Here is a 72089-nt window from a genome sequence, read left to right on the forward strand (position 1 = left end):
CCCAAAAGACTCAACGCTCTCGCGGAATCAACGAAAATACCGTGTGGCTCTAGCCCAGTGCATGGAGGACATACGTAAGCAGCCTGGATGGGAGGACCGTGCGGCTCTAGCCCAGTGCATGGAGGACATACGCAAGCAGCCTGGATGGGAGGACCGTGAGGCTCAGGCCCAGTGCATGGAGGACATACGCAAGCAGCCTGGATGGGAGGACCGTGCGGCTCTAGCCCAGTGCATGGAGGACATACGCAAGCAGCCTGGATGGGATGAGATCACCATCAGCGAGGCTTATGACCTTGTCCATGAAACTCAAGGATCCTACATTTCTGCAACTGCTCAAGTTCTTTTACTTGGTCATGCCAGAGGAGGATGTTTTGTACAACAGAACAGCAGTTGGTGGACAGCTCATTTATCCCCAGTATGTACGTTCCTTTCTGACCACAGAACTCCAGTGTACTACCAGGCTATGGCCTGTGGGCAACCAGGAGAAGCTGAACAGCTCTCTACCAGCATCCTGAGCTGCCCACTCTCTACCAGCATCCTGAGCTGCCCACTCTCTACCAGCATCCTGAGCTGCCCACTCTCTACCAGCATCCTAAGCTGCCCACTCTCTAACAGCATCCTGAGCTGCCCACTCTCTACCAACATCCTGAGCTGCCCACTCTCTACCAGCATCCTGAGCTGCCCACTCTCTACCAGCATCCTGAGCTGCACACTGAAAAGACAGCACTTCCTTTATTGAAATGACTCTATGAGAACAACCTGCAGGAGGCCTTGTCTGAGACAGTCTCTCTTCTCAAAATCACCACTCCGATGACAACCGTTGAGTCTAAGAGGAACTTTTACACCAGTAAAAGTATAAAAACCTTCACAGGCAACTCGAACGGGCCAGAAATTGTTAAATGCATTGGCCCTGCTGTCAATCCAGAGAAGTTTGCCTGCAAGAAGGACCGCCGTGCCAACTTCCTGTTCAAATGAGCACAGCACAACAATGGTAAAGAAATATGTCCAGTATGCTGCAGCATAATGATGTAATATGCCAGGGCTATATACTATATACTGTAGCTAAGAAAGTAATACTAAGTGTATGTTGTGTCGTAATCTGTTAGTGGCCCATGTGTCTCACCATAATATTTTGGTCCCTTTTCACCTCTTATTAATTTCATCTGCTGTTCTGACTTGGTGTTGCACAAGTAGCCCTATAGCCTCTTTCAGAGAAATGCAATCATGGAATATTGTAACAGCTTTCATTGCCTGCTGACCTGCCCCCGTTGTAAGAACTTTTATTGTCTGCTTATATGCCCCTGTTAATTTAGCCTACGGTCCTGACTTGGTGTACAGGGAGAATACTGTAAGAACGGACCATGTTCTGAATTCTGTCGCTGTACATTTTAAAAGTGCTGAGCGAATAGGCATATAGGCTACATCCATTATAGCTCGCTCATGTCTTAATCAAAATTATGGCTTGCCTCTTTTATGACATTGCCATAGTTTGTACATCTGCCTTGTTATATTGCTTAAAAAGGTCTGTCTCATTAGTGTATTATTAATAATTTTAGGCAATGTTAGAATGATGCATTAAATAGTTTTTCTTACTTTTGTCATGCCCTGATCTGTTTCACCTTTTCCTGTGATTGTCTCCACCCCCTCCAGGTGTCACTTACTTTCCCCAGTGTATTTATCCCTGTGTTTCCTGTCTCTCTGTGCCAATTCGTCTTGTATGTCTCCAAGTCAACTAGTGTTTTCCCCGTTCTCCTGCTTGATGCATTCTCTTTTCTGTAGTCCTCACGGCCTGCCTGCCTTGACCACGAGCCTGTCTGCACCTCCTGGACTCTGATCTGGTTTTGACCTTTTTGCCTGTCCACGACCATTCTCTTGCCTACCCCTTTGGGTTAATAAACATTTTAAGACTCCAACCACCTGCCTCCTGGGTCTCGCCTTGTGTCATGATAACTTTGTGTGTTATACAGTGCCTTGCGAAAGTATTCGGCCCCCTTGAACTTTGCGACCTTTTGCCACATTTCAGGCTTCAAACATAAAGATATAAAACTTTATTTTTTTGTGAAGAATCAACAACAAGTAGGACACAATCATGAAGTGGAACGACATTTATTGGATATTTCAAACTTTTTTAACAAATCAAAAACTGAAAATTGGGCGTGCAAAATTATTCAGCCCCCTTAAGTTAATACTTTGTAGCGCCACCTTTTGCTGCGATTACAGCTGTAAGTCGCTTGGGGTATGTCTCTATCAGTTTTGCACATCGAGAGACTGACATTTTTTCCCATTCCTCCTTGCAAAACAGCTCGAGCTCAGTGAGGTTGGATGGAGAGCATTTGTGAACAGCAGTTTTCAGTTCTTTCCACAGATTCTCGATTGGATTCAGGTCTGGACTTTGACTTGGCCATTCTAACACCTGGATATGTTTATTTTTGAACCATTCCATTGTAGATTTTGCTTTATGTTTTGGATCATTGTCTTGTTGGAAGACAAATCTCCGTCCCAGTCTCAGGTCTTTTGCAGACTCCATCAGGTTTTCTTCCAGAATGGTCCTGTATTTGGCTCCATCCATCTTCCCATCAATTTTAACCATCTTCCCTGTCCCTGCTGAAGAAAAGCAGGCCCAAACCATGATGCTGCCACCACCATGTTTGACAGTGGGGATGGTGTGTTCAGCTGTGTTGCTTTTACGCCAAACATAACGTTTTGCATTGTTGCCAAAAAGTTCAATTTTGGTTTCATCTGACCAGAGCACCTTCTTCCACATGTTTGGTGTGTCTCCCAGGTGGCTTGTGGCAAACTTTAAACAACACTTTTTATGGATATCTTTAAGAAATGGCTTTCTTCTTGCCACGCTTCCATAAAGGCCAGATTTGTGCAATATACGACTGATTGTTGTCCTATGGACAGAGTCTCCCACCTCAGCTGTAGATCTCTGCAGTTCATCCAGAGTGATCATGGGCCTCTTGGCTGCATCTCTGATCAGTCTTCTCCTTGTATGAGCTGAAAGTTTAGAGGGACGGCCAGGTCTTGGTAGATTTGCAGTGGTCTGATACTCCTTCCATTTCAATATTATCGCTTGCACAGTGCTCCTTGGGATGTTTAAAGCTTGGGAAATATTTTTGTATCCAAATCCGGCTTTAAACTTCTTCACAACAGTATCTCGGACCTGCCTGGTGTGTTCCTTGTTCTTCATGATGCTCTCTGCGCTTTTAACGGACCTCTGAGACTATCACAGTGCAGGTGCATTTATACGGAGACTTGATTACACACAGGTGGATTGTATTTATCATCATTAGTAATTTAGGTCAACATTGGATCATTCAGAGACCCTCACTGAACTTCTGGAGAGAGTTTGCTGCACTGAAAGTAAAGGGGCTGAATAATTTTGCACGCCCAATTTTTCTGTTTTTGATTTGTTAAAAAAGTTTGAAATATCCAATAAATGTCGTTCCACTTCATGATTGTGTCCCACTTGTTGTTGATTCTTCACAAAAAAATACAGTTTTATATCTTTATGTTTGAAGCCTGAAATGTGGCAAAAGGTCGCAAAGTTCAAGGGGGCCAAATACTTTTGCAAGGCACTGTAGTTAGCTAGGGGGCTTTTCTCCGCGAGGAGGGTAATAAGTTACAGACACAACAAGATTATATGAGAGTATCCTATCCTCATAACCATGTTTTCCAGTGACAGTCTCTTCCCAGTCAAATATTTTTGTCCAACAAACAATTCAATAACAGACCATAATTCCAGTAGTAGACCCATGTAATTCCAGTAATTGTCAGGCAGAGTGACACAGGGTAACCCTAGAGCAGACACAGATGAGGAAACAGGGATGAATTAACCAAAATATTCATTGTTACACAGGGAGATATGGAGTGCAGATCTGTGGAAGCTTGGATGAGTTGCAGGAAAAACAGATCTGGCAGCGTGGAAGTGGCAGGACGGAGTATTTGTAGAGGTCTTGATTATGGAACGAGTTGCAGCTGGTGGGGATCTGCTCTGACTCCAGCACACCTGTCTCCACCCACACACACACACAGGAAGAGGGAGAGGGAGAGAGAGAGTGTACAGTAACTGCAGGTCAGGACGACACCGGATGAACACCAGAGGATGTAGCAGAAGCAGACGTGACAGTACCACCCCCTCCCCCTCTCTACGGACGCCACCTGGCGGACGACCCGGTTTGTCTGGGTGTGAGGTGTGTGTGTGTGCGTGCGTGCGTGCGTCCGTCCGCCCGCCCGCCCGCCCGCCCGCCCGTCCGCCCGCCCGTCCGTTCGTTTCCTCCCTGGCTGGCAGGTTTGGTCTGCAGGCTATAAAGGGTGGCCACATCAGCCAACACTGTCTCTGTTCCCTGACTGGCAGGCTGACTTCCTCCACCTATTGGTTGATGGTCTGTTTCCACCAGACAACACTCTCTCTCCTTCCTGACTGGCAGGCTGACTTCCTCCACCTATTGGTTGATGGTCTGTTTCCACCAGACAACACTCTCTCTCCTTCCTGACTGGCAGGCTGACTTCCTCCACCTATTGGTTGATGGTCTGTTTCCACCAGACAACACTCTCTCTCCTTCCTGACTGGCAGGCTGACTTCCTCCACCTATTGGTTGATGGTCTGTTTCCACCAGACAACACTCTCTCTCCTTCCTGACTGGTAGGCTGACTTCCTCCACCTATTGGTTGATGGTCTGTTTCCACCAGACAACACTCTCTCTCCTTCCTGACTGGCAGGCTGACTTCCTCCACCTATTGGTTGATGGTCTGTTTCCACCAGACAACACTCTCTCTCCTTCCTGACTGGCAGGCTGACTTCCTCCACCTATTGGTTGATGGTCTGTTTCCACCAGACAACACTCTCTCTCCTTCCTGACTGGTAGGCTGACTTCCTCCACCTATTGGTTGATGGTCTGTTTCCACCAGACAACACTCTCTCTCCTTCCTGACTGGCAGGCTGACTTCCTCCACCTATTGGTTGATGGTCTGTTTCCACCAGACAACACTCTCTCTCCTTCCTGACTGGCAGGCTGACTTCCTCCACCTATTGATTGATGGTCTGTTTCCACCAGACAACACTCTCTCTCCTTCCTGACTGGCAGGCTGACTTCCTCCACCTATTGGTTGATGGTCTGTTTCCACCAGACAACACTCTCTCTCCTTCCTGACTGGCAGGCTGACTTCCTCCACCTATTGGTTGATGGTCTGTTTCCACCAGACAACACTCTCTCTCCTTCCTGACTGGTAGGCTGACTTCCTCCACCTATTGGTTGATGGTCTGTTTCCACCAGACAACACTCTCTCTCCTTCCTGACTGGCAGGCTGACTTCCTCCACCTATTGGTTGATGGTCTGTTTCCACCAGACAACACTCTCTCTCCTTCCTGACTGGCAGGCTGACTTCCTCCACCTATTGGTTGATGGTCTGTTTCCACCAGACAACACTCTCTCTCCTTCCTGACTGGCAGGCTGACTTCCTCCACCTATTGGTTGATGGTCTGTTTCCACCAGACAACACTCTCTCTCCTTCCTGACTGGCAGGCTGACTTCCTCCACCTATTGGTTGATGGTCTGTTTCCACCAGACAACACTCTCTCTCCTTCCTGACTGGCAGGCTGACTTCCTCCACCTATTGGTTGATGGTCTGTTTCCACCAGACAACACTCTCTCTCCTTCCTGACTGGTAGGCTGACTTCCTCCACCTATTGGTTGATGGTCTGTTTCCACCAGACAACACTCTCTCTCCTTCCTGACTGGCAGGCTGACTTCCTCCACCTATTGGTTGATGGTCTGTTTCCACCAGACAACACTCTCTCTCCTTCCTGACTGGCAGGCTGACTTCCTCCACCTATTGGTTGATGGTCTGTTTCCACCAGACAACACTCTCTCTCCTTCCTGACTGGCAGGCTGACTTCCTCCACCTATTGGTTGATGGTCTGTTTCCACCAGACAACACTCTCTCTCCTTCCTGACTGGCAGGCTGACTTCCTCCACCTATTGGTTGATGGTCTGTTTCCACCAGACAACACTCTCTCTCCTTCCTGACTGGCAGGCTGACTTCCTCCACCTATTGGTTGATGGTCTGTTTCCACCAGACAACACTCTCTGGTCCTACGGACGTCCTCAGCTCACGTTACATTTGAGTATTTCTTTTTATTGTTTGTTTAATAAATGTATTCCTGTTTCCATTTAAGCCATTATCAGTCTCCCTTTGTTGTTAGGAACGATGAGCCAGGTGGTGTGTGTGTTAAATGTGTCTCTGCCTATTCACCTCAGTGAGAGGACAGTGGGTAACAGATGAGCTCCTTCAGGATGTAGAGGGTCTTTAAATATCTCTCTGGATTAATAATGCAGCACAGACTGATCGGTCTTTAACTATGACTTCATCACCCCCCTCTCTCTCACCTCTGTCTTTAACAATGACTTCATCACCCCCACTCTCTATCTGTCTTTAACAATGACTTCATCACCCCCCTCTCTCTCTCTCTGTCTTTAACAATGACTTCATCACCCCTCTCTCTCTCTCTCTCTCTCTCTCTCTCTCTCTCTGTCTTTAACAATGACTTCATCACCCCTCTCTCTCTCTCTCTGTCTTTAACAATGACTTCATCACCCCTCTCTCTCTCTCTCTGTCTTTAACAATGACTTCATCACCCCACATCTCTATCTGTCTTTAACAATGACTTCATCACCCCCCCTCTCTCTCTGTCTCAATGACTACCTCATCACCCCCCTCTCTCTCTCTGTCTCAATAACTACCTCATCACCCCCCTCTCTCTCTCTGTCTCAATGACTACCTCATCATCCCCCTCTCTCTCTGTCTCAATGATTACCTCATCACCCCCCCTCTCTCTCTGTCTCAATGATTACCTCATCACCCCCTCTCGCTCTCTGTCTCAATGACTACCTCATCACCCCCTCTCTCTCTCTCTGTCTCAATGACTACCTCATCACCCCCCTCTCTCTCTCTGTCTCAATGACTACCTCATAACCCCCTCTCTCTCTCTGTCTCAATGACTACCTCATCACCCCCCCTCACACTCTGTCTTTAACAATGACTACCTCATCACCCCCCCTCACACTCTGTCTTTAACAATGACTACCTCATCACCCCCCCTCTCTCTCTGTCTCAATGACTACCTCATCACCCCCATCTCTCTCTGTCTCAATGACTACCTCATCACCACCCTCTCTCTCTGTCTCAATGACTACATAATCACCCCCCTCTCTCTCTCTCTGTCTCAATGACTACCTCATCACCGTCTCTCTCTCTCTGTCTCAATGACTACCTCATCACCCCCCTCTCTCTGTCTTTCACAATGACTACCTCATCACCCCCCCTTCGCTCTCTGCCTTTAACAATCTCTCTCTTGCTCTCTCTCTGCCTTTTACAATCTCTCTCTCTCTCTACCTTTTACAATGTCTATCTCTTCTCTCTCTGCCTTTTACAATCTCTCTCTCTCTCTCTCCCTCATTCTCTCTCTCTATCTCTTTCTCTTTCTCTTTCCCTCTCTCTCTCTCTCTTTCCCCCTCTCTCTCTCTCTATCTCTCTTCTCTCTCTGCCTTTTACAACGTCAGTCACAGTGGTCAGGTATTCTGCCAATGTTTACTATGTTTAGGAACAAATAGCATTCTCTCTCGGTCTCTGTCTATCTGTCTCTCTCTCTGTTTCTCTCTCTCTCTATCTGTCTCTCTCTCTGTTTCTCTCTCTCTTTTTACTCTATAATATTTATGTGGATGTACTGTACTTCCCTTGTTGTCTTCCTTCACTGTAATCACTTACTACACACACACCACACATACACCACACACACGCGCACGCGCACACGCACACACACACACACACACACACACACACACACACACACACACACACACCCCACTTAAACTGTGATGGTGTTCTCTCTGTCAAGCCTCCCACTCTACCCAGGGCTCTATCAGCGGACAACTGCTAGATCAGAGAATCAGGAGTCATTCTCCAACTGGAACAGTGTTCTGTTTAGGATAACAGGGGAGACACACAGACACATGCTACACACACATCACAGTGTTCTGTTTAGAATAACAGGGGAGAGAAATCCTCAGACAGACATATCCTCACACACAGACACATGCTACACACACATCACAGTGTCTGCTGCCAGACTCTTATTATGATTGCTAAATCCCAATTCCCCAAAACACGGTTGGACTATAAATATTGCATTATACTTCTGATGCTAAAATGTTTATTACATTGCTATTTTATGTTGGCATTCTATTATGTCTCTCTGCTGGGAAAGAGGAGAGAACAGGAGAGCAGAGAGTCTGGGAAACAGCTCAGGAGGGGGGGGGGAGAACAGGAGAGCAGAGAGTCTGGGAAACAGCTCGGGGGGGGAGAACAGGAGAGCAGAGAGTCTGGGAAACAGCTCGGGGGGGGGAGAACAGGAGAGCAGAGAGTCTGGGAAACAGCTCGGGGGGGGGGGGGGAACAGGAGAGCAGAGAGTCTGGGAAACAGCTCGGGGGGGGGGGAGAACAGGAGAGCAGAGAGTCTGGGAAACAGCTCGGGGGGGGGGGGGGGAGAACAGGAGAGCAGAGAGTCTGGGAAACAGCTCGGGGGAGGGGGGAGAACAGGAGAGTAGAGAGTCTGGGAAACAGCTCGGGGGGGGGGGGAGAACAGGAGAGCAGAGAGTCTGGGAAACAGCTCGGGGGGGGGGAGAACAGGAGAGTAGAGAGTCTGGGAAACAGCTCGGGGGGGGGAGAACAGGAGAGCAGAGAGTCTGGGAAACAGCTCGGGGGAGGGGGGAGAACAGGAGAGCAGAGAGTCTGGGAAACAGCTCGGGGGGGGGGAGAACAGGAGAGTAGAGAGTCTGGGAAACAGCTCGGGGGGGGGAGAACAGGAGAGCAGAGAGTCTGGGAAACAGCTCGGGGGGGGGGGAGAACAGGAGAGCAGAGAGTCTGGGAAACAGCTCGGGGGGGAGGGAGAACAGGAGAGTATGCTCTCGTTGGCTGGCCCTCGCTTCATACTCGTCGCCAAACGCACTGGCTAAAGGTCATCTACAAGACCCTGCTAGGTAAAGCCCCGCCTTATCTCAGCTCACTGGTCACCATAGCATTACCCACCCGTAGCACGCGCTCCAGCAGGTACATCTCACTGGTCACCCCCAAAGCCAATTCCTCCTTTGGTCGTCTTTCCTTCCAGTTCTCTGCTGCCAATGACTGGAACAAATTGCAAAAATCACTGAAGCTGGAGACTCATATCTCCTTCACTAACTTTAAGCATCAGCTATCAGAGCAGCTTACCGATCATTGCAGCTGTACACAGCCCATCTGTAAATAGCCCACCCAACTACCTCATCCCCATATTGTTATTTATTGTGTTTTTGCTCCTTTGCACCCCAGTATCTCTACTTGCGCATTCATCTTCTGTGCATCTCTCACTCCAGTGTTAATTTGCTAAATTGTAGTTATTTCGCCGATACAGCCTATTTATTGCCTTACCTCCCTAATCTTACTTCATTCGCACACACTGTATATAGACTTTTCTACTGTATTATTGACTGTACGTTTGATTATTCCATGTGTAACTCTGTAACTCTGTGTTGTTGTTTGTGTCGCACTGCTTTGCTTCATCTTGGCCAGGTCTCAGTTGTAAATGAGAACTTGTTCTCAACTGGCCTACCTGGTTAAATAAAGGTGAAATAAATAAATTTAAATAAATAAATATTGAACTGGATATTTGAGTCTTTTGTTATGTTTGTTACTACGCGATACATTTAATAATATATTATTAGACATAGTGACCAGCTGAAGTAGACAGAAGCATATATATGGCAGATCAATCCAAACTCATCTCTCGATATGCCCAGCCCACTCATTATCTCAACCAATCATGGCTAGCGGGAAGGTTGATGCCTTTTTTCTGTGGTTTAACCAACTAGGCTCGCATTTACAGAATAAAAGGGCCACTCTTAAATGTGAAGTTTTGTCACACAACACAATGATGATGTCTCAGGTTTCTAGGGAGCGTGCAATTGGCATGCTGACTGCAGCAATGTCCACCAGAGCTGTTGCCAGAGAACTGAATGTTAATTTCTCAACGAAAAGCCTCCTCCAACGTCGTTTTAGAGAATTTGGCAGTACGGCCAACCGGCCTCACAACCGCAGACCATGTGTATGGCGTTGTTTGGGTGAGTGGTTTGCTGATGTCAACACTGTGAACAGACTGCCCCATGCGGTGGTGGGGTTATGGTTTGGACAGGCATAAGCAACGGACAATGAACACAATTTCCTTTTATCGATGGCAATTTGAATCCGCAGAGATACCGTGACGAGATCCTGAGGCCCATTGTCGTGCCATTCATCCACGGCCATCACCTCATGTTTCAGCATGATAATGCACAGCCCCATGTCGCAAAGATCTGTACACAATTCCTGGAAGCTGAAAATATCCCAGTTCTTCCATGGCCTGCATACTCACCAGATATGTCACCCATTGAGCATGTTTGGGATGCTCTGGATTGACGTGCACGACATAGTGTTCCAGTTCCCGCCAAAATATCTAGAAACTTTGCACAGCCATTAAAGAGGAGTGGGACAACATTCCACAAGCCACAATCAACTCTATGTGAAGGAGATGTGTTGCGCTGCATGTGTTACGGTGCGTGAATGAGGACCCAAAAGCGAATCAACTTAAACAGAGCTTCTTTAATTACCAAACATAGGTAGGCTCAGATGGACCGGCAGATTCCGACAGGACAGGACAAGGTTACAGCAAACATGACGACAGTCTGGTTCAGGCATGAATGACACAAACAAACAAGAATCCGACAAGGACAGGAGCAGGAACAGAGAGAGATATAGGGACCTAATCAGAGGGAAAAAAGGGAACAGGTGGGGAACGGGGTGAATGGGTAGTTAGAGGAGACAAGGGACAGCTGGGGGAAAGCGGGGGAGAAAAGGTAACCTAACACGACCAGCAGAGGGAGACAGGGTGAAGGGAAAGGACAGAGACAAGACAACATGACAGTACATGACAGTACCCCCCCACTCACCGAGCGCCTCCTGGCGCACTCGAGGAGGAAACCTGGCGGCAACGGAGGAAATCATCAATCAGCGCACGGTCCAGCACGTCCCGAGAGGGAACCCAACTCCTCTCCTCAGGACCGTACCCCTCCCAGTCAACTAGGTACTGATGACCACGGCCCCGAGGACGCATGTCCAAGATTTTACGGACCCTGTAGATAGGTGCGCCCTCGACAAGGATGGGGGGGGGGGGGAAGACGAGCGGGGGCGCGAAGAACGGGCTTAACACAGGAGACATGGAAGACCGGGTGGACGCGACGAAGATATCGCGGAAGAAGAAGTCGCACTGCGACAGGATTAATGACCTGAGAGATACGGAATGGACCAATGAACCGCGGGGTCAACTTGCGAGAAGCCGTCTTAAGGGGAAGGTTCTGAGTGGAGAGCCAAACTCTCTGACCGCGACAATATCTAGGGCTCTTAGTTCTACGCTTATTAGCAGCTCTCACAGTCTGCGCCCTATAACGGCAAAGTGCAGACCTGACCCTCTTCCAGGTGCGCTCGCAACGTTGGACAAAAGCCTGAGCGGAGGGGACGCTGGACTCGGCGAACTGAGATGAGAACAGCGGAGGCTGGTACCCGAGGCTACTCTGAAAAGGAGATAGCCCGGTCGCAGACGAAGGAAGCGAGTTGTGGGCGTATTCTGCCCAGGGGAGCTGTTCTGACCAAGACGCAGGGTTGCGAAAAGAAAGACTGCGTAAGATGCGACCAATAGTCTGATTGGCCCGTTCTGCTTGACCGTTAGACTGGGGGTGAAAGCCGGAAGAGAGACTGACGGAAGCCCCAATCAAACGGCAAAACTCCCTCCAAAATTGAGACGTGAATTGCGGACCTCTGTCCGAAACGACGTCTGACGGAAGGCCATGAATTCTGAAAACATTCTCGATGATGATTTGTGCCGTCTCTTTAGCAGAAGGAAGCTTAGCAAGGGGAATGAAATGAGCCGCCTTAGAGAACCTATCGACAACCGTAAGAATAACAGTCTTCCCCGCTGACGAAGGCAGTCCGGTGACAAAATCTAAGGCGATGTGAGACCACGGTCGAGAGGGAATAGGAAGCGGCCTGAGACGGCCGGCAGGAGGAGAGTTACCGGACTTAGTCTGCGCGCAGACCGAACAAGCAGCCACGAAACGACGCGTGTCATGCTCCCGGGTGGGCCACCAGAAACGCTGGCGAATGGAAGCAAGCGTACCCCGAACGCCAGGGTGGCCGGCTAACTTGGCAGAGTGAGCCCACTGAAGAACGGCCAGACGAGTAGGAACGGGAACGAAAAGAAGGTTCCTAGGACAAGCGCGCGGCGACGGAGTTTGAGTGAGTGCTTGCTTTACCTGCCTCTCAATTCCCCAGACAGTCAACCCGACAACACGCCCCTCAGGGAGAATCCCCTCGGGGTCAGTGGAGGCTACTGAAGAACTGAAGAGACGAGACAAAGCATCAGGCTTGGTGTTCTTAGAGCCCGGACGATAAGAAATCACGAACTCAAAACGAGCGAAAAACAGCGCCCAACGCGCCTGACGCGCATTAAGTCGTTTGGCAGAACGGATGTACTCAAGGTTCCTATGGTCAGTCCAAACGACAAAAGGAACGGTCGCCCCCTCCAACCACTGTCGCCATTCGCCTAGGGCTAACCGGATGGCGAGCAGTTCGCGGTTACCCACATCATAGTTACGTTCCGACGGCGACAGGCGATGAGAAAAATACGCGCATGGGTGGACCTTGTCGTCAGAGAGGGAGCGCTGAGAAAGGATGGCTCCCACTCCCACCTCTGACGCGTCAACCTCGACAACGAACTGTCTAGAGACGTCAGGTGTAACAAGGATAGGAGCGGATGTAAAACGATTCTTGAGGAGATCAAAAGCTCCCTGGGCGGAAACGGACCACTTAAAGCACGTCTTGACAGAAGTAAGGGCTGTGAGAGGAGCTGCCACCTGACCGAAATTACGGATGAAACGACGATAGAAGTTCGCGAAGCCGAGAAAGCGCTGCAGCTCGACGCGTGACTTAGGGACGGGCCAATCAATGACAGCTTGGACCTTAGCGGGATCCATCTTAATGCCTTCAGCGGAAATAACAGAACCGAGAAATGTGACGGAGGAGGCATGAAAAGTGCACTTCTCAGCCTTCACAAAAAGACAATTCTCTAAAAGGCGCTGGAGGACACGTCGAACGTGCTGAACATGAATCTGGAGTGACGGTGAAAAAATCAGGATATCGTCAAGGTAAACGAAAACAAAGATGTTCAGCATGTCTCTCAGGACATCATTGACTAATGCCTGAAAGACAGCTGGAGCGTTAGCGAGGCCGAAAGGAAGAACCCGGTATTCAAAGTGCCCTAACGGAGTGTTAAACGCCGTCTTCCACTCGTCCCCCTCCCTGATGCGCACGAGATGGTAAGCGTTACGAAGGTCCAACTTAGTGAAAAACCTGGCTCCCTGCAGGATCTCGAAGGCTGAAGACATAAGAGGAAGCGGATAACGATTCTTCACTGTTATGTCATTCAGCCCTCGATAATCTATGCAGGGGCGCAGAGACCCGTCCTTCTTCTTGACAAAAAAAACCCCCGCTCCGGCGGGAGAGGAGGAGGGGACTATGGTACCGGCGTCAAGAGCTACAGACAAATAATCTTCGAGAGCCTTACGTTCGGGAGCCGACAGAGAGTATAGTCTACCCCGGGGGGGGGTGGTTCCCGGAAGGAGATCAATACTACAATCATACGACCGGTGTGGAGGAAGAGAGGTGGCCCTGGACCGACTGAACACCGTGCGCAGATCGTGATATTCCTCCGGCACCCCTGTCAAATCACCAGGCTCCTCCTGTGAAGAAGAGACAGAGGAAACAGGAGGGATAGCAGACATTAAACATTTCACATGACAAGAGACGTTCCAGGAGAGGATAGAATTACTAGACCAATTAATGGAAGGATTATGACAAACTAGCCAGGGATGGCCCAAAACAACAGGTGTAAAAGGTGAACGAAAAATTAAAAAAGAAATGGTTTCACTATGATTACCAGAAACAGTGAGGGTTAAAGGTAGCGTCTCACGCTGAATCCTGGGGAGAGGACTACCATCCAGGGCGAACAAGGCCGTGGGCTCCTTTAACTGTCTGAGAGGAATGTCATGTTCCCGAGCCCAGGTCTCGTCCATAAAACAGCCCTCCGCCCCAGAGTCTATTAAGGCACTGCAGGAAGCTGACGAACCGGTCCAGCGTAGATGGACCGACAAGGTAGTGCAGGATCTTGAAGGAGAGACAGGAGTAGTAGCGCTCACCAGTAGCCCTCCGCTTACTGACGAGCTCTGGCCTTTTACTGGACATGAAGTGACAAAATGACCAGCGGAACCGCAATAGAGACAGAGGCGGTTGGTGATTCTCCGTTCCCTCTCCTCAGTCGAGATGCGGATACCTCCCAGCTGCATGGGCTCAGCACCCGAGCCGGCAGAGGAAGATGGTAGTGATGCGGAGAGGGAGGCGACGGAGAGCGCGAGCTCCTTTCCACGAGCTCGGTGACGAAGATCAACCCGTCGCTCAATGCGAATAGCGAGTTCAATCAAGGAATCCACGCTGGAAGGAACCTCCCGGGAGAGAATCTCATCCTTTACCTCTGCGCGGAAACCCTCCAGAAGACGAGCGAGCAAGGCCGGCTCGTTCCAGCCACTGGAGACAGCAAGAGTGCGAAACTCAATAGAGTAGTCTGTTATGGATCGATTGCCTTGACATAGGGAAGACAGGGCCCTGGAAGCCTCCTCCCCAAAAACAGATCGATCAAAAACCCGTATCATCTCCTCCTTAAAGTCTTGATACTGGTTAGTACACTCAGCCCTTGCCTCCCAGATTGCCGTGCCCCACTCACGAGCCCGTCCAATAAGGAGAGATATGACGTAGGCGACACGAGCAGTGCTCCTGGAGTAAGTGTTGGGCTGGAGAGAAAACACAATATCACACTGGGTGAGGAACGAGCGGCATTCAGTGGGCTCCCCAGAGTAACACGGCGGGTTATTGATTCTGGGCTCCGGAGATTCGAAAGCCCTGGAAGTGGCCGGTGGATCGAGGCGGAGATGGTGAACCTGTTCTGTGAGGTTGGAGACTTGGGTGGCCAGGGTCTCAACGGCATGTCGCGCAGCAGACAATTCCTGCTTGTGTCTGCCTAGCATCGCTCCCTGGATCTCGACGGCTGAGTGGAGAGGATCCGAAGTCGCTGGGTCCATTCTTGGTCGGATTCTTCTGTTACGGTGCGTGAATGAGGACCCAAAAGCGAATCAACTTAAACAGAGCTTCTTTAATTACCAAACATAGGTAGGCTCAGATGGACCGGCAGATTCCGACAGGACAGGACAAGGTTACAGCAAACATGACGACAGTCTGGTTCAGGCATGAATGACACAAACAAACAAGAATCCGACAAGGACAGGAGCAGGAACAGAGAGAGATATAGGGACCTAATCAGAGGGAAAAAAGGGAACAGGTGGGGAACGGGGTGAATGGGTAGTTAGAGGAGACAAGGGACAGCTGGGGGAAAGCGGGGGAGAAAAGGTAACCTAACACGACCAGCAGAGGGAGACAGGGTGAAGGGAAAGGACAGAGACAAGACAACATGACAGTACATGACAGCATGAGGCAAATGGTGGTCACATCAGATACTGACTGGTTGTCTAATCCACACCCCTACCTTTTCTTAAGGTATATTTGACCAACAGATGTATAGCTGTATTCCCAGTCATGTGACATCCATAGATTAGGGACTAATGAATTTATTTCAATTCCTTATTATTAATGAATGATACCTTACATGTGTCCTTATTATCATGCTGATCCTAACTGTTATAGGCCTATTTCTATTTTGCCCTGTTTATCAAAAGTGTTGGGAAAACATGTCAATAATCAACTGACTGTCTTTCTTGATGTCTATAGTATTCTCTCTGGTATGCAATCTGGTTTCCACTCAGGTTATGGATGTGTCACTGCAACCTTGAAGGTCCTCAATGATGTCACCATTGCCCTTGTTTCTAAGCAATGTTGTGCTGCTATTTTTATTGACTTAGCCAAAGCTTTTGATACAGTAGACCATTCCATTCTTGTGGGCCGGCTAAGGAGTATAGGTGTCTCTCAGGGATTTTGGCCTAGTTTGCTAACTACCTCTCTCAAAGAGTGAAGTGTATAAAGTCAGAAAATCTGCTGTCTCAGGCACTGTCTGTCACCAAGGAAGTACCCCAAGGCTCGATCCTAGGTCCCAAGCTCTTCTCAATTTACACCAACAACATATCTCAGACAGTTCGAAGCTCTCTCATCCATTTATATGCTGATGATACAGTCTTAGACTCAGCTGGCCCCTCCCCGGATTTTGTGTTAAATGCTCTACAACAAAGCTTTTTTAGTGTCCAACAAGCTTTCTCTACCCTTATCCTTGTTCTGAACACCTCCAAAACAAAGGTCATGTGGTTTGGTAAGAAGAATGCCCCTCTCCCCACAGGTGTGATTACTACCTCTGAGGGTTTAGAGCTTGAGGTAGACACCTCATACAAGAATTTGGGAGTATGGCTAGACGGTACACTGTCCTTCTCTCAGCACATATCAAAGCTGCAGGCTAAAGTTAAATCTAGACTTGGTTTCCTCTATCGTAAATCGCTCCTCTTTCTCCCCAGCTGCCAAACTAACCCTGATTCAGATGACCATCCTACCCATGCTAGATTACAAGACATAATTTATAGATCGGCAGGTAAGGGCGGCTCTCGAGCGGCTAGATGTTCTTTACCATTCGGCCCTCAGATTTGCCACCAAATGCTCCTTATAGGACACATCACTGCACTCTATACTCCTCTGTAAACTGGTCATCTCTGTATACCCGTCGCAAGGCCCACTGGTTGATGCTTATTTATAAAACCCTCTTAGGCCTCACTCCCCCTGAGATACCTACTGCAGTCCTCGTCCTCCACATACAACAACCATTCTGCCAGTCACATTCTGTTAAAGGAACCCAAAGCACACACATCCCTGGGTCAAAGACTCAATCATGGACATTCTTGCTGACAGTTGTGGCTGCTTTGTGTGATCTATTGTTGTCTCTACCTTTGTGCCCTTTGTGCTGTTGTCTGTGCCCAATAATGTTTGTACCATGTTTTGTGCTGCTACCATGTTGTGTTGCTACCATGTTGTGTTGCTACCATGTTGTTTGTCATGTTGTGTTGCTACCATGTTGTGTTGCTACCATGTTGTGTTGCTACCATGTTGTGTTGCTACCATGTTGTGTTGCTACCATGTTGTTGTCATGTTGTGTTGCTACCATGTTGTTGTCATGTTGTGTTGCTACCATGCTGTGTTGTCATGTGTTGCTGCCTTGCTATGTTATTGTCTTAAGTCTCTCTTTATGTAGTGTTGTGTTGCTACCATGTTGTGTTGCTACCATGTTGTGATGCTACCATGTTGTGTTGCTACCATGTTGTTGTCATGTTGTGTTGCTACCATGCTGTGTTGTCATGTGTTGCTGCCTTGCTATGTTATTGTCTTAAGTCTCTCTTTGTGTAGTGTTGTCTCTCTTGTCGTGACTTGTGTTTTGTCCTATATTTATAGAGTTTTTATTTTTATTTTCAATAAATCAGCCCCCGTCCCTGCAGGAGGTCTTTTGCCTTTTGGCCGTTATTGTCAATAATCATTTTTTCTTAACTGACTTTAAAAAAAGGTATGAACTGTAACTCAGTAAAACCTTTGACGTTTTTGTACGTTGCATTTACATTTTTGTTCAGTATAAAATATTTCTGTTTAGGCATTAATTCCGAATGGTTAAGGTTTGGGCTAGGTTTCTGACTGGTTAAATTAAGGGTTAATGTTTGGGATACAACCATCCGCCACCCACGTCCACAGTGCTCTAGCAAAACCCAGGCATATTTAATGGTGTTAGCGCTCCCCGTTGCCCCTAGTGGCCGGTTTAAAATGCATTTCAAGACATCCTCAGGACATGGATAGACCTGCAATTTCGACGGGGGTATGTGTGTGTGTGTGTGTGTGTCAGGCAGTGTAGTTCCAGGTGATTCCATAGGGAGGCAGTAGATCACAACACCAGAGAGAAAGTCCCTTAGGAGAGTCCAGCTGAAACTACTGTACAGCCTATTACCCATCCAGTGGTCTAGAGGAGGGTATACAATGCATTGTGTGTTCTCACTTGTTAATCCCCATGATGCATATCAAAGTAGTGTAGTGGAGGGATCAAAGTAGTGTAATGTAGTGGAGGGATCAAAGTAGTGTAGTGGAGGGATCAAAGTAGTGTAGTGGAGGGATCAAAGTAGTGTAATGAAGTGGAGGGATCAAAGTAGTGTTGTGGAGGGATCAAAGTAGTGTAGTGGAGGGATCAAAGTAGTGTAGTGGAGGGATCAAAGTAGTGTAGTGGAGGGATCAAAGTAGTGTAGTGGAGGGATCAAAGTAGTGTAGTGGAGGGATCAAAGTAGTGTAGTGGAGGGATCAAAGTAGTGTAGTCGAGGGATCAAAGTAGTGTAGTGGAGGGATCAAAGTAGTGTAGTTGAGGGATCAAAGTAGTGTAGTCGAGGGATCAAAGTAGTGTAGTGGAGGGATCAAAGTAGTGTAATGAAGTGGAGGGATCAAAGTAGTGTTGTGGAGGGATCAAAGTAATGTAGTGGAGGGATCAAAGTAGTGTAATGTAGTGGAGGGATCAAAGTAGTGTAGTGGAGGGATCAAAGTAATGTAGTGGAGGGATCAAAGTAGTGTAGTGGAGGGATCAAAGTAGTGTAGTCGAGGGATCAAAGTAGTGTAATGAAGTGGAGGGATCAAAGTAGTGTAATGTAGTGGAGGGATCAAAGTAGTGTAGTGGAGGGATCAAAGTAGTGTAGTGGAGGGATCAAAGTAGTGTAATGAAGTGGAGGGATCAAAGTAGTGTAGTGGAGGGATCAAAGTAGTGTAGTGGAGGGATCAAAGTAGTGTAATGAAGTGGAGGGATCAAAGTAGTGTTGTGGAGGGATCAAAGTAGTGTAATGTAGTGGAGGGATCAAAGTAGTGTAGTGGAGGGATCAAAGTAGTGTAGTGGAGGGATCAAAGTAGTGTAGTGGAGGGATCAAAGTAGTGTAGTGGAGGGATCAAAGTAGTGTAGTGGAGGGATCAAAGTAGTGTAGTGGAGGGATCAAAGTAGTGTAGTGGAGGGATCAAAGTAGTGTAGTGGAGGGATCAAAGTAGTGTAGTGGAGGGATCAAAGTAGTGTAGTCGAGGGATCAAAGTAGTGTAGTTGAGGGGTCAAAGTAGTGTAGGGAAGGGATCAAAGTAGTGTAGTCGAGGGATCAAAGTAGTGTAGTCGAGGGATCAAAGTAGTGTAGTTGAGGGGTCAAAGTAGTGTAATGAAGTGGAGGGATCAAAGTAGTGTAGTGGAGGGATCAAAGTAGTGTAGTGGAGGGATCAAAGTAGTGTAGTGGAGGGATCAAAGTAGTGTAGTGGAGGGATCAAAGTAGTGTAGTGGAGGGATCAAAGTAGTGTAGTGGAGGGATCAAAGTAGTGTAGTCGAGGGATCAAAGTAGTGTAGTGGAAGGATCAAAGTAGTGTAGTCGAGGGATCAACGTAGTGTAGTTGAGGGGTCAAAGTAGTGTAGTGGAGGGGTCAAAGTAGTGTTGTGGAGTGGAGGGATCAAAGTAGTGTAGTGGAGGGATCAAAGTAGTGTAGTCGAGGGATCAAAGTAGTGTAGTCGAGGGATCAAAGTAGTGTAGTTGAGGGGTCAAAGTAGTGTAGTGGAGGGATCAAAGTAGTGTAGTGGAGGGATCAAAGTAGTGTAGTGGAGGGATCAAAGTAGTTTAGTGGAGGGATCAAAGTAGTGTAATGAAGTGGAGGGATCAAAGTAGTGTAGTGGAGGGATCAAAGTAGTGTAGTCGAGGGATCAAAGTAGTGGAGTGGAGGGATCAAAGTAGTGTAGTGGAGGGATCAAAGTAGTGTAGTGGAGGGATCAAAGTAGTGTAGTGGAGGGATCAAAGTAGTGTAGTGGAGGGATCAAAGTAGTGTAGTCGAGGGATCAAAGTAGTGTAGTGGAGGGATCAAAGTAGTGTAATGAAGTGGAGGGATCAAAGTAGTGTAGTGGAGGGGTCAAAGTAGTGTAGTGGAGGGATCAAAGTAGTGTAGTGGAGGGATCAAAGTAGTGTAGTGGAGGGATCAAAGTAGTGTAGTGGAGGGATCAAAGTAGTGTAGTCGAGGGATCAAAGTAGTGTAGTGGAGGGATCAAAGTAGTGTAATGAAGTGGAGGGATCAAAGTAGTGTAATGAAGTGGAGGGATCAAAGTAGTGTAGTGGAGGGATCAAAGTAGTGTAGTGGAGGGATCATAGCAGTGTAGTGGAGGGATCAAAGTATTGTAGTCGAGGGATCAAAGTAGTGTAGTGGAGGGATCAAAGTAGTGTAGTGGAGGGATCAAAGTAGTGTAGTCGAGGGATCAAAGTAGTGTAGTGGAGGGATCAAAGTAGTGTAGTGGAGGGATCATAGCAGTGTAGTGGAGTTATACCCAGATCAATTAACAATCTGATCTGTTTCATCAGCCTTATTAAGCTTAAAATGTTTAAAAATGTTGATACAATTATTGATAAATTATTTCTTCATATTTTAGGCGATAGGCCTACGAGCAAATGTTCCAAAATGGTATTTGCTGGAACACACTGTTCTAAAATGTGCACCGTATTTGGTGCAGGTGGTTTAATGGACAGAGATGGAAATAACCATTAGAAATGTAGAAAGGGGGAAGATGCAACAACTGTTATGGATTGTATATTGAGCCAAAGGGGTAAGTTGAGCCACTCTTATTTCTTGGAACACCAAACACAAATTAATATAATGACCAAGTTTATTCCGTGGAATCTGTTATGGAAGTAAGGGAATACCCCCCCCCCCTGAAATGGACAAAAATGAATGGCAAAACATTGGCATTGGACAAACCATATACACGATGTCCAATACCACCCAATGTGGCGTTGATTTGTGCAAAGTTGATTGCAAATGCCATATTGCAAGTGCCAGTTGTAACACTTCAAAAATCCAACAGGTGACGAATGCGCTCCACCGGGGTTTTTCATATTGAAACCGCATGGAAAAAGTGGTAAGCAAGTTAAATAAATTTCTTGTCTTACAGGTTTCATGATGCTTGTATCTAAACCACAGTAGATAATTCAAAGATTGTTCTCCACATCTATATGTTTCAATATGAGGTCCTAAACTTAGCATAAATGTTCATCCTGGTAGCTGTGTGGGCTAATATTGTCAAAAATGTTCCCTTGGGGTAAGTTGAGCCAAAAGCAAGTTAAGCACATTATACTTTTTTTTACAGAAGAAAACACTTTCAAAGTGTCTATTAGGTGTTAAGCCTGTGTTAAAATATGATTAAATTAGTGAAAGACAAAAAAGCGATTGTGATTGTATTTAATTGTGTTTTAGAAATAAAGATATATATGATTTTAAAACGTTAGTGGTAATATTTAATTCAGTATGAATCTTAAGCTGTATCCAGAGCATTGTTGATTGTAACTGTGCTGTCAGATTGTCTGTTTGTAAATTCAGAGCGTTTCGCGTTCAGAGAGCACACTCTGGTCAATAAGTAGGGTTGTTCCGAAAGCTCTGACCTCACAACAACAGTCGAGCACCCAAGCTAACTGGCTAACATTGGCTAGCTACTTCCAGACACATAATGAGAGTACACCCCACTCTGACCATTTTACTCACCCTAGCAGAGCTGGTTAGGCAGTTTTCATGTTATCTAGAGCGTTGGTGACTGTAACACTGCTGCTGGCAACAATTTAATTACGCTTTGTTGCTGACGTTTACTGACAACGGACATATTCAAAGTTAATAAATTAATCTGCGCTCTGGCACAGTAAGACAAGAGTCTTTTGTTAAGAAATGTAGCTAGATAGCTAGCTAGGTAAACGATGAATCCAACGCATGACTAACGTTAGTTAGTGAGCCAGCCAGCTAACATTAGCTTGTTAGCTCACAGAACACTAACTTGAAATGAAAATACTTTGTCAAAATTAGAGTGGAGTCTTTTGTTAAGACATGGACCTAACGTAAACACGTACATCGCCTTTATTTTAGCGCCCCAAAAAACGTAATACTTCCAGATCAACTGTAATGTTCTCCCCTTTCCAACAAAATCAATTACATGACCTAAACGCTGCCCGTTTCTGCATAATTCAAGCAGGCAATGAGCCCCTTCGGGTCTCTTTAAAAATGGCGGGTGGGGAAGCGAAACTAATGCGTGATAGTGAGAAGGAGAGATGTGGTGTGGGAAAATTGCTTTTTTTTTTTTAACTCAAACTGTCCAACTTATCTTATTGCCTCTAAAATGTAAATAAAACACTATAAAGAGTTTATATAATGTGTCATTACACACCCATTTGAAGATTTGTGTCGAATTTGAATCTGTTTTTTAGGGCGGCGCTAAAGTGATCTTAGAAGTAAACTGCGGCTTTGAGAATGATGATCGCAATGCAATGATGACGAAACAAATGACGAGGTATCCCCCCTTACCCCCGTCACTGTCCATGTCTTGTTTTTAAAGGATGATAGAAGTGCTACACCTGGTGGAGAGAGATTGTAAGACAGAAATAGTAGCTTTATGCGTGCTGTACGTTACGACATGACACATCTAGATGTAACGGAGGGTCAGTTTTTTCAACTTTTCTCCAATACTATAGAGCCATTACCATGTCGATCAACGCTTGAATAGAAACATAGTTCACGCCCCCCAGGTTTTGAAGTCAACACAGTCGCTACAGTCCCATTAGTTTTCTTTATAGCCTCGTTTGAATGTCGCGGTTACACACATTTGTACGGAATCAAATCAAATGTATTTTCCACATACACATGGTTAGCAGATGTTAATGGTCACATGGTTAGCAGATGTTAATGGTCACATGGTTAGCAGATGTTAATGGTCACATACACATGGTTAGCAGATGTTAACGCAAGTGTAGCGAAATGCTTGTGGAATTTGCTTGACTAGTTGGGGTGGGGTGAGTTTATGTTAGCTAGCTAAACAATGGACCATAATCACAACTCATGAAGTTAATACCCTGCATGAATCTGCAGGTAGCTAACCAAGCAGGTTCTACGGCTTTAACTAGTCAAGCGAAGAGATACGAAGAGTAAGATGCATACACATAACGTTAGCTAGCAACCCAGCCAGCTATCGTTAGCTAGCTAACAGTACACTTGAAATAAAACCAGTATACAGTTACATTTAGAGATGTGTAATATCTGAAAATGTAGCTAGCTAGACTATCTTACCGGTGGTCTGAAATTGGAGTAGATAGCCAGAGCAAATTTACCAGCTATGTACATACCCATCGTGCAACAGAGCTGCTGGAGTTGTGACCTGTTTTTGTTGGTTATGTTGTCATAGTTGTGTCTAGGGGGGCATATGGGGGAGGGGATGCTGTCACCTCCAGGCAGGTGTTTGTCCTCCTGTGTGCTGAGGGTGTCAGGTTCGTGTCCCGTTCTGGCATTTAGGTCGCCACAGACCACTACATTGAGTTAGGTCTGCTCTATACCACATATCCCAATTCCCTTCCCTGTTTCACACCTGGTAGTTTGGTGGATGGGACTACCAGCTCTCTGTAACCTGGAGGACAACTAGCAGGTCCATCTCCTCTATACCACACACCTGGTAGTGTGGTGGATGGGACTACCAGCTCTCTGTAACCTAGAGGACAACTAGTGGGTCCGTCTCCTCTATACCATGTTTCACACCTGGTAGTTTGGTGGATGGGACTACCAGCTCTCTGTAACCTAGAGGACAACTAGCAGGTCCGTCTCCTCTATACCATGTTTCACACCTGGTAGTTTGGTGGATGGGGCTACCAGCTCTCTGTAACCTAAAGGACAACTAGTGGGTCCGTCTCCTCTATACCATGTTTCACACCTGGTAGTTTGGTGGATGGGGCTACCAGCTCTCTCTAACCTAAAGGACAACTAGCAGGTCCAACTCCTCTACACCACACACCTGGTAGTTTGGTGGATGGGACTACCAGCTCTCTGTAACCTGGAGGACAACTAGCAGGTCCATCTCCTCTATACCACCCACCTAGTAGTTTGGTGGATGGGACTACCAGCTCTCTGTAACCTAAAGGACAACTAGCAGGTCCATCTCCTCTATACCATGTTTATTGTATTTCTTGTTGTCTGTATTTCTGATTTCTTTGCTGAAGTCCAGGTTCCAGCTCCTAACCCAAAGACAGATGACCTCAGGCCTTGGATATTCCAGGATGAAATAGTGAAGGCTTTGTGTTCCATAAAGTGTCCAATGTTGTCCGTCGTGTGGTTTGGCCTCAGACCAGTAAGTGTGAGCAGAGCCTGCTGAGCATCTGGTACATGTCATTGGCTTGGGCTAGTGTAAGAGTGGGGGGGGGGGCTGTGTGAATGCACACACGGCACACAGTTGATAACTACAGTGTTGCTTTCCTTCTCTCATCTCCTCTCCTTCACTGTATCTTTCCTACTCTCATCTCCTGTCTTTCTCTCGTCTCCTCTCTTTCACACTCCTCTATTTCCATCTCTCTCTCTCCTCAATCTCTGTCTCTTTCTTTCTCTCACTCTCTCTCTCTCTCTCTCTCTCTCTCTCTCAATCTCTTTCTGTCTCTCTCCCTCTCCCTCTCCCTATCTCTCTCTCTCTATCTCTCTCTTTCTCTCAATCTCTTTCTGTCTCTCTCCCTCTCCCTCTCCCTATCTCTCTCTCTCTATCTCTCTCTCTCCTCAATCTCTTTCTGTCTCTCTCCCTCTCCCTATCTCTCTCTCTCTCTCTCTCTCTTTCTCTCAATCTCTTTCTGTCTCTCTCCCTCTCCCTATCTCTCTCATGTTAGCCTCTTTAATGGAGTTGTTAAACATTAAGTATTTAGAGTGCTACAGTAAGTGAGTCAAGCATGGAGAGGCCAAACCTTTGCGTTCCAGTCTAGGGGGCTTTGAGTACCTTGTAATCTATCTGATCGCTCTTAGACACACACACACACACACACACATGTTACATGTCCCTCGTCTAGATTCGATAGTGCCAACAGTGACGTAGTATGTATAATGCCAATGACTGGAACGAACTGCAAAAATCACTAAAGCTGGAGCCTCTTATCTCCCTCACTAACTTTAAGTACCAGCTGTTGTAGCAGCTCACAGATCACTGCACCTGTACATAGCTCATCTGTAAATAGTCCATCCAACTATCTCATCCCCATTCTGTATTTATTTATCTATCTAGCGACCCACCTCGACAACATCCGGGGAAATTTCAGAGCATCTTATTAAAAATACCAAATAATTCATAATAAACATTCATTAAAAAAATACAAGTGTTATCCTTTTATGGCTGGGGGCAGTATTGAGTAGCTTGGATGAAAGGTGCCCAGAGTAAACTGCCTGCTACTCAGTCCCGGTTGATAATATATACATAGTATTAGTATATTTGGATAGAAAACACTGATGTTTCTAAAAATGTTTGAATTATGTCTGTGAGTATAACAGAACTCATAAAACAGGCAAAAACCTGAGAAAAAAATCCAAACAGGAAGTGGGAAATCTGAGGCTGGTAGTTTTTCAACTCAGGCCCTATTGAAGATACAGGGAGATATTAGTCATGTTGCACTTCCTAAGGCTTCCACTAGATGTCAACAGTCTCTAGAACCTTGTTTGATGCTTCTGAATGAGAGAGGAATGAGTCAGAGGTCTGCCTGAGTCCCACGAGCTGAACATGCGCGGTCATGTGAAAGCTAGCTTGCTTTCCATTGCATTTCTACAGACAAAGGAATTTATGTTAAAAATGTATGTTAAAAACATCCTAAAGATTGATTCTATACATCGTTTGACATGTTTCTACGGACTGTAACGGAACTTTTCGACTTTTCGTCTGCTCGTACTCAGATTATTGCATGGTGTGGTTTTCCGTAAAGTTTTTTTGAAATCTGACACAGCGGTTGCATTAAAGAGAAATGCATCTAAAGTTCCATGTATAATAGTTGTATCTTTCCTCAATGTTTATTATGAGTATTTCTGTCAATTGATGTGCCTCTCTGCAAAATCACCGCATGTTTTGGAACTACTGAATATAACGTGCCAATGTAAACTGAGAGTTTTGGATATAAATATGCGCTTTATCGAACAAAACATACATGTATTGTGTAACATGAAGTCCTATGAGTGTCATCTGATGAAGATCATCAAAGGTTAGTGATTAATTTTATCTCTATTTGTGCTTTTTGTGACTCCTCTCTTTGGCTGGAAAAATGGCTGTATTTTTCTGTGACTTGGCGGTGACCTAACATAATCGTTTGTGGTGCTTTCGCTGTAAAGCCTATATGAAATCGGACACTGTGGTGGGATTAACAACGAGATTACCTTTAAAATGGTATAAAATACTTGTATGTTTGAGGAATTTTAATTATGAGATTTCTGTTGTTTTAATTTGGCGCCCTGCACTTTCACTGGCTTTTGTCATATCGATCCCGTTAACGGGATCTCAGCCCAAAGAAGTTAATCACTTACCTTTGAAGATCTTCATATGGTTGCAGTCACAAGAGTCCCAGCTACACAATAAATGTTTGTATAGTTCGATGAAGTCCCTCTTTATATCCCAAAAACCTCAGTTTTGTTGGCGCGTTTTGTTCTGTAATCCACTGGCTCAAAGGCAGTCAAAACATACAGACGAATACATCCCAATAGTAGCGGTAAAGTTTGTCGAAACACGCCAAACGATGTTTATAAATAATCCTCAGGTTGTCAATTGTCTAAATAATCGATAATATTTCAACAGGACAATAGCGTATTCAATAGAAAGGAAAAACAACGAAGGTCACGCACTCGGTCACGCCGGCACACCAGCAATGCATGATCCTGTCCAATGACAGGTCTTTTTCCGAAAACAAGCCTGAAACATTGTCTAAAGACTGTTGACATCTAGTGGAAGCCATGGGAACTGTGTATATATATATACAATTATATTTGTAATTTACATCTACCCGATGCCTTTTGCAATGAGGAGTATACCACCACAGTCATCGGCTTCATCAATAAGTGCATCGACAACGTCGTCCCCTCAGTGACAGTATGTTAATATCCAAACCGGAAGCCATCGATTACAGCCAACATCCGCATCGAGCTAATGTTCCGCATCGAGCTAATGTTCCGCATCGAGCTAATGTTCCGCTTTCAAGGAACGGGCCAAAAATCCGGACGCCTATAAGAAATCCTTATTCCTGTCCCTGACCGAGTTTGTAATACCAATATGTTCCAAGCAGACCACCATAGTCCCTGTGCTCAAGAACACCGAGGTAACAATCCTAAATGACTACCGATCCGTAGCACTCACATCTGTGGCCATGAAGTGTTTTGAAAGTTTGGTCATGGCTCACATCAACACCTTTATCCCAGAAACCCTAGACCCCACTCCAATTTGCCTACCACCCCACCAGATCCACAGATGACACAATCTCTATTGCACTCCACACTGCCCTTTCCCACCTGGACAAGGAGGAACACCTATGTGAGAATGCTATTCATTGACTACAGCTCAGCGTTCAACACCAAAGTGCACCTCAAAGCTCATTGCTAAGCTAAGGACCCTGGGACTACACACCTCCCTCTGCAACTGGATCCTGGACTTCCTGACGATCAGCCCCCAGGTGGTAGTGGTAGGTAACAACACATCTGCCACGCTGATCCTCAACATGGGAGCCCCTCAGGGTTGCGTGCTCAGTCCCCTCCTCTACTCCCTGCTCACCCATGACTGCATGGCCAAGCACGACTCCAACACCATCATTAAGTTTGCTGTTGACATACAGTGGTAGGCCTGATCACTGACAACGACGAAACAGGGAGGAGTTCAGAGACCTGACGGTGCCAGGATAACAACCTCTTCCTCAAAGTGATCAAGACAAAGGAGATGATCGTGGGCAACAGGAAAAGGAGGGCTGAGCATTCTCATCAACAGGGCTGTAGTGGAGCAGGTTGAGAGCTTCAAGTTCCTAGGTGTCCATATCACCAACAAACTATCATGAACCAAACACACCAAGACAGTCGTGAAGAGGGCATGACAACGCCTATCTCTCTGCAGATAAACACTGGTCTCACTCTACAGACACACTGGGCTCTCGCTCTACAGACACACACGGCCTCTCTCTCTCTCTCTACAGTCACACACTGGTCTCGCTCTCTCTACAGAAGCACTGGTCTCTCTCTCTCTACAGACATACTGGTCTCACTATGTACAGACACGCTGGTCTCCCTCTCTACAGACACACTGATCTTACTCTACGGACACACTGGTTTCTCTCCACAGACACACTGGTCTCTCTATCTACAGACACAGTAGTCTTTATCTATAAACACACTGGTCTCTCTCTGCAGACAAACTGGTCTCTCTCTACAGACACACTGGTCTCGCTCTCTACAGACACACTGGTCTCTCTCCACAGACACACTAGTGTATCTGTAGACACACTGGTCTCTCTCTCTACAGACACACTGGTCTCTCTCTCTCTACAGACATACTGGTCTCACTCTCTACAGACACACTGGTCTGTCTCTCTGCAGGCACACTGGTCTGTCTCTCTGCAGGCACACAATGGTCTCTCTCTCTACAGACACACTGGTCTCCCTCTCTACAGACACACTGGTCTCTCTGCAGACAAACACTGGTCTCTACAGACACACGGGTCTCTCTCTCTGCAGACAAACACTGGTATCACTCTAGAGACACACTGGTCTCTCTCTCTCTACAGACATACACTGGTCTCTCTCTACAGACATACACTGGTCTCTCTATCTACAGACATACACTGGTCTCTCTATCTACAGACACAGTAGTCTTTATCTAGAGACACACTGGTCTCTCTCTACAGACAAACTGGTCTCTCTCTCTACAAACACTCTGGTCTCTCTCTCTGCAGATAAACACTGGTCTCACTCTACAGACACACTGGTCTCACTCTCTACAGACACACGGGTCTCTCTCTACAGACAAACTGGTCTCTCTCTCTCTACAGACACACTGGTCTCAATCTCTACAGACACACGGGTCTCTCTCTACAGACACACTGGTCTCTCTCTCTCTACAGACACACTGGTCTCTCTCTCTCTACAGACATACACTGGTCTCTCTCTCTACAGTCACACTGGTCTCTCTCTCTACAGACACACTGGTCTCTCTCTCTACAGACACACTGGTCTCTCTCTCTACAGACACACTGGTCTCTCTCTCTACAGACACACTGGTCTCTCTCTACAGACACACTGGTCTCTCTCTCTACAGACATACACTGGTCTCTCTCTCTACAGTCACACTGGTCTCTCTCTACAGACACTGGTCTCACTCTCTACAGACACACTGGTCTCTCTCTCTACAGACACACACTGGTCTCTATCTCTACAGACACACTGGTCTCTCTCTCTACAGACACACTGGTCTGTCTCTCTACAGACACACTGGTCTCTCTCCACAGACACACTGGTCTCTCTGCAGACAAACACCGGTCTCTCTGCAAACAAACACTGGTCTCACTCTACAGACACACTGGTCTCTCTCTCTACAGACAAACGGGTCTCTCTCTCTCTGCAGACAAACACTGTTATCACTCTACAGACACACTTGTCTCTCTCTCTCTACAGACATACACTGGTCTCTCTCTCTACAGACATACACTGGTCTCTCTATCTACAGACACACTGGTCTGTCTCTCTGCAGGCACACACTGGTCTCTCTCTCTACAGACACACTGGTCTCCCTCTCTACAGACACACTGGTCTCTCTCCACAGACACACTGGTCTCTCTGCAGACAAACACCGGTCTCTCTGCAAACAAACACTGGTCTCACTCTACAGACACACTGGTCTCTCTCTCTACAGACAAACGGGTCTCTCTCTCTCTGCAGACAAACACTGTTATCACTCTACAGACACACTTGTCTCTCTCTCTCTACAGACATACACTGGTCTCTCTCTCTACAGACATACACTGGTCTCTCTATCTACAGACACAGTAGTCTTTATCTACAGACACACTGGTCTCTCTCTACAGACAAACTGGTCTCTCACTCTACAAACACACTGGTCTCTCTCTGCAGATAAACCCTGGTCTCACTCTACAGACACAATGGTCTCACTCTCTACAGACACACGGGTCTCTCTCTACAGACAAACTGGTCTCTCTCTCTCTACAGACACACTGGTCTCTCTCTCTGCAGACAAACACTGGTCTCACTCTACAGACACACTGGTCTCACTCTCTACAGACACACGGGTCTCTCTCTACAGACACACGGGTCTCTCTCTCTACAGACACACACTGGTCTCTCTCTGCAGACACACAATGGTCTCTCTCTGCAGACACACTGGTCTCTCTCTCTACAGACACACACTGGTCTCTCTCTCTACAGACACACACTGGTGTCTCTCTGCAGACACACACTGGTCTCTCTCTCACTGCAGACACACACTGGCCTCTCTCTGCAGACACACACTGGTCTCTCTCTCTGCAGACACACTGGTCTCTCTCTCTACAGACATACACTGGTCACTCTCTCTACAGACACACTGGTCTCTCTCTCTACAGACACACACTGGTCTCTCGCTCTACAGACACACACTGGTCTCTCTCTCTACAGACATACACTGGTCTCTCTCTCTGCAGACACACACTAGTCTCTCTCTCTACAGACACACTGGTCTCTCTATCTACAGCCACACTGGTCTCTATCTCTACAGACACACTGGTCTCTATCTCTACATACACACACTGGTCTCTTCCTCTACAGACCGTGCTGCTGCTCCAGTTTCAACTGTTCTGCCCTATTATTATTCGACCATGCTGGTCATTTATAAACATTTGAACATCTTGGCCATGTTCTGTTATAATCTCCACCCGGCACAGCCAGAAGAGGACTGGCCACCCCACATTTCCTGGTTCCTCTCTAGGTTTCTTCCTACGTTTTGGCCTTTCTAGGGAGTTTTTCCTAGCCACCGTGCTTCTACACCTGCATTGCTTGCTGTTTGAGGTTTTAGGCTGGGTTTCTTTACAGCACTTTGAGATATCAGCTGATGTACGAAGGGCTATATAAATACATTTGATTTGATTTGATTTTTGGTCTCTCTCTACAGACACACTGGTCTCTCTCTCTCTGCTTGCACACTGGTCTCTCTCTACAGACACACACTGGTCTCTCTCTCTACAGACATACTGGTCTCACTCTCTACAGACACACTGGTCTGTCTCTCTGCAGGCACACTGGTCTGTCTCTCTGCCGGCACACAATGGTCTCTCTCTCTACAGACACACTGGTCTCCCTCTCTACAGACACACTGGTCTCTCTGCAGACAAACACTGGTCTCTACAGACACACGGGTCTCTCTCTCTGCAGACAAACACTGGTATCACTCTAGAGACACACTGGTCTCTCTCTCTCTACAGACATACACTGGTCTCTCTCTACAGACATACACTGGTCTCTCTATCTACAGACATACACTGGTCTCTCTATCTACAGACACAGTAGTCTTTATCTAGAGACACACTGGTCTCTCTCTACAGACAAACTGGTCTCTCTCTCTACAAACACTCTGGTCTCTCTCTCTGCAGATAAACACTGGTCTCACTCTACAGACACACTGGTCTCACTCTCTACAGACACACGGGTCTCTCTCTACAGACAAACTGGTCTCTCTCTCTCTACAGACACACTGGTCTCATTCTCTACAGACACACGGGTCTCTCTCTCTACAGACACACTGGTCTCTCTCTCTCTACAGACACACTGGTCTCTCTCTCTCTACAGACATACACTGGTCTCTCTCTCTACAGTCACACTGGTCTCTCTCTCTACAGACACACTGGTCTCTCTCTCTACAGACACACTGGTCTCTCTCTCTACAGACACACTGGTCTCTCTCTACAGACACACTGGTCTCTCTCTCTACAGACATACACTGGTCTCTCTCTCTACAGTCACACTGGTCTCTCTCTACAGACACACTGGTCTCACTCTCTACAGACACACTGGTCTCTCTCTCTACAGACACACACTGGTCTCTATCTCTACAGACACACTGGTCTCTCTCTCTACAGACACACTGGTCTGTCTCTCTACAGACACACTGGTCTCTCTCCACAGACACACTGGTCTCTCTGCAGACAAACACCGGTCTCTCTGCAAGCAAACACTGGTCTCACTCTACAGACACACTGGTCTCTCTCTCTACAGACAAACGGGTCTCTCTCTCTCTGCAGACAAACACTGTTATCACTCTACAGACACACTTGTCTCTCTCTCTCTACAGACATACACTGGTCTCTCTCTCTACAGACATACACTGGTCTCTCTATCTACAGACACACTGGTCTGTCTCTCTGCAGGCACACACTGGTCTCTCTCTCTACAGACACACTGGTCTCCCTCTCTACAGACACACTGGTCTCTCTCCACAGACACACTGGTCTCTCTGCAGACAAACACCGGTCTCTCTGCAAACAAACACTGGTCTCACTCTACAGACACACTGGTCTCTCTCTCTACAGACAAACGGGTCTCTCTCTCTCTGCAGACAAACACTGTTATCACTCTACAGACACACTTGTCTCTCTCTCTCTACAGACATACACTGGTCTCTCTCTCTACAGACATACACTGGTCTCTCTATCTACAGACACAGTAGTCTTTATCTACAGACACACTGGTCTCTCTCTACAGACAAACTGGTCTCTCACTCTACAAACACACTGGTCTCTCTCTGCAGATAAACCCTGGTCTCACTCTACAGACACAATGGTCTCACTCTCTACAGACACACGGGTCTCTCTCTACAGACAAACTGGTCTCTCTCTCTCTACAGACACACTGGTCTCTCTCTCTGCAGACAAACACTGGTCTCACTCTACAGACACACTGGTCTCACTCTCTACAGACACACGGGTCTCTCTCTACAGACACACGGGTCTCTCTCTCTACAGACACACACTGGTCTCTCTCTGCAGACACACAATGGTCTCTCTCTGCAGACACACTGGTCTCTCTCTCTACAGACACACACTGGTCTCTCTCTCTACAGACACACACTGGTGTCTCTCTGCAGACACACACTGGTCTCTCTCTCACTGCAGACACACACTGGCCTCTCTCTGCAGACACACACTGGTCTCTCTCTCTGCAGACACACTGGTCTCTCTCTCTACAGACATACACTGGTCACTCTCTCTACAGACACACTGGTCTCTCTCTCTACAGACACACACTGGTCTCTCGCTCTACAGACACACACTGGTCTCTCTCTCTACAGACATACACTGGTCTCTCTCTCTGCAGACACACACTAGTCTCTCTCTCTACAGACACACTGGTCTCTCTATCTACAGCCACACTGGTCTCTATCTCTACAGACACACTGGTCTCTATCTCTACATACACACACTGGTCTCTTCCTCTACAGACCGTGCTGCTGCTCCAGTTTCAACTGTTCTGCCCTATTATTATTCGACCATGCTGGTCATTTATAAACATTTGAACATCTTGGCCATGTTCTGTTATAATCTCCACCCGGCACAGCCAGAAGAGGACTGGCCACCCCACATTGCCTGGTTCCTCTCTAGGTTTCTTCCTACGTTTTGGCCTTTCTAGGGAGTTTTTCCTAGCCACCGTGCTTCTACACCTGCATTGCTTGCTGTTTGAGGTTTTAGGCTGGGTTTCTTTACAGCACTTTGAGATATCAGCTGATGTACGAAGGGCTATATAAATACATTTGATTTGATTTGATTTTTGGTCTCTCTCTACAGACACACTGGTCTCTCTCTCTCTGCTTGCACACTGGTCTCTCTCTACAGACACACACTGGTCTCTCTCTCTCTACAGACACACTGGTCTCTCTCTCTACAGACACACTGGTCTCTCTCTCTATAGACACACTGGTCTCTCTCTCTACAGACACACTGGTCTCTCTCTCTGCTTGCACACTGGTCTCTCTCTCTACAGACACACACTGGTCTCTCGCTCTACAGACACACTGGTCTCTCTCTCTGCTTGCACACTGGTCTCTCTCTCTGCTTGCACACTGGTCTCTCTCTCTACAGACACACACTGGTCTCTCGCTCTACAGACACATTGGCATCTCTCTCTACAGACACACACTGGTCTGTCTCTTTGCAGACACACACTGGTGTCTCTTTCTACAGACACACTGGTCTCTCTCTCTACAGACACACACTGGTCTGTCTCTTTGCAGACACACACTGGTGTCTCTTTCTACAGACACACTGGTCTCTCTCTCTACAGACATACACTGGTCTCTCTCTCTCTCTCTACAGACATACACTGGTGTCTTCCTCTACAGACACACTGGTCTCACTCTCGACAGACACACTGGTTTCTCTCTCTACAGACACATTGGTCTCACTCTCTACAGACACACTAGTCTCACTCTCTACAGACACACTAGTCTCTCTCTCTACAGACACACTGGTCTCTCTCTCTACAGACACACTGGTCTCTCTCTCTACAGACACACTGGACTACTTAGAGACGACAGACTGGAATACAAAGAGAAGACACACTGGACTACATAGAGAAGACACACTGGACTACATAGAGAAGACAAACTGGACTACATGTAGAAGGCACCCTGGACTACATATAGAAGGCACACTTGACCACATAGAGAAGACACTGGTATACATAGAGAAGACACACTGGACTACATAGAGAAGACACACTGGACTACATAGAGAAGACACACTGGACTACATAGAAAAGACACACTGGACTACGTAGAGAAGACACACTGGACTATGTAGAGAAGACACTGGACTACATATAGAATACACACTGGACTACGTAGAGAAGACACACTGGACTACATATAGAAGACACACTGGACTACATAGAGAAGACACACTGGACTACATAGAGAAGACACACTGGACTACATAGAGAAGACACACTGGACTACATAGAGAAGACACTGGACTACATAGAGAAGACACACTGGACTACATAGAGAAGACACTGGACTACATAGAGAAGACACACTGGACTACATAGAGAAGACACACTGGACTACATAGAGAAGACACTGGACCACATAGAGAAGACACTGGACCACATAGAGAAGACACTGGACCACATAGAGAAGACACTGGACTACATAGAGAAGACATGTGTATGTTTGCTTGTGCGTGTGTCTGTCTATTTGTGTGTGTGTGCGGGTGTGTTTGCTTGTGCGTGTGTCTGTCTATTTGTGTGTGCGTGCGTGTGTGTTTGCTTGTGCGTGTGTCTGTCTATTTGTGTGTGTGTGCGTGTGTGTTTGCTTGTGCCCTGTGCCCCTGCTCCAGTTTCTTATTGGGTAAAGTAAGGTAGGGTTAGGGTTACCCCGGTCTGATAGACTAGCCATCATGATTCCAGATCATACAGACTGGTCTACTGGGACATCCCTCTCTCTCATACAGACTGGTCTACTGGGACATCCCTCTCTCTCTCAACCTCTAGGGACTCAGCAGAGGTAAGACTGGATGATACACGCATGTGTGTGTATATGTGTCTATGAAGGCTTATGAAGTATTATCAAGTGTTACGAAGTGTGCTGGTTTGGTGAATCCCAGATGCCATAGCTCCTAGGTTGATTTGGTGAATGAATCCACAAAACACCAGTCTCAACTTCAACAGTGAGGTGACTACCTCCTGAAGCTTGTTGAGAGAATGCCAAAAGTTGGCAAAGCTCTCGTCAAGGCAAAGGGTGGCAACTTTGAAGAATCTCAAATATATTTTGATTTGTTTAACACTTTTTTGGTGTTTTTTTCATAGGTTATGTAGTGAATGTTATAGATTATGCAGTTAATGTTATAGGTTATGTAGTGATTGTTATAGATTATGTAGTGGATGTCATAGGTTATGTAGTGGATGTTATAGGTTATGTAGTGATTGTTATAGATTATGTAGTGGATGTCATAGGTTATGTAGTGGATGTTATAGATTATGCAGTTAATGTTATAGGTTATGTAGTGATTGTTATAGATTATGTAGTGGATGTCATAGGTTATGTAGTGGATGTTATAGGTTATGTAGCGAATGTTATAGGTTATGTAGTGAATGTTATAGGTTATGTAGTGGATGTTATAGGTTATGTAGTGGATGTTATAGGTTATGTAGTGGATGTTATAGGTTATGTAGTGGATGTTATAGGTTATGTAGTGATTGTTATAGATTATGTAGTGGATGTCATAGGTTATGTAGTGGATGTTATAGGTTATGTAGCGAATGTTATAGGTTATGTAGTGGATGTTATAGGTTATGTAGTGGATGTTATAGGTTATGTAGTGGATGTTATAGGTTATGTAGTTAATGTTATAGGTTATGTAGTGAATGTTATAGATTATGTAGTGAATGTTATATGTTATAGGTTATGTAGTAAATGTTATATGTGATGTAGTGGATGGTATAGGTTATGTAATGAATGTTATAGGTTATGTAGTGAATGTTATAGGTTATGTAGTTAATGTTATAGGTTATGTAGTGAATGTTATAGGTTATGTGCTGAACTGTACAGGTTATGGAGTGAATGTTATAGGTTATGTAGTGGATGTTATAGGTTATGTAGTGAATGTTATAGGTTATGTAGTGGATGTTATAGGTTATGTAGTGGATGTTATAGGTTATGTAGTGGATGTTATAGATTATGTAGTGAATGTTATAGGTTATGTAGTGAATGTTATAGGTTATGTAGTGGATGGTATAGGTTATGTAGTGAATGTTATAGGTTATGTAGTGGATGGTATAGGTTATGTAGTGAATGTTATAGGTTATGTAGTGGATGGTATAGGTTATGTAGTGAATGTTATAGGTTATGTAGTGAATGTTATAGGTTATGTAGTGAATGTTATAGGTTATGTAGTGAATGTTATAGGTTATGTAGTGAATGTTATATGTGATGTAGTGGATGGTATAGGTTATGTAGTGAATGTTATAAGTTATGTAGTGGATGTTATAGGTTATGTAGTGATTGTTATAGGTTATGTAGTGGATGTTATAGGTTATGGAGTGAATGCCATAGGTTATGTAGTGGATGTTATAGGTTATGTAGTGGATGTTATATGTTATAGGTTATGTAGTGGATGTTATAGGTTATGTAGTGGATGGTATGTGTTATAGGTTATGTAGTGATTGTTATAGGTTATGTAGTGAATGTTATAGGTTATGGAGTGAATGTTATAGGTTATGTAGTGAATGTTATAGGTTATGTAGTGGATGTTATAGGTTATGTAGTGAACTGTATAGGTTATGGAGTGAATGTTATAGGTTATGTAGTGAATGTTATGGGTTATGTAGTGAATGTTATGGGTTATGTGGCCTGCTTAATATGGGCAACAACAACAAAAACAGGCCTAGTTAATTTGTGAACTTTTGGAATCATGGTAATATAATGATTATTCTTATTGTATAGTTAGAATACAGTGGGAAGCACCTTGAATACGTTGTTCTTTCACATGACAATGAATGAATAAGCCAGGGAGGAATTATTGACGGTGTAGGAATCAAAGTGTTGGTCAGTATTTCCAGGGGACCCTAATTAGATGCTACATGTTTCTTACCTCCTGCAGCTAGCTAGCTAACATTTTCATGTTTCACCAATTCCTCTCTGATTTAGAAGATACCATTGCACAAACAACATGCGTACCGAGCCTTCAGAAAGTACTCAAACCCTAAGACTTATTCCACATTTGTTGTTACAGCCTGAATTCAAAATGGATTAAATCATTTTTTTTCACACCACACCCCATAATGGCAAAGTGAAAACATGGTTTTAGAATATTTTGCCAATTTAATAAAAATAAAATACAGACATGTAATTTACATACTGTAAGTTTTCACACCCCTGAGTCAATACTTTGTAGAAGCACCTTTGGCAGCGATTACAGCTGTGAGGCTTTCTGGGTAAATCTCTAAGAGCTTTCCACACCTGGATTGTGCAACATTTGCCCATTATTCTTTTCAAAATTCTTCAAGCTCTGTCAAATTGCTTGTTGATCATCGCTAGACAACCATTTTCTGGTCTTCCCATGGATTTTCACGTAGATTAAAGTCAACACTATAACTCGTCGACTCCAGTGTAGATTTGACCTTATGTTTAAGGTTATTGTCCTGCTGAAAGGTGAATGAATCTCCCAGTGAATGTTGGAAACGGACTTAACCAGGTTTTCCTCTAGGATTTTACCTGTGCTTAGCTCCATTCAGTAATTTTTTTATCCTGAAAAACTCCCCAGTCCTTAACTATTGCAAGCATACCAATAACATGATGCAGCCACCACTATGGAAAGTGGTACTCACTAATGTGTTGTCACCTCTTCATCCCTTTCTTCTCTTTCTCCCTCAAACCCCTCTTTCTCATATCCACCCCTCATAAGCCTTTCTCCTTTCTCTCTCATTTCTCCTTTATCTCTCTCATTTCTCCTTTATCTCTCTCCTTTCTCCTTTATCTCTCTCCTTTCTCCTTTATCTCTCTCACTTCTCCTTTATCTCTCTCCTTTCTCCTTTATCTCTCTCACTTCTCCCTGCTCCAATTATTTTTCTCTCTATAATTATCCTGTCTTCATTTCCCCCCAATTATCCCTCTCTCTCGCTATCTCTTTCTCTGTCTATCTATATATATATTCAATTCAATTCAAGGGGTTTTATTGGCATGGGAAACATATGTTAACATTGCCAAAGCAAGTGAAGTAGATAATAAACAAAAGTGAAATAAACTATTAAAATGAACAGTAAACATTACACTCACAGAAGTTCCAAAATAATAAAGACGTTACAAATGTCATAATATGTCTATATGCAGTGTTGTAACAATGTGCAAATAGTTAAAGTACACAAGGGAAAATATATATATAACTTGTTTCTGTGTGAGTGTGTGTGAGTGTGTGTGTGAGTGTGTGTGTGGTGTGTGTGTGTCTATATATAGGTGTAGGTATAGTATAGGAGTACTGAATACTGTGTCTATGTCTATATATAGGTGTAGTATAGGAATACTGCACAACTCCGAAACCCAGTGACCCTGTGCTGCCTCCTCTCCTCCCTGTTGTTCTAACCAGGTCAGGTGCATAGCAAGTGAACAGGAGGAGGTGTTTTGTCTGTGTGTCAGGCATCAGGGTGTCAGTGTCAAGCAGTTGAAAGCAGAGCCAGTCTAAAGCAACTGGTGCGGATAGCAGGACTGTCAGCAGCAAACATGTCACACTCTCTAACCCTCTCTCTCACTCTCTCTCCAATACAGTGTATATATTTACAGTTGAAGTCGGAAGTTTACATACACTTAGGTTGGAGTCATTCAAAATATAGCTCTAAGCACTAGCTGTCAGAGCAGCTCGCAGATCACTGCACCTGTACATAGCCCATCTGTAAATAGCCCATCCAACTACCTCATCCCCATACTGTATTTATTGATTTATCTTTCTCCTTTGCACCCCAGTATCTCTACTTGCACATTCATCTTCTGCACATCTACCATTTCAGTGTTTATTTTCTATATTGTAATTACTTCGCCACCATGGCCAATTTATTGCCTTAACTCCCTTATCTTACCTCATTTGCACTCACTGTATATAGACTTTTTGTTTCCTTTTGTTCTACTGTATTATTGACTATGTTTTGTTTATTCCATGTGTAACTCTGTGTTGTTGTAGGTGTCGAATTGCTTTGCTTTATCTTGGCCAGGTCGCAATTGTAAATGAGAACTTGTTCTCAAACTGGCCTACCTGGTTAAATAAAGGTGTTCTCAAACTGGCCTACCTGGTTAAATAAAGGTGTTCTCAAACTGGCCTACCTGGTTAAATAAAGGTGTTCTCAAACTGGCCTACCTGGTTAAATAAAGGTGTTCTCAAACTGGCCTACCTGGTTAAATAAAGGTGTTCTCAAACTGGCCTACCTGGTTAAATAAAGGTGTTCTCAAACTGGCCTACCTGGTTAAATAAAGGTGTTCTCAAACTGGCCTACCTGGTTAAATAAAGGTGTTCTCAAACTGGCCTACCTGGTTAAATAAAGGTGTTCTCAAACTGGCCTACCTGGTTAAATAAAGGTGTTCTCAAACTGGCCTACCTGGTTAAATAAAGGTGTTCTCAAACTGGCCTACCTGGTTAAATAAAGGTGTTCTCAAACTGGCCTACCTGGTTAAATAAAGGTGTTCTCAAACTGGCCTACCTGGTTAAATAAAGGTGTTCTCAAACTGGCCTACCTGGTTAAATAAAGGTGTTCTCAAACTGGCCTACCTGGTTAAATAAAGGTGTTCTCAAACTGGCCTACCTGGTTAAATAAAGGTGTTCTCAAACTAGCCTACCTGGTTAAATAAAGGTGTTCTCAAACTGGCCTACCTGGTTAAATAAAGGTGTTCTCAAACTGGCCTACCTGGTTAAATAAAGGTGAAATAAAAAAATGTAATAAAAAATATATAATGTATGTTTACATTGCCAAATAACAATAATCACTGCATTTATTTTTCTCTCTTGGTCCCCCTCTTCAGGTTTGAGAAGGAGAGGGTAGCAGAGGTGAGGAACCATCTGTTGACTGCTGGAGAGCCTGTTACCCTGAAGACTACCTCCATCTGTCTCTCTGGGCCTTAGAGTCTGAGGACAGCCTCTCTCTCTGGGCCTTAGAGTCTCCGGACAGCTTCTCTCTCTGGGCCTTAGAGCCCGAGGAGCCTGAGGACAGCCTCTCTCTCTGGGCCTTAGAGTGTAAGGACAGCTTCTCTTTCTGGGCCTTAGAGTCTGAGGTCAGCCTCTCTCTCTGGCCATACAGCCAGGCCTGGTACTGAAGTCTGCCACCCTCCCTGGATCTCCTCACCTGGATCTCCTCACCTGGATCTCCTCACCTGGATTTCCTGGGCCTCAGGCTAAGGGTCTTTGTTAAGGACCTGGGTCTGGGACTGTGGGAACAGCAGCAGCTGGAGAAACCATGGAGGTGGCTATGGTGGACTTTGAGAGTCTGGACGATATTGACAGCAGCCTGGAAAATGAACTGGACAACTCAGATTACCCTGATGAGACCGCTGCCCTGGCGGTCAACATTCCCCCCGAACAATGCTCCTTCCCCGGCTCTCACCACCTCTTCTCCCCCCTGCCCAACCACACCTCCACCCCCCAGCCTCACTGCCCCTCCTCACACAACCCCCACATTTGGCACACCTCCCCATGCCCGTCCCCGTCCCCCAATCATTTGGGCGTGCCTCAGTCGCCCCTCATGCCAGCCCACAGCAGGAGGGGGCACCCTAGATGTGCCAGCATCATCACCAACTGGCAGAAGTTGCTTAATAGTGAGACCCAGATGCAGAGCGAGACCATCTTCAGCCAGCTGGCTAAGGAGTGCTGTGAGGATCTGTTTGTGGACAAGACAGGTCTAGACGACGGAGACCAGAAGGTCATCATCAACATCGCCGGGCTACGATTCGAGACGCAGCTCAAAACCCTCGACCAGTTCCCTGAGACCCTTCTGGGGGACCCTAGGAAGAGGATGGACTACTTTGACCCCATGAGGAACCTGTATTTCTTCGACAGGAACCGGCCCAGCTTCGATGGCATCCTGTACTACTACCAGTCAGGAGGGAAGATCCGTCGGCCGGCCAACGTTCCACTGGATGTGTTTGCTGATGAGATCGTCTTCTATGAGCTGGGGAGCGACGCCATGGAGCAGTTCAGAGAGGACGAGGGCTTCATCAAGGAAGTGGAGATCCCTCTCCCGACCAATGAGATGTATCACCAGTTCTGGCTGCTGTTCGAGTACCCCGAGAGTTCCAACGCGGCACGTGGCGTGGCGCTGGTCTCTGTGTTTGTCATCGTTATCTCCATCATCATCTTCTGCCTGGAGACGCTGCCGGAGTTCCGGGAAAACTCCCTGGACCCTGTCCTACCCACCACCGTCACGCATCTGATGCCTTTGGATGGGAACCAATCGCTGGGCAGCCTCGGGACCTTGATCCTGCCCTCGGCCAAGCCCAAAACCATCACCTCCACGTTCTCCGACCCGTTCTTCATCATCGAGACGGCCTGCATCGTCTGGTTCTTCTTCGAGCTGGCTGTGCGCTTCGTGGTTTGTCCCTCCAAGAGCGACTTCTTCCACAACCTCATGAACATCATCGACATTGTCTCCATCATCCCGTACTTCGTCACCTTGGTAACGGAGCTGGTCACCACCCCGGACCAGAACTCCAGCCAGGCAATGTCTCTGGCCATCCTTCGAATCATCCGCCTGGTTAGGGTGTTCAGGATCTTCAAGCTGTCCAGACACTCCAAGGGGCTCCAGATCCTGGGCCAGACACTGAAGGCCAGCATGCGGGAGCTGGGCCTGCTCATCTTCTTCCTCTTCATCGGAGTCATCCTCTTCTCCAGCGCCATCTACTTCGCCGAGGTGGACGAGCCCAGCACGCAGTTCGTCAGCATCCCCGACGGGTTCTGGTGGGCTGTGGTCACCATGACTACAGTGGGCTACGGCGACATGTGCCCGATCACCATGGGGGGAAAGATGGTGGGGACACTCTGCGCCATCGCTGGCGTGCTGACCATCGCCCTGCCCGTCCCCGTCATTGTGTCCAACTTCAACTACTTCTACCACCGGGAGACGGAGCAAGAGGACAAGCAGCCGATGGCAGACACAGCAGAGCTGGCCATGAAGGCCTCAGGAGACAGTAAACATGGGAGTAGCACCTCTCTGAACAAGACCAACGGGACCTGGCAGGGAAACTAGTTTACTGGCCTCTGAGACATGGAGACCGACAGTGGAAGAGACAGACTGGGACAGAGACATTATGGAGACTGACTGATCTTTCTACAGAGATACATAGACTGGTATTGTCTATTCTAACACTGTAGAAGAGACAATGTGGGACAGACAGACACAGACAGACTTACCTGTCCACCTATCCACTGTGAGGACAGACAGAGTGACCTGTCCATTATGGAAAAGAGCGACTGAGACAGAGACAGACTCTCCTGTCCTCGGGGAGAAAGACATAAAATCCCCCCCTGTGGGAAGACACGGTGATACCTGCCCTTTACTGTTAGATAAAGACAGTCGTGAAAAAGTGTTGGGTTTGCTAGGAGATCAGTAAGCATGGAGTCGTGTGTTGCTTTTCATCACGATGATTCTTCGAGTGACCGTTAACAACTTAATTCCCATGGTAACAGTGTTGTACTACTAATGTATGAAATACATTTGTTTTATCACTATCAAACATCTCGCATCCCACATGAAAACATTCAGATCAATTTAACTAATATCATAACTATCATATGGTAGACTGTCTGGATTGCGTTTGTTTAAATGTATTTGTTGATACGTTTATTTGTGTATTTTGATAATTATATGAATGTGGAATCTATTACTGTAGAACATTAATACATTCACATTAATGGATTACATTCTCTATATAGTGCATTACTACCAGGGGAGTAATGGATTACATTCTCTATATAGTGCATTACTACCAGGGGAGTAATGGATTACATTCTCTATATAGTGCATTACTACCAGGGGAGTAATGGATTACATTCTCTATATAGTGCATCACTACCAGGGGAGTAATGGATTACATTCTCTATATAGTGCATTACTACCAGGGGAGTAATGGATTACATTCTCTATATAGTGCATCACTACCAGGGGAGTAATGGATTACATTCTCTATATAGTGCATCACTACCAGGGGAGTAATGGATTACATTCTCTATATAGTGCATCACTACCAGGGGAGTAATGGATTACATTCTCTATATAGTGCATTACTACCAGGGGAGTAATGGATTACATTCTCTATATAGTGCATTACTACCAGGGGAGTAATGGATTACATTCTCTATATAGTGCATTACTACCAGGGGAGTAATGGATTACATTCTCTATATAGTGCATTACTACCAGGGGAGTAATGGATTACATTCTCTATATAGTGCATCACTACCAGGGGAGTAATGGATTACATTCTCTATATAGTGCATCACTACCAGGGGAGTAATGGATTACATTCTCTATATAGTGCATTACTACCAGGGGAGTAATGGATTACATTCTCTATATAGTGCATTACTACCAGGGCAGTAATGGATTACATTCTCTATATAGTGCATTACTACCAGGGGAGTAATGGATTACATTCTCTATATAGTGCATTACTACCAGGGCAGTAATGGATTACATTCAGAAAGTAACCTACCCAACCCTGACTCCCAAATGGCACCCTTTTCCCTATGTAGTAGGTGAATAAACGCTTGGAGGTAAGGATGGCAGCAGTGGTTTAGTCTACGGCGACACGGACATCCCTTATTATTGACATCTACATGTGGAGCAGTGGTCTAAGGCACTGCATCTCAGTGTCACTACAGTCCCTGGTTCGAATCCAGGCAGTATCACGTCCGGCCGTGATTGGGAGTCCCATAGGGCGGCTCACAATTGGCCCAATGTCCGTGTTTGGCCATCATAGTAAATAAGAATTTGTTCTTTCCCCCTTCTGTCTCTGTCTCTCTCTCATCGGGGCAGCAGTATGGAACTTTCCCCCTTCAGTCTCTGTCTCTCTCTCGTCGGGGCAGCAGTATTTAACTTTCCCCCTTCTGTCTCTGTCTCTCTCTCGTCGGGGCAGCAGTATGGAACTTTCCCCCTTCTGTCTCTGTCTCTCTCTTGTCGGGGCAGCAGTATGGAACTTTCCCCTTCTGTCTCTGTCTCTCTCTCGTTGGGGCAGCAGTATGGAACTTTCCCCCTTCTGTCTCTGTCTCGCTCTTGTCGGGGCAGCAGTATGGAACTTTCCCCCTTCTGTCTCTGTCTCTCGTCGGGGCAGCAGTATGGAACTTTCCCCTTCTGTCTCTGTCTCTCTCTCTTGTCGGGGCAGCAGTATGGAACTTTCCCCTTCAGTCTCTGTCTCTCTCGTCGGGGCAGCAGTATGGAACTTTCCCCTTCAGTCTCTCTCTCTTGTAGGGGCAGCAGTATGGAACTTTCCCCCTTCAGTCGCTGTCTCTCTCTCGTCGGGGCAGCAGTATGGAACTTTCCCCCTTCAGTCTCTCTCTCTCTCGTCAGGGCAGCAGTATGGAACTTTCCCCTTCAGTCTCTGTCTCTCTAGTCGGGGCAGCAGTATGGAACTTTCCCCCTTCAGTCTCTGTCTCTCTCTCGTCGGGGCAGCAGTATGGAACTTTCCCCCTTCAGTCTCTCTCTCTCTCGTCAGGGCAGCAGTATGGAACTTTCCCCTTCAGTCTCTGTCTCTCTAGTCGGGGCAGCAGTATGGAACTTTCCCCTTCTGTCTCTCTCTCTCTCGTCGGGGCAGCAGTATGGAACTTTCCCCTTCTGTCTCTCTCTCTCTTGTTAGGGCAGCAGTATGGAACTTTCCCCTTCAGTCTCTGTCTCTCTAGTCGGGGCAGCAGTATGGAACTTTCCCCTTCTGTCTCTCTCTCTCTCGTCGGGGCAGCAGTATGGAACTTTCCCCTTCTGTCTCTCTCTCTCTTGTCAGGGCAGCAGTATGGAACTTTCCCCCTTCAGTCTCTGTCTCTCTTGTCGGGGCAGCAGTATGGAACTTTCCCCCTTCAGTCTCTGTGTCTCTCTCATCGGGGCAGCAGTATGGAACGTCCTCCTTCAGTCTCTGTCTCTCTCTCGTCAGGGCAGCAGTATGGAACTTTCCTCTTCTGTCTCTCTCTCTCTTGTCAGGGCAGCAGTATGGAACTTTCCCCCTTCAGTCTCTGTGTCTCTCTCATCAGGGCAGCAGTATGGAACTTTCCCCTTCTGTCTCTGTCTCTCTTGTCGGGGCAGCAGTATGGAACTTTCCCCCTTCTGTCTCTCTCTCGTCGGGGCAGCAGTATGGAACTTTTCCCCTTCAGTCTCTGTCTCTCTCATCGGGGCAGCAGTATGGAACTTTTCCCCTTCAGTCTCTGTCTCTCTCGTCGGGGCAGCAGTATGGAACTTTCCCCCTTCAGTCTCTGTCTCTCTCTCGTCGGGGCAGCAGTATGGAACTTTCCCCCTTCAGTCTCTGTCTCTCTCTCGTCGGGGCAGCAGTATGGAACTTTCCCCCTTCAGTCTCTGTCTCTCTCTCGTCGGGGCAGCAGTATGGAACTTTACCCCTTCTGTCTTTGTCTCTCTCTCGTCGGGGCAGCAGTATGGAACTTTCCGTCATGGTGTCTCGTTAACGGTCCTCATGCATCTTTAACAGTTTGACAGGAATCCCCCAAAGCCCATGACTGTAGTGACACACAGACTCACTCACTCACTAACACACACAAACACACACTCACTCACTCACTCACTCACTCACTCACTCACATACACACACACACAGACTCACTCACTAACATACAGACTCACTCACTCACTAACATACACACACACACACACACAGACTCACTCACTCACTAACATACACACACACACACACACTAACATACACACACACACACAGACTCACTCACTCACTAACATACACACACACACACACAGACTCACTCACTCACTAACACACACAAACACACACTCACTCACTCACATACACACACACACAGACTCACTCACTCACTAACATACACACACACACACACACACACAGACTCACTCACTCACTAACATACACACACACACACACAGACTCACTCACTCACTAACATACACACACACACACACACACACAGACTCACTCACTCACTAACATGAGTGAGTGAGCTTCAATGCCATACAACTCTCCTTCCGTGGCCTCCAATTGCTCTTAAACTCAGGGAAAACTAAGTGCATGCTCTTTAACCGATCGCTGCCCGCACCTGCCCGCCCGTCCAGCATCACTACTCTGGACGGTTCTGACATAGAATAAGTGGACAACTACAAATACCTAGGTGTCTGGTTAGACTGTAAACTCTCCTTCCAGACACACATTAAACATCTCTAATCCAAAATTAAATCTAGAATCGGCTTCCTATATCGCAACAAAGCATCCTTCACTCATGCTGCCAAACATACCCTCGCAAAACTGACCATCCTACCAATCCTTGACTTCGGTGATGTCATTTACAAAATAACACTTTACTCAGCAAACTGGATGCAGTCTATCACAGTGCCATCAGTTTTGTCACCGAAGCCCCATACACTACCCACCACTGAGACCTGTATGATCTCGTTGGCTGGCCCTCACTACATACGCGTCGCCAAACCCACTGGCGCCAGGTCATCTATAAGTCTCTGCTAGGTAACGTCCCCCCTTATCTCAGCTCGCTGGTCACCATAGCAGCACCCACCTGTAGTACGCGCTCCAGCAGGAATATCTCTCTGGTCACCCCCAAAACCAATTCCTACTTTGGTCGTCTTTCCTTCCAGTTCTCTGCTGCCAATGACTGGAACGAACTGCAAAAATCTCTGAAACTGGAAACACGTATCTCCCTCACTAGCTTTAAGCACCAGCTGTCAGAGCAGCTCACAGATTACTGCACCTGTACATAGCCCATCTATAAATAGCCCAAACAACTACCTCTCCCCCTACTGTATTTATTTATTTTGCTCCTTTGCACCCCATTATTTATATCTCTACTTTGCACATTATTCCACTGCAAATCTACCATTCCAGTGTTTTACTTGCTATATTGTATTTACTTTGCCACCATGGCCTTTTTTTGGCTTTACCTCCCTTATCTCACCTCATTTGCTCACATCGCATATAGACTTGTTTCTACTGTATTATTGACTGTATGTTTGTTTTACTCCATGTGTAACTCTGTGTTGTTGTATGTGTCGAACTGCTTTGCTTTATCTTGGCCAGGTCGCAATTGTAAATGAGAACTTGTTCTCAACTGGCCTCCCTGGTTAAATAAAGGTGTTCTCAACTGGCCTACCTGGTTAAATAAAGGTGTTCTCAACTAGCCTACCAGGTTAAATAAAGGTGTTCTCAACTGGCCTCCCTGGTTAAATAAAGGTGTTCTCAACTAGCCTCCCTGGTTAAATAAAGGTGTTCTCAACTAGCCTCCCTGGTTAAATAAAGGTGTTCTCAACTAGCCTCCCTGGTTAAATAAAGGTGTTCTCAACTGGCCTACCTGGTTAAATAAAGGTGTTCTCAACTAGCCTACCAGGTTAAATAAAGGTGTTCTCAACTGGCCTCCCTGGTTAAATAAAGGTGTTCTCAACTAGCCTCCCTGGTTAAATAAAGGTGTTCTCAACTAGCCTCCCTGGTTAAATAAAGGTGTTCTCAACTAGCCTCCCTGGTTAAATAAAGGTGTTCTCAACTAGCCTCCCTGGTTAAATAAAGGTGTTCTCAACTGGCCTACCTGGTTAAATAAAGGTGTTCTCAACTAGCCTACCTGGTTAAATAAAGGTGTTCTCAACTAGCCTCCCTGGTTAAATAAAGGTGTTCTCAACTAGCCTCCCTGGTTAAATAAAGGTGTTCTCAACTGGCCTACCTGGTTAAATAAAGGTGTTCTCAACTAGCCTACCTGGTTAAATAAAGGTGTTCTCAACTGGCCTACCTGGTTAAATAAAGGTGTTCTCAACTAGCCTCCCTGGTTAAATAAAGGTGTTCTCAACTAGCCTCCCTGGTTAAATAAAGGTGTTCTCAACTGGCCTACCTGGTTAAATAAAGGTGTTCTCAACTAGCCTACCTGGTTAAATAAAGGTGTTCTCAACTAGCCTCCCTGGTTAAATAAAGGTGTTCTCAACTGGCCTACCTGGTTAAATAAAGGTGTTCTCAACTGGCCTCCCTGGTTAAATAAAGGTGTTCTCAACTAGCCTACCTGGTTAAATAAAGGTGTTCTCAACTAGCCTACCTGGTTAAATAAAGGTGTTCTCAACTAGCCTACCTGGTTAAATAAAGGTGTTCTCAACTAGCCTACCTGGTTAAATAAAGGTGTTCTCAACTAGCCTACCTGGTTAAATAAAGGTGTTCTCAACTAGCCTACCTGGTTAAATAAAGGTGTTCTCAACTAGCCTACCTGGTTAAATAAAGGTGTTCTCAACTAGCCTACCTGGTTAAATAAAGGTGTTCTCAACTAGCCTCCCTGGTTAAATAAAGGTGTTCTCAACTAGCCTACCTGGTTAAATAAAGGTGTTCTCAACTAGCCTACCTGGTTAAATAAAGGTGTTCTCAACTAGCCTACCTGGCTAAATAAAGGTGTTCTCAACTAGCCTCCCTGGTTAAATAAAGGTGTTCTCAACTAGCCTCCCTGGTTAAATAAAGGTGTTCTCAACTAGCCTCCCTGGTTAAATAAAGGTGTTCTCAACTAGCCTACCTGGTTAAATAAAGGTGTTCTCAACTAGCCTCCCTGGTTAAATAAAGGTGTTCTCAACTAGCCTACCTGGTTAAATAAAGGTGTTCTCAACTAGCCTCCCTGGTTAAATAAAGGTGTTCTCAACTAGCCTACCTGGTTAAATAAAGGTGTTCTCAACTAGCCTCCCTGGTTAAATAAAGGTGAAATAAAATAAATAAAATCAAAATTATATTCTACTGTATCTAGTCTGACATTGCTCGTCCTAATATTTATATATTCTAAATTCCATTCCTTTAGATCTGTGTGTATTGGGTAGTTGTTGTGGAATTTGTTAGATATTACTTGTTAGATACTACTGCCCCGTTGGAGCTAGAAACACAAGCATTTCGCTACACCCGCAATAACATCTGATAAACACGTGTATGTGACCAATAACATCTGATAAACACGTGTATGTGACCAATAACATCTGATAAACACGTGTATGTGACCAATAACATCTGATAAACATGGACCAATAACATCTGTTAAATATGGACCAATAACATCTGTTAAATATGTGTATGGACCAATAACATCTGTTAAATATGGACCAATAACATCTGTTAAATATGTGTATGTGACCAATAACATCTGATAAACACGTGTATGTGACCAATAACATTTTAAATATGTGTATGTGACCAATGACATCTGTTAAATATGGACCAATAACATCTGTTAAATATGGACCAATAACATCTGTTAAATATGGACCAATAACATCTGTTAAATATGAACCAATAACATCTGTTAAATATGGACCAATAACATCTGTTAAATATGGACCAATGACATCTGTTAAATATGGACCAATAACATCTGTTAAATATGGACCAATAACATCTGTTAAATATGGACCAATAACATCTGTTAAATATGGACCAATAACATCTGTTAAATATGGACCAATAACATCTGTTAAATATGTGTATGGACCAATAACATCTGTTAAATATGGACCAATAACATCTGTTAAATATGTGTATGGACCAATAACATCTGTTAAATATGGACCAATAACATCTGTTAAATATGGACCAATAACATCTGTTAAATATGTGTATGGACCAATAACATCTGTTAAATATGGACCAATAACATCTGTTAAATATGTGTATGGACCAATAACATCTGTTAAATATGGACCAATAACATCTGTTAAATATGAACCAATAACATCTGTTAAATATGGACCAATAACATCTGTTCAATATGGACCAATAACATCTGTTAAATATGGACCAATAACATCTGTTAAATATGGACCAATAACATCTGTTAAATATGGACCAATAACATCTGTTCAATATGGACCAATAACATCTGTTAAATGTGTATGTGACCAATAACATCTGTTAAATATGGACCAATAACATCTGTTAAATATGGACCAATAACATCTGTTAAATATGGACCAATCACATCTGTTCAATATGGACCAATAACATCTGTTAAATATGTGTATGGACCAATAACATCTGTTAAATATGGACCAATAACATCTGTTCAATATGGACCAATAACATCTGTTCAATATGGACCAATAACATCTGTTAAATATGTGTATGTGACCAATAACATCTGTTAAATATGTGACCAATAACATCTGTTCAATATGGACCAATAACATCTGTTAAATATGGACCAATAACATCTGTTAAATATGGACCAATAACATCTGTTAAATATGGACCAATAACATCTGTTCAATATGGACCAATAACATCTGTTAAATGTGTATGTGACCAATAACATCTGTTAAATATGGACCAATAACATCTGTTAAATATGGACCAATAACATCTGTTAAATATGGACCAATCACATCTGTTCAATATGGACCAATAACATCTGTTAAATATGTGTATGGACCAATAACATCTGTTAAATATGGACCAATAACATCTGTTCAATATGGACCAATAACATCTGTTCAATATGGACCAATAACATCTGTTAAATATGTGTATGTGACCAATAACATCTGTTAAATATGTGACCAATAACATCTGTTCAATATGGACCAATAACATCTGTTAAATATGTGTATGTGACCAATAACATCTGTTAAATATGTGACCAATAACATCTGTTAAATATGGACCAATAACATCTGTTAAATATGGACCAATAACATCTGTTAACTACAGTGGGGCAAAAAACTATTTAGTCAGCCACCAATTGTGCAAGTTCTCCCACTTAAAAAGATGAGAGGCCTGTAATTTTCATCATAGGTACACTTCAACTATGACAGACAAAATGAGAAAAAAAATCCAGAAGATCACATTGTAGGATTTTTTATTTATTTATTTGCAAATTATGGTGTGTGACTAATAACATCTGTTAAATATGGACCAATAACATCTGTTAAGTGTATGTGACAAATAAGATTTGACTTTTGTCCAACAGTTTCCGTTTCTAAACGTTTCCTCCGGTGTCCGACTAATACATACACCCCTGATCAGGGTGCCACACTTTGAAATGTGGATATGAAGAGAAATCACAGAATGCCCCTTTAATTGACACAGCAGCTTAATTTCACAAACTTTATTGCTTCTTTAACAAATGTACAAAGGAAAAGTTCTCTTTGTTCTCTACTTAAAGGGCTTCTTTGTTCTCTAGTTAAGGAAAGGGCTTCTTTGTTCTCTAGTTAGAAAGGTAGAAAAGCAAAACATGTTTTTAACAAAGGTCAGAAAGAAAACTAATCAAAGAGACCAAAACCCATGTCTTCATCTGACTCCTCAGACTCCTCCTTCTTCTCCTCCTCCTTCTCTTGCGCTGTAAGAAAATATTTAAATTCAGGAGAAAAAGGGAGAGAAAGTGAGAGGGAGAGAGGGAGAGGGAGAGGGAGAATGTGAAAGAGGGAGAGAGGGAGAGGAGAATGTGAAAGAGGGAGAATGTGAAAGAGGGAGAGAGGGAGAGGAGAATGTGAAAGAGGGAGAAAGTGAAAGAGGGAGAGAGGGAGAGGAGAATGTGAAAGAGGGAGAAAGTGAAAGAGGGAGAAAGTGAAAGAGGGAGAGAGGGAGAGGAGAATGTGAAAGAGGGAGAATGTGAAAGAGGGAGAGGAGAATGTGAAAGAGGGAGAGGAGAATGTGAAAGAGGGAGAATGTGAAAGAGGGAGAATGTGAAAGAGGGAGAGGAGAATGTGAAAGAGGGAGAGGAGAATGTGAAAGAGGGAGAGGAGAATGTGAAAGAGGGAGAATGTGAAAGAGGGAGAAAGTGAAAGAGGGAGAGAGGGAGAGGAGAATGTGAAAGAGGGAGAATGTGAAAGAGGGAGAATGTGAAAGAGGGAGAATGTGAAAGAGGGAGAATGTGAAAGAGGGAGAATGTGAAAGAGGGAGAATGTGAAAGAGGGAGAATGTGAAAGAGGGAGAATGTGAAAGAGGGAGAATGTGAAAGAGGGAGAATGTGAAAGAGGGAGAATGTGAAAGAGGGAGAATGTGAAAGAGGGAGAATGTGAAAGAGGGAGAATGTGAAAGAGGGAGAGAGACCAAAACAGAGAGACAGATACAGGGGGAATCTCAATTGCATTTTCCTCACATCCTCTCAAAACCCATTGAAAAAGGTCAGAGAAGAGAGACCTCTGGCTTTCTCATCCAATGGGGTTTGTAAAGGAGATGAGGCTGTAAGGAAAATGCAATTGAGATCTTCCCGTAGAGAGCGGTTCTCACAGGCAGGAGCGGCCCCAGGAGCAACAGCAGCAGATCCACCAGCCGCTGACACCGCCACAGCCCCCCCTACTGGCACGGAGGCCAACTTGGACATTCCTACAGACAGACAGACATGGGTTAGACTGGGGGAAGTAGCCACAAGATGCTGACCTTGGGTCAGTTTAGCATTTTACCCAACTAAAGATGGGATCCGGAGAATGGGAAGCTGATCCTAGATCTGCACCTAGGGAAACTGAACCCCTGAGAATGGGAAGCTGATCCTAGATCTGTACCTAGGGAAACTGTAACCCTGAGAATAGGAAGCTGATCCTAGATCTGTACCTAGGGAAACAGAACCCCTGAGAATAGGAAGCTGATCCTAGATCTGTACCTAGGGAAACTGTAACCCTGAGAATAGGAAGCTGATCCTAGATCTGTACCTAGGGAAACAGAACCCCTGAGAATGGGAAGCTGATCCTAGATCTGTACCTAGGGAAACAGAACCCCTGAGAATAGGAAGCTGATCCTAGATCTGTACCTAGGGAAACTGTTCCCCTGAGAATGGGAAGCTGATCCTAGATCTGTACCTAGGGAAACTGTACCCCTGAGAATAGGAAGCTGATCCTAGATCTATACCTAGGGAAACTGAACCCACAGGGAAGGGACCAATACACTACCGCTGACAAGGGGAAGAGATCCAATACAGTCCACTACCGTTGACCAGGGGAAGGGACCCAATACAGTCCACTACCGTTGACCAGGGGAAGGGACCAATACACTACCGCTGACCAGGGGAAGGGACCCAATACAGTCCTCTACCGTTGACCAGGGGAAGGGACCCAATACAGTCCTCTACCGTTGAACAGGGGAAGGGACCCAATACAGTCCTCTACCGCTGACCAGGGGAAGGGACCCCATACACTACCGCTGACCAGGGGAAGGGACCCAATACACTACCGCTGACCAGGGGAAGGGACCCAATACACTACAGCTGACCAGGGGAAGGGACCCAATACAGTCCTCTACCGTTGAACAGGGGAAGGGACCCAATACAGTCCTCTACCGCTGACCAGGGGAAGGGACCCCATACACTACCGCTGACCAGGGGAAGGGACCCAATACACTACCGCTGACCAGGGGAAGGGACCCAATACACTACAGCTGACCAGGGGAAGGGACCCAATACACTACCGCTGACCAGGGGAAGGGACCCAATACAGTCCACTACCGTTGACCAGGGGAAGGGACCCAATACAGTCCACTACCGTTGACCAGGGGAAGGGAACCAATACAGTCCACTACCGTTGACCTGGGTCCACAGGGAAGGGACCCAATACAGTCCACTACCGTTGACCAGGGGAAGGGACCCAAAACAGTCCACTACCGTTGACCAGGGGAAGGGACCCAATACACTACCGCTGACCAGGGGAAGGGACCCAATACACTACCGTTGACCAGGGGAAGGGAACCAATACACTACCGTTGACCAGGGGAAGGGAACCAATGCAGTCCACTACCGTTGACCTGGGTCCACAGGGAAGGGACCCAATACAGTCCTCTACCGTTGACCGGGGGAAGGGACCCCCTACAGTACTCTACCGCTGACCGGGGGAAGGGACCCCGTACTCTACCGCTGACCGGGGGAAGGGACCAATACAGTCCACTACCGCTGACCGGGGGAAGGGACCCCCTACAGTACTCTACCGCTGACCGGGGGAAGGGACCCCGTACACTACCGCTGACCGGGGGAAGGGACCCCGTACACTACCGCTGACCGGGGGAAGGGACCCCGTACACTACCGCTGACCGGGGGAAGGGACCCCGTACACTACCGCTGACCGGGGGAAGGGACCCCGTACACTACCGCTGACCGGGGGAAGGGACCCCGTACACTACCGCTGACCGGGGGAAGGGACCCCGTACACTACCGCTGACCAGGGGAAGGGACCCCATACACTACCGCTGACCAGGGGAAGGGACCCCATACACTACCGCTGACCAGGGGAAGGGACCCCATACACTACCGCTGACCAGGGGAAGGGACCCCATACACTACCGTTGACCAGGGTCCACAGGGAAGGGACCCAATACAGTCCTCTACCGTTGACCAGGGGAAGGGACCCCATACACTACCGTTGACCAGGGTCCACAGGGAAGGGACCCAATACAGTCCTCTACCGCTGACCAGGGGAAGGGACCCAACAGTCCTCTACCGCTGACCAGGGTCCACAGGGAAGGGAACCCGTACAGTCCTCTACCGTTGACCAGGGTCCACAGGGAAGGGAACCCGTACAGTCCTCTACCGTTGACCAGGGTCCACAGGGAAGGGAACAGGGTTCTATGTGGGAGGGAACCAGACAGATGTTTACCTGCGTTCAGGATTTCATTGATGTCTTTTCCCATCAGCTCACTGATGACCTGTAGTGGAACAACTCAGCGTCAGACAGAGTGAGGGTTAACTACCAGCTGTCACTCTGTCTCGGTGTGTCCCACCTTAGCCAGGCGCTGGTCGTCAGCCTCGATGCCAACGCTGCCCAGGATGTCCTTGATGTTCTGACTGCTGGGGTTGTTGTTGCCACCCAGCGCTGCCAACAGGTAGGCGGCCACGTAACGCATTCTACAGCAAAGAGGACAGATTTCAGGGTTAAATTGTGACTCTGGAAATCACTCAAGATGACTATTATGTTGCATGAATAAAATAGAACATATACATTTCACCTGAATAGTCCTCAACCCCCCAATTCAGACAACATAGACAGACAGGGTTAGCAATCAGCATGATAGTTAGCTGGCTAACTTAGATGTAGATGGGATTGTAAGGTTGATAGTCTTTTCATGTAGCTTTGGTAGCCAGTGTCAATTACAGTGTAGGGACGTCAGACATTCAGCATGCTGCACTGACCCCATGGAGGCTCTAGTCTAGAGCGCCTGCTTTAATATTGCTTAGGCGATGTTTAAACTCTCTGCATGGTCAAAGTAGGGCCCTCCCGAGTGGCACAGAGGTTTAAGGCACTGCATCTCAGTGCTAGAGGCGTCACTACAGACCCTGGTTTGATTCCAGGCTGAATCACAACCAGCCGTGACTGGGATTCCCATAGGGACATTGTCCCAGCATCGTCCGGGTTTGTGCAGGTGTTGGCCATCATTGTAAATAACCATTTGTTCTTAATAACTAACTTCCCTAGTTAAATTAAGGTTAGATTTTTTTTTATGTTTAAAAATTTGAAGAAATAGAGTGTGCTACATTTACCATCATCACATACTGAAATATTGAATTACTTTGACGTATTTCATGATGTTATAGAACACGTAATTCCCTACGGTGGACACATTACACGGACTGAAGTTTCCACCACACAATAATTACAGGAAATACACATCCTTTTTACCTCAGATTTCTGAGGTTACTATTAAAGTTTACAGTCATCGCGATCTCACAAAATCGATACGTTAAAACAGATCAATATACTTGGTTTTAGTACCAGTGTTGTGTTACTCCCCAGTCCGTAGTGGGACTTGACGCCTCATGTCCACCAGACGCGTTTAAACTCTTCGCGTTCTGACGGAAGTCATTCATTGTCAATGGAGTGGAAACGCAACGCTACGTTGGTGTTTCCGCGCTAGGCTGCGGTGCGTTCTGCGTACAGCAAGCGTTCAATATGTATTATGTATGCGTTGGTTGACGGTCTGGTGGTCCGTGTGGCTCAGTTAGTAGAACATGACACCTGCAACGCCAGACTCCCACTGGGGGACATTTACTGACAAATAGGAAAATATCTCAACTTTCATTTCAGCAAAAAATCTGAAAGATCACGTCAACTTTTGCGAGAACCTAAAACTAGCAGTTAACTCATCTTTTTAGCGTCGTGTAAATCGGAGTGTCAGTTGTAAATTAGTCAGTTTTCGCAGCATATCAAATAAATTTTGTAGGTCAACCTTGTTTAACGCATTTAAATAATCAAACCAATAATCATCATTACTTACTTGAAGTCTGAAACAGACGCTAAACGTCGGTCCGTTGTGAGAGTTGTAACAGGAAGGATGAACGTCTTTTTGTTCTGTTTCCGTTTACTACTTCTATGGTGAACCTGAAGTTAATTCTACTCCCACATCGTACATCGCCACCTAGTGGATGTAGGTTTCCATCAACTTAAATGTTGCAGTACAAACGGGTATAATGACTATGAATAATGGAAATATGTGAATATTGAAATGTTGAGCAAGTTTGGACAGCTCTTTTAATAACTATACTGAAAGAAAACAGACTTTGTAGTTGAATGGTAAAAGAGTTGGGAAAGAGTAACGCAATGTACAACTCTGGAGGGAGAGCAGTCGATCCTGAGGAGGACAGTGTCAGAGGAGCCCAGTAAAGGAGTTGGATTGTAGGAGTGTGAAGGAGGTCAGTAGGTCCATGTGGTGATTTGAAAGTGATGAACTGGGAGCCAGTGGAGTCTGGTGAGAGTGGGGACGATGTGTGTGAGGATTCTTGCAGTTGAGTCTTGTTTGAAGTCTGTCCAGTGTTTTGATGTGTTTTTTTGCAGTGTTGAGTGTTTCAGAACACACTGGTACAGTAGTACAGTTATGTAGAACAGTTCTAATGGCTCGTATATCTCTTATAGGGTTGCAAAATTCCAGTAACCTTCCCAAAATTCAAAGCTTTTCCAGAAATCCTGGTTGGAGGATTCATGATTTCCTGTGTATTCCTTATCTGATTCCCTGGAATCTTCCAACCAGAATTTTGGAATCTTGCAAGTGCAACCCTCATCTCTCCTCTCTCACCATGATGGCCATTCATTCACTGTTCGTGAATAGGTAGCGTAGTGGTTAGAGCGTTGGGCCAGTAACCGAAAGGTTGCTTGATCGTATCCCCGAGCTGACAAGGTAAAAATCTGTCGTCAGTTCCTAGGCCGCCATTGTAAATAAGAATTTCCATTGATATCCAGTAGAGGGCAGCAGTGTAATGTTTATTCCATGTATATCCACTTGAGGGCAGCAGTGTAATGTTTATTCCATTTATATCCACTAGAGGGCAGCAGCGTAATGTTCATTCCATTTATATCCAGTAGAGGGCAGCAGTGTAATGTTCATTACATTTATATCCAGTAGGCGGCAGCAGTGTAATATATATTCCATTTATATCCACTAGAGGGCAGCAGTGTCATGTTCATTCCATTTATATCCACTAGAGGGCAGCAGTGCCATGTTCATTCCATTTATATCCACTAGAGGGCAGCAGTATAATGTAGCTGAGACAGTTGTTACTTATGGCTCAATTCAACTCATAGTGCTGAAGAGCTGCGGTACAGCGTGATACAAATTTAATAAAGGTAATGTTCCCAGGTTAACGGAAGCTGTGTTTACATTTCAACTATAATGCTGAACTTCAGCCATACAGATTGAATAAACGAGCCCTCAGTCCCAGAAATCCTACACCTAAGACAACAGTCTGCTGGAACATTAGTACGTTATGGGAGGCAACCCATCTGTCTAGAGAGACTAGTTGGTATTTACCCAGCACAGTGACAGATATGGAGCCTATTACACTGATAGATGGAGTGATACATTTACACACTTGATGAAGTGATTATTAACACACTTGGAGTGATACATTTACACACTTGGAGTGATACATTTACACACTTGGAGTGATACATTAACACACTTGATGGAGTGATACATTTATATACTTGGAGTGATACATTAACACACTTGATGGAGTGATACATTTATATACTTGGAGTGATACATTTACACACTTGGAGTGATACATTAACACACTTGGAGTGATACATTTACACACTTGGAGTGATACATTAACACACTTGATGGAGTGATACATTTATATACTTGGAGTGATACATTTACACACTTGGAGTGATACATTTATATACTTGGAGTGATACATTTACACACTTGGAGTGATACATTTACACACTTGGAGTGATACATTTACACACTTCATGGACTGATACATTTACACAACGAAGGAGTGGCTTCGTAAGAAGCATTTCAAGGTCCTGGAGTGGCCTAGCCAGTCTCCAGATCTCAACCCCATAGAAAATCATTGGAGGGAGTTGAAAGTCTGTGTTGCCCAGCAACAGCCCCAAAACATCACTGCTCTAGAGGAGATCTGCATGGAGGAATGGGCCAAAATACCAGCAACAGTGTGTGAAAACCTTGTGAAGACTTACAGAAAACGTTTGACCTCTGTCATTGCCAATAAAGGGTATATAACAAAGTATTGAGATAAACTTTTGTTATTGACCAAATACTTATTTTCCACCATAATTTGCAAATAAATTCATTAAAAATCCTACAATGTGATTTTCTGGATTTCTTTTTCTCATTTTGTCTGTCATAGTTGAAGTGTACCTATGATGAAAATTACAGGCCTCTCTCATCTTTTTAAGTGGGAGAACTTGCACAATTGGTGGCTGACTAAATACTTTTTTGCCCCACTGTATATTTCATCAACAATGACTGTATAAATGTGAATAAATTAGCATACAGAATGCTGTGGTAGCCATGCTGGTTAAGTGTGCCTTGAATTCTAAATAAATCACAGACAGTGTTACCAGCAAAGTCTCTTCTTCTTATCGGTGTCCTTTAGTAGTGGTTTCTTTGCAGCAATTTAACCAAGAAGAGCTGATTCACGCAGTCTCCTCTGAACAGTTGATGTTGAGATTTGTATGTTACTTGAACTCTGTGAAGCATTTAATTGGGCTGCAATCTGAGGTGCAGTTAACTCTAATGAATGTATCCTCTGCAGCAGAGGTAACTCTGGGTCTTCCATTCCTGTGGCGCTCCTCATCATAGTTTCATCATAGTGCTTGATTGTTTTTGCGACTGCACTTGAAGAAACATTCAACGTTCTTGAAATTCTCCTCATTGACTGACCTTCATGTCTTAAAGTGATGAAGGACTTAGCCTATTACCAAATAGACCATCTTCTGTATACCACCCCTACCTTGTCACAACACAATTAATTGGCTCAAATGCATTAAGGAGGAAAAAAATTCCACAAATGAACTTTTAACAAGCCACACCTGTTAATTGAAATGCATTCCAGGTGACTACCTCATGAAGCTGGTTGAGAGAATGCCAAGAGTGTGCAAAGCTGTCATCAAGGCAAAGGGTGGCTACAGTGATGAATCTCAAATATTAAATATATTTTGATTTGATTATGCACTTTTCTGGTTACTACATGATTCCATATGTGTTATTTCATAGTTTTGATGTCTTCACTATTAGAAATGAGTAAAAATAAAGAAAAGCCCTTGAATGAGTAGGTGCGTCCACACCACTGGTACTGCATCTTTAACTTCCAACAGTAACTCTTGAACCATTCACACTCCAAACCAACTTTCCAATGACAAAGCAAAAACAGGTTTTTCGAAATGTAAAAAAAAAAAACTGAAATACCTTATTTACATAAGTATTCAGACCCTCTGCTATGAGACTTGAAATTGAGCACAGGAGCATCCTGTTTCCATTGATCATCCTTGAGATGTTTCTAAAACTTGATTGGAGTCCACCTGTGGTAAATTAAATTGATTGGACATGATTTGGAAAGGCACACGCCTGTCTATATAAAAAGGTCCCACAGTTGACAGTGCATGTCAGAACAAAAACCAAGCCATGAGGTTAAAGGAATTGTCCGGTAGAGCTCCGATACAGGATTGTGTTGAGGCACAGATCTGGGGAAGGGTACCAAAACATTTCTGCAGCATTGAAGGTCCCCAAGAACATAGTGGCCTCCGTCATTCTTAAATGGGAGAAGTTTGGAACCACCAAGACTCTTCCTAGAGCTGGCCGCTCGGCCAAACTGAGCAATCGGGGAGAAGAGCCTTAGTCAGGGAGGTGACCAAGAACCTGATGGTCACTCTGACAGAGCTCCAGAGGTCCTCTGTGGAGATGGGAGAACCTTCCAGAAGGACAACCATCTCCGCAGCACTACACCAACCAGACCTTTATGGTAGAGTGGCCAGACGGAACCCATTCCTCAGTAAAAGGCAGATGACAGCCCGCTTGGAGTTTGCAAAAAGATACCGGACTCTCAGACCATGAGAAACAAGATTCTCTGGTCCGATGAAACCAAGATTGAACTCTTTGGCCTGAATGCCAAGCGTCACATCTGGAGGAAACCTGGCACCATCTCTAAGGTGTAGCATGGTGGTGGCAGCATCATGCTGTGGGGATGTTTTTCAGCGGCAGGGACTGGGAAACTAGTCAGGATCGAGGGAGAGATGAATGGAGCAAAGTACAGAGAGATCCTTGATGAAAACCTGCTCCACAACGCTCATGACCTCAGACTGGGGAGAAGGTTCACCTTCCAACGGGACAACGACCCACACAGCCAAGACAAGGCAGGAGTGGCTTCAGGACAAGTCTTCGAATGTCCTTGAGTGGCCCGAACTTGAACCCGATCGAACATATCTGGAGAGACCTGAAAATAGCTGTGCAGCGATGCTCCCCATCAAACCTGACAGAGCTTAAGAGGATCTACAGAGAAGAACGGGAGAAACTCCCCAAATACAGGTGTGCCAAGCTTGTAGCGTCATACCCAAGAAGACTGGAGGTTATAATCTCTGCCAAAGGTGCTTCAACAAAGTACTGAGTAAAGGGTCTGAATACTTATGTAAATGTGATTCAGTTTTTTATTTCTAAGACCTGTTTTTGCTTTGTCATTATTGGCTTATTGTGATGTCATTATTGGCTTATTGTGATGTCATTGTGGGGTATTGTGGTGTCATTATGGGGTATTGTGATGTCATTGTGGGGTATTGTGGTGTCATTATGGGGTATTGTGATGTCATTGTGGGGTATTGTGGTGTCATTATGGGGTATTGTGATGTCATTGTGGGGTATTGTGAAACAATTTAATCAAATTTAGAATAAGGATGTAACGTAACAACATTTGGAAAAAAGTCCAGGTCTGAATAAAACAGCCTAAAAACCATTTGTGGACAAATAAATCCGATTTGATGGGGGTTTGAAATGTGCCTTAAAACATCTGATTCGATGTGGTTTTTGCCTGTTCAAATAAGGATATGCAAAACATTTTTTGATTTAAGTCACTTCAAACTCCCAGGATGAACAAGGCTTAAGAACTACAGGAACGCAGCCTAGCAGATACTGCAGTGTGAATCAACATCAGTGTGAATCAACATCAGTGTGAATCAACATCAGTGTGAATCAACATCAGTGTGAATCAACATCAGTGTGAATCAACATCAGTGTGAATCAACATCAGTGTGAATCAACATCAGTGTGAATCAACCTCTTATGTCAACCTCTGTACTGTACCCGTACACAGCCCATCTGTAAATAGCCCACCCAACTACCTTATCCCCATACTGTGTTAACAACCCTCCAGGCAAGCTTCAATGCCATACAACTCTCCTTCCGTGGCCTCCAATTGCTCTTAAATACAAGTAAAACTAAATGCATGCTCTTCAACCGATCGCTACCTGCACCTACCCGCCTGTCCAACATCACTACTCTGGACGGCTCTGACTTAGAATACGTGGACAACTACAAATACTTAGGTGTCTGGTTAGACTGTAAACTCTCCTTCCAGACCCATATCAAACATCTCCAATCCAAAGTTAAATCTAGAATTGGCTTCCTATTTCGCAACAAAGCATCCTTCACTCATGCTGCCAAACATACCCTTGTAAAACTGACCATCCTACCAATCCTCGACTTTGGCGATGTAATTTACAAAATAGCCTCCAATACCCTACTCAACAAATTGGATGCAGTCTATCACAGTGCAATCCGTTTTGTCACCAAAGCCCCATATACTACCCACCATTGCGACCTGTACGCTCTCGTTGGCTGGCCCTCGCTTCATACTCGTCGCCAAACCCACTGGCTCCATGTCATCTACAAGACCCTGCTAGGTAAAGTCCCCCCTTATCTCAGCTCGCTGGTCACCATAGCATCTCCCACCTGTAGCACACGCTCCAGCAGGTATATCTCTCTAGTCACCCCCAAAACCAATTCTTTCTTTGGCCGCCTCTCCTTCCAGTTCTCTGCTGCCAATGACTGGAACGAACTACAAAAATCTCTGAAACTGGAAACACTTATCTCCCTCACTAGCTTTAAGCACCAACTGTCAGAGCAGCTCACAGATTACTGCACCTGTACATAGCCCACCTATAATTTAGCCCTATCAACTACCTCTTTCCCAACTGTATTTAATTAATTTATTTATTTTGCTCCTTTGCACCCCATTATTTTTATTTCTACTTTGCACATTCTTCCATTGCAAAACTACCATTCCAGTGTTTTACTTGCTATTGTCACGTTCTGACCTCTATTTCTGTTGTTTTGTATTTATTTAGTATGGTCAGGGCGTGAGTTGGGTGGGCAGTCTATGTTTGTTTTTCTATGTTTTGGGGCATTTCTATGTGTTCGGCCTAGTATGGTTCTCAATCAGAGGCAGGTGTCATTAGTTGTCTCTGATTGAGAATCATACTTAGGTAGCCTGGGTTTCACTGTGTGTTTGTGGGTGATTGTTCCTGTCACTGTGTTTGGTGTCACAGGATAGGACTGTTTTGCGTTTTCACATTTCTTGTTTTTGTTAGTTTGTTCATGTGTAGCGATTTATTAAAACATGAATAACCACCACGCTGCGCTTTGGTCCGCTTCTCTTCCTCCTACAGACGAACGCCCTTACAGCTATATTGTATTTACCTTGCCACCAAGGCCTTTTTTGCCTTTACCTCCCTTCTCACCTCATTTGCTCACATTGTATATAGACTTGTTTATACTTTATTATTGACTGTATGTTTGTTTTACTCCATGTGTAACTCTGTGTTGTTGTATCTGTCGAACTGCTTTGCTTTATCTTGGCCAGGTCGCAATTGTAAATGAGAACTTGTTCTCAACTTGCCAACCTGGTTAAATAAAGGTGAAATAAAATAAAATAAAAAAATACTGTTACTTATCCTCTTGCTCTTTTTCACCCCAGTATCTCTACTTGCACATCATCATCTGCACATCTATCACTCCAGTGTTAATGGCTACATTGTAATTATTTCGCCTCTATGGCCTATTTATTGTCTTACCTCCCTACTCTTCTACATTTGCACACACTGAACATAGATGTTTCTATTGTGTTATTGACTGTACATTTGTTTATGTGTAACTCTGTGTTGTTCTTGTCACACTGCTTTGCTTTATCTTGGCCAGGTCGCAGTTGTGAATGAGAACTTGTTCTAAACTAGCTGGTTAAATAAAGATGAATTAAAAATGTAATTATAAAAGTCAACCCTGTAGTCTGGCATTGTAGTTATTATAGCGGTCATAGACCCTGTAGTCTGGTATTGTAGTTATTATAGCGGTCATAGACCCTATAGTCTGGAGGTATTGTAGTTATTATAGCGGTCATAGACCCTGTAGTCTGGTATTGTAGTTATTATAGCGGTCATAGACCCTGTAGTCTGGAGGTATTGTAGTTATTATAGCGGTCATAGACCCTGTAGTCTAGACCCTGTAGTCTGGTATTGTAGTTATTATAGCTGTCATAGACCCTGTAGTCTGGAGGTATTGTAGTTATTATAGCGGTCATAGACCCTGTAGTCTGGTATTGTAGTTATTATAGCTGTCATAGACCTTGTAGTCTGGAGGTATTGTAGTTATTATAGCGGTCATAGACCCTGTAGTCTGGAGGTATTGTAGTTATTATAGCGGTCATAGACCCTGTAGTCTGGTATTGTAGTTATTATAGCGGTCATAGACCCTGTAGTCTGGTATTGTAGTTATTATAGCTGTCATAGACCCTGTAGTCTGGTATTGTAGTTATTATAGCGGTCATAGACCCTGTAGTCTGGTATTGTAGTTATTATAGCGGTCATAGACCCTGTAGTCTGGAGATATTGTAGTTATTATAGCTGTCATAGACCCTGTAGTCTGGAGGTATTGTAGTTATTATAGCGGTCATAGACCCTGTAGTCTGGAGATATTGTAGTTATTATAGCTGTCATAGACCCTGTAGTCTGGAGGTATTGTAGTTATTATAGCGGTCATAGACCCTGTAGTCTGGTATTGTAGTTATTATAGCTGTCATAGACCCTGTAGTCTGGAGGTATTGTAGTTATTATAGCGGTCATAGACCCTGTAGTCTGGTATTGTAGTTATTATAGCTGTCATAGACCCTGTAGTCTGGAGGTATTGTAGTTATTATAGCGGTCATAGACCCTGTAGTCTGGAGGTATTGTAGTTATTATAGCGGTCATAGACCCTGTAGTCTGGTATTGTAGTTATTATAGCTGTCATAGACCCTGTAGTCTGGTATTGTAGTTATTATAGCGGTCATAGACCCTGTAGTCTGGTATTGTAGTTATTATAGCGGTCATAGACCCTGTAGTCTGGAGGTATTGTAGTTATTATAGCGGTCATAGACCCTGTAGTCTGGTATTGTAGTTATTATAGCGGTCATATACCCTGTAGTCTGGAGATATTGTAGTTATTATAGCGGTCATAGACCCTGTAGTCTTGTATTGTAGTTATTATAGCGGTCATAGACCCTGTAGTCTGGTATTGTAGTTATTATAGCGGTCATAGACCCTGTAGTCTGGTATTGTAGTTATTATAGCTGTCATAGACCCTGTAGTCTGGAGATATTGTAGTTATTATAGCGGTCATAGACCCTGTAGTCTGGAGATATTGTAGTTATTATAGCGGTCATAGACCCTGTAGTCTTGTATTGTAGTTATTATAGCGGTCATAGACCCTGTAGTCTGGTATTGTAGTTATTATAGCGGTCATAGACCCTGTAGTCTGGTATTGTAGTTATTATAGCGGTCATAGACCCTGTAGTCTTGTATTGTAGTTATTATAGCGGTCATAGACCCTGTAGTCTGGTATTGTAGTTATTATAGCGGTCATAGACCCTGTAGTCTTGTATTGTAGTTATTATAGCGGTCATAGACCCTGTAGTCTGGTATTGTAGTTATTATAGCGGTCATAGACCCTGTAGTCTTGTATTGTAGTTATTATAGCTGTCATAGACCCTGTAGTCTGGAGGTATTGTAGTTATTATAGCGGTCATAGACCCTGTAGTCTTGTATTGTAGTTATTATAGCTGTCATAGACCCTGTAGTCTGGAGGTATTGTAGTTATTATAGCGGTCATAGACCCTGTAGTCTGGAGGTATTGTAGTTATTATAGCGGTCATAGACCCTGTAGTCTTGTATTGTAGTTATTATAGCTGTCATAGACCCTGTAGTCTGGTATTGTAGTTATTATAGCGGTCATAGACCCTGTAGTCTGGTATTGTAGTTATTATAGCGGTCATAGACCCTGTAGTCTGGTATTGTAGTTATTATAGCTGTCATAGACCCTGTAGTCTGGTATTGTAGTTATTATAGCGGTCATAGACCCTGTAGTCTGGAGGTATTGTAGTTATTATAGCGGTCATAGACCCTGTAGTCTGGTATTGTAGTTATTGTAGCGGCCATAGACCCTGTAGTCTGGTATCCTCAGCCTCCCAGTACCAGCTGGTAAAGTTATCCCTCTCTGCAGCCTCCCAGTACCAGCTGGTAAAGTTATCCCTCTCTGCAGCCTCCCAGTACCTGCTGGTAAAGTTATCCCTCTCCTCAGCCTCCCAGTACCAGCTGGTAAAGTTATCCCTCTCTGCAGCCTCCCAGTACCAGCTGGTAAAGTTATCCCTCTCCTCAGCCTCCCAGTACCAGCTGGTAAAGTTATCCCTCTCCTCAGCCTCCCAGTACCAGCTGGTAAAGTTATCCCTCTCCTCAGCCTCCAGGGTGCAGGCCAGCGACTGCAGTAAAGTTAGCGACCACTAGAGAGCAGCACAGGACTATCAGTGGTATAACAGAATGAGCTGCCGGTTGCTAGGTGATGGCTGGTGGATGGGATAGCAGGTTACTAGGTGATGGGTGGTGGATGGGATATTAGGTTGCTAGGTGAGGGGTGGTAGATGGGATAGCAGGTCTCTAGGAGATGAGTGGTGATTGCTAGGTGATGGGTGGTAGATAGGATAGCAGGTTGCTAAGTGATGGGTGGTGGATGGGATAACAGGTTGCTGGGTGATGGTTGCTAGGTGAGGGGTGGTAGATGGTATATCAGGTTTCTAGGGGATGGTTGGTGGTTGCTAGGTGAGGGGTAGTAGATGAGATAGCAGGTCTCTAGGGGATGGGTGGTGGTTGCTAGGTGAGGGGTGGTAGATGAGATAGCAGGTCTCTAGGGGATGGGTGGTGGTTGCTAGGTGAGGGATGGTAGATGGGATAGCAGCTTGCTAGGTGAGGGGTGGTAGATGGTATATCAGGTTGCTAGGTGAGGGGTGGTGGATGGGATAGCAGGTCTCTAGGGGATGGGTGGTGGTTGCTAGGTGAGGGGTGGTGGATGGGATAGCAGGTCTCTAGGGGATGGGTGGTGGTTGCTAGGTGAGGGGAGGGGAGGTAGATGAGATAGCAGGTCTCTAGGGGATGGGTGGTGGTTGCTAGGTGAGGGGAGGTAGATGGGATAGCAGGTCTCTAGGGGATGGGTGGTGGTTGCTAGGTGAGGGGTGGTGGATGGGATATCAGGTTGCTAGGTGAGGGGTGGTGGATGGGATAGCAGGTCTCTAGGGAATGGGTGGTGGTTGCTAGGTGAGGGGAGGTAGATGGGATAGCAGGTCTCTAGGGAATGGGTGGTGGTTGCTAGGTGAGGTATGGTGGATGGGATAGCAGGTCTCTAGGGGATGGGTGGTGGTTGCTAGGTGAGGGGAGGTAGATGGGATAGAAGGTCTCTAGGGGATGGGTGTTGGTTGCTAGGTGAGGGGTGGTGAATGGGATAGCAGGTTGCTAGGTGATGGATGGGCTAGCAGGTTGCTAGGTGATGGGGGGTGGATGGGATAGCAGGTTGCTAGGTGATGGATGGGCTAGCAGGTTGCTAGGTGATGGGGGGTGGATGGGATAGTAGCCGACCTCTTTCTGACCAGTCTCGTACTGTAGGGCTCTATGTGGGCCGTATGCATGACTAGTTCTATGTCATTTATTGAAATAATAAAATATTCATAAAAATCAATTCATTTATTTCCACAGAAAGCTTTTGATTTTGTAAATAGGAATATTTGACCCTATAGTTTGTTAAAAGACAGGTGTTGTTGATGGGGACTTTTAAAACACAATCCAGTCCCTTTACAAAATCCCAAAGTCTGGTGTTAATGAATATGGTACAGATTGGTTTCCCACATCCTCGGGTGTAAAAAACAAGGAGACGCCTCATCACAGACTTTGTTTGCTTTGTTTATAAATGATTTGGCACAAGAAGTGAAACAGTTCAATATTGGAGTAAGATATGATGATGACATGCTAAGTATCCTTTAATATGCTGAGGATTTTATTCAGATGTCAGAAACTGAACAAGACCTGCAGAACATGTTATTATGTGCAGTCAGTCGGTGTTAAAGAGACTCCTGATCAGCCAGACTAAAACACAGATAATGTCTTGGTGTAAAAGATGGAGACTCCTGATCAGCCAGACTAAAACACAGATAATGTCTTGGTGTTAAAGAGACTCCTGATCAGCCAGACTAAAACACAGATAATGTCTTGGTGTAAAAGATGGAGACTCCTGATCAGCCAGACTAAAACACAGATAATGTCTTGGTGTAAAAGATGGAGACTCCTGATCAACCAGACTAAAACACAGATAATGTCTTGGTGTAAAAGATGGAGACTCCTGATCAGCCAGACTAAAACACAGATAATGTCTTGGTGTAAAAGATGGAGACTCCTGATCAGCCAGACTAAAACACAGATAATGTCTTGGTGTAAAAGATGGAGACTCCTGATCAACCAGACTAAAACACAGATAATGTCTTGGTGTAAAAGATGGAGACTCCTGATCAGCCAGACTAAAACACAGATAATGTCTTGGTGTTAAAGAGACTCCTGATCAGCCAGACTAAAACACAGATAATGACTTGGTGTAAAAGATGGAGACTCCTGATCAACAAGACTAAAACACAGATAATGACTTGGTGTAAAAGATGGAGACTCCTGATCAGTCAGACTAAAACACAGATAATGTCTTGGTGTAAAAGATGGAGACTCCTGATCAGCCAGACTAAAACACAGATAATGACTTGGTGTAAAAGATGGAGACTCCTGATCAGTCAGACTAAAACACAGATAATGTCTTGGTGTAAAAGATGGAGACTCCTGATCAACCAGACTAAAACACAGATAATGTCTTGGTGTAAAAGATGGAGACTCCTGATCAGCAAGACTAAAACACAGATAATGTCTTGGTGTAAAAGATGGAGACTCCTGATCAACCAGACTAAAACACAGATAATGTCTTGGTGTAAAAGATGGAGACTCCTGATCAACCAGACTAAAACACAGATAATGTCTTGGTGTAAAAGATGGAGACTCCTGATCAGCCAGACTAAAACACAGATAATGTCTTGGTGTAAAAGATGGAGACTCCTGATCAGCCAGACTAAAACACAGATAATGTCTTGGTGTAAAAGATGGAGACTCCTGATCAACCAGACTAAAACACAGATAATGTCTTGGTGTAAAAGATGGAGACTCCTGATCAGCCAGACTAAAACACAGATAATGTCTTGGTGTAAAAGATGGAGACTCCTGATCAGCCAGACTAAAACACAGATAATGTCTTGGTGTAAAAGATGGAGACCCCTGATCAGCCAGACTAAAACACAGATAATGTCTTGGTGTAAAAGATGGAGACTCCTGATCAACCAGACTAAAACACAGATAATGACTTGGTGTAAAAGATGGAGACTCCTGATCAACCAGACTAAAACACAGATAATGCATTTGAGAAAAACAGTTACTAAGAGAAGTCTTTTTCAGTTTTGTTTTAGTGAAGACATTGTTGAGTTTGCTAGCAATTATAAATATTTGGGTATTTTAATTGATGAACACATTACCTTTCAAAACAGAACATCTGCCCTGGCCGACTCAGCAAGTAGAGCTCTTGGGGGAGTTATAGGGAGAACAAAAACCACTCCAAGATATTGATTATGCTACGTATTCCAAACCGTATCAGACATGTGTGTGTCCTGTTCTGGACTATTCAGCAGGAGTGTCAGGTGCTAAGAGGGATATTGTCTCTGTGTATTGAAACAGGTCAGATCAGGGATATTCAGCAGGAGTGTGGGGTGCTAGAGGGATATTGTCTCTGTGTATTGAAACAGGTCAGATCAGGGATATTCAGCAGGAGTGTGAGGTGCTAAGAGGGATATTGTCTCTGTGTATTGAAACAGGTCAGATCAGGGATATTCAGCAGGAGTGTGAGGTGCTAAGAGGGATATTGTCTCTGTGTATTGAAACAGGTCAGATCAGGGATATTCAGCAGGAGTGTGAGGTGCTAAGAGGGATATTGTCTCTGTGTATTGAAACAGGTCAGATCAGGGATATTCAGCAGGAGTGTGAGGTGCTAAGAGGGATATTGTCTCTGTGTATTGAAACAGGTCAGATCAGGGATATTCAGCAGGAGTGTGAGGTGCTAAGAGGGATATTGTCTCTGTGTATTGAAACAGGTCAGATCAGGGATATTCAGCAGGAGTGTGGGGTGCTAAGAGGGATATTGTCTCTGTGTATTGAAACAGGTCAGATCAGGGATATTCAGCAGGAGTGTGAGGTGCTAAGAGGGATAGTGTCTCTGTGTATTGAAACAGGTCAGATCAGGGATATTCAGCAGGAGTGTGGGGTGCTAAGAGGGATATTGTCTCTGTGTATTGAAACAGGTCAGATCAGGGATATTCAGCAGGAGTGTGAGGTGCTAAGAGGGATATTGTCTCTGTGTATTGAAACAGGTCAGATCAGGGATATTCAGCAGGAGTGTGAGGTGCTAAGAGGGATATTGTCTCTGTGTATTGAAACAGGTCAGATCAGGGATATTCAGCAGGAGTGTGGGGTGCTAAGAGGGATATTGTCTCTGTGTATTGAAACAGGTCAGATCAGGGATATTCAGCAGGAGTGTGAGGTGCTAAGAGGGATATTGTCTCTGTGTATTGAAACAGGTCAGATCAGGGATATTCAGCAGGAGTGTGAGGTGCTAAGAGGGATATTGTCTCTGTGTATTGAAACAGGTCAGATCAGGGATATTCAGCAGGAGTGTGAGGTGCTAAGAGGGATATTGTCTCTGTGTATTGAAACAGGTCAGATCAGGGATATTCAGCAGGAGTGTGAGGTGCTAAGAGGGATATTGTCTCTGTGTATTGAAACAGGTCAGATCAGGGATATTCAGCAGGAGTGTGGGGTGCTAAGAGGGATATTGTCTCTGTGTATTGAAACAGGTCAGATCAGGGATATTCAGCAGGAGTGTGAGGTGCTAAGAGGGATATTGTCTCTGTGTATTGAAACAGGTCAGATCAGGGATATTCAGCAGGAGTGTGAGGTGCTAAGAGGGATATTGTCTCTGTGTATTGAAACAGGTCAGATCAGGGATATTCAGCAGGAGTGTGGGGTGCTAAGAGGGATATTGTCTCTGTGTATTGAAACAGGTCAGATCAGGGATATTCAGCAGGAGTGTGAGGTGCTAAGAGGGATATTGTCTCTGTGTATTGAAACAGGTCAGATCAGGGATATTCAGCAGGAGTGTGAGGTGCTAAGAGGGATATTGTCTCTGTGTATTGAAACAGGTCAGATCAGGGATATTCAGCAGGAGTGTGGGGTGCTAAGAGGGATATTGTCTCTGTGTATTGAAACAGGTCAGATCAGGGATATTCAGCAGGAGTGTGAGGTGCTAAGAGGGATATTGTCTCTGTGTATTGAAACAGGTCAGATCAGGGATATTCAGCAGGAGTGTGAGGTGCTAAGAGGGATATTGTCTCTGTGTATTGAAACAGGTCAGATCAGGGATATTCAGCAGGAGTGTGGGGTGCTAAGAGGGATATTGTCTCTGTGTATTGAAACAGGTCAGATCAGGGATATTCAGCAGGAGTGTGAGGTGCTAAGAGGGATATTGTCTCTGTGTATTGAAACAGGTCAGATCAGGGATATTCAGCAGGAGTGTGAGGTGCTAAGAGGGATATTGTCTCTGTGTATTGAAACAGGTCAGATCAGGGATATTCAGCAGGAGTGTGGGGTGCTAAGAGGGATATTGTCTCTGTGTATTGAAACAGGTCAGATCAGGGATATTCAGCAGGAGTGTGAGGTGCTAAGAGGGATATTGTCTCTGTGTATTGAAACAGGTCA

At 45.1% G+C, this 72089-nt stretch overlaps 2 protein-coding genes across 2 annotated transcripts; one reads left to right on the top strand and one right to left on the bottom strand.

The window, feature by feature from the left end:
- Positions 1–40490: 40490 nt before the first annotated feature.
- On the top strand, positions 40491–42746 carry LOC110531301 (potassium voltage-gated channel subfamily A member 10). The gene is made up of 2 exons (XM_021614509.2): positions 40491–41016; positions 41209–42746. Exons 1-2 carry the CDS (start codon positions 40962–40964, stop codon positions 42744–42746), a joined length of 1593 nt encoding a protein of 530 aa, XP_021470184.1. The 5' UTR covers positions 40491–40961.
- A 9038-nt stretch (positions 42747–51784) lies between these two features.
- LOC110532870 (60S acidic ribosomal protein P2) lies at positions 51785–56974 on the bottom strand. Its single transcript, XM_021617022.2, has 5 exons — positions 56887–56974; positions 55396–55519; positions 55272–55320; positions 52924–53019; positions 51785–52030 (listed from the first exon to the last, which is right to left on the bottom strand). The coding sequence occupies exons 2-5, from the start codon at positions 55516–55518 to the stop codon at positions 51954–51956; spliced, it is 345 nt and encodes a 114-aa protein (XP_021472697.1). The 5' UTR covers position 55519; positions 56887–56974; the 3' UTR covers positions 51785–51953.
- Between the last annotated feature and the right edge of the window lie 15115 nt (positions 56975–72089).

This window comes from Oncorhynchus mykiss, chromosome 9, assembly GCF_013265735.2.
Source record: "Oncorhynchus mykiss isolate Arlee chromosome 9, USDA_OmykA_1.1, whole genome shotgun sequence".
In the NCBI taxonomy this organism is placed as follows: Eukaryota; Metazoa; Chordata; class Actinopteri; order Salmoniformes; family Salmonidae; genus Oncorhynchus; species Oncorhynchus mykiss.

Bases quoted from the DNA above. Each gene is read 5' to 3' on its own strand.
- LOC110531301 (XM_021614509.2), top strand. From the start codon at position 40,962: ATGGAGGTGGCTATGGTGGACTTTGAGAGTCTGGACGATATTGACAGC. The intron at 41,017-41,208 runs AAAATGAACTGG...CATGCCCGTCCC, and splicing joins CGATATTGACAGCAGCCTGG to CGTCCCCCAATCATTTGGGC.
- LOC110532870 (XM_021617022.2), bottom strand. From the start codon at position 55,518: ATGCGTTACGTGGCCGCCTACCTGTTGGCAGCGCTGGGTGGCAACAAC. The intron at 53,020-55,271 runs GTAAACATCTGT...GTCTGTCTGTAG, and splicing joins CAATGAAATCCTGAACGCAG to GAATGTCCAAGTTGGCCTCC. The intron at 52,031-52,923 runs GTGAGAACCGCT...ATTTTCTTACAG, and splicing joins TCCTGGGGCCGCTCCTGCCT to CGCAAGAGAAGGAGGAGGAG.